Source organism: Anastrepha obliqua, chromosome 2 (assembly GCF_027943255.1).
Source record: "Anastrepha obliqua isolate idAnaObli1 chromosome 2, idAnaObli1_1.0, whole genome shotgun sequence".
Classification (NCBI taxonomy): domain Eukaryota; kingdom Metazoa; phylum Arthropoda; class Insecta; order Diptera; family Tephritidae; genus Anastrepha; species Anastrepha obliqua.
The window spans coordinates 67,777,801-67,849,889 of NC_072893.1; the positions used below are offsets into that span (position 1 = coordinate 67,777,801).

General features: G+C 36.9%; 2 protein-coding genes across 2 annotated transcripts; one reads left to right on the top strand and one right to left on the bottom strand.

The window, feature by feature from the left end:
- Positions 1-8,399: 8,399 nt before the first annotated feature.
- On the bottom strand, positions 8,400-46,225 carry LOC129238187 (tRNA dimethylallyltransferase-like). Its single transcript, XM_054873224.1, has 5 exons — positions 45,968-46,225; positions 28,884-29,021; positions 9,739-9,936; positions 9,444-9,568; positions 8,400-8,640 (listed from the first exon to the last, which is right to left on the bottom strand). Exons 1-5 carry the CDS (start codon positions 46,085-46,087, stop codon positions 8,400-8,402), a joined length of 822 nt encoding a protein of 273 aa, XP_054729199.1. The 5' UTR covers positions 46,088-46,225.
- On the top strand, positions 12,157-13,204 carry LOC129237995 (uncharacterized). Its single transcript, XM_054873020.1, has one exon. The coding sequence runs from the start codon at positions 12,493-12,495 to the stop codon at positions 13,093-13,095; it is 603 nt and encodes a 200-aa protein (XP_054728995.1). The 5' UTR covers positions 12,157-12,492; the 3' UTR covers positions 13,096-13,204.
- Positions 46,226-72,089: the final 25,864 nt, after the last annotated feature.

A 72,089-nucleotide genomic window follows, 5' to 3' on the forward strand; every position in this document is an offset into this window, starting at 1 on the left:
TTTATTACGATTTTCGAAGTGGATTATCGAGACAGAAGTGCACCAATCAACTTACTTCGACCTTTGTCGTTAAAAGACTAGCTACTATGAAACGCTTGCAATGATCAATCCTTGCAGGATGAATTTTGTAAAGGCCATTCAAAAATGGTTGTTGTGCCAGAAACAATCGGTGCAGTGCGTCGATCGATAACCCAAGATCATCATGTGACATATCATGGAATAGAAGTATTCTTGGGTATTAATGGGATTAACAAAAATTCAGTATTGAATATTGCATGAACATTTGTTCGTCAAGAAGATTTCTTCGCGTTGGGTACCGTATAATTTGAAAATTGCCCAAAAAAGAACTCAAGTCGATGGGTGCACAGAACTGTTGAAGATATTCAATCGCGGTGGTTCAAAGCAAGTCTGTGACATGATAACAGGTGACGAACCTTGGATCTACCATATGCATATGAGCCAGAGATAAAACAGCAATCGACAGTTTGGGTGTTCCAGGATGAGCTTAATGCAACAAAAGGTGGTCGCGGAAGAAACAACTCAAAGAAAATGGTCGTGTTTTCGGAAAATCTGTTCTGTTGCAACTGTATGACTATAACCTTAAAACAGTCAATTCTGAGTGATACACAAACATTCGTTTGCCTGAAGTTTTGGGAGAATTAAAGAAAATCAACCGCCGAAGGCAGTTCGAGACAATAAGAGCTCTCACTTATCGGCTCACACAAAAGAGTTTTTGAGTACTCAAAAGACCGTATTAATGGGTAATTTGCCTTACAGCTCTAATTTGGCACCTAATTATTTCTTTTCGTTCCCGAACATCAAAAATAAAATGCAAAGTGAACGTTTTTCAACGCCTAAAGAAGTTGTTGAAGCATTTAATCAACTCGTTTCAGAGGTATCCACTTCTGAGTGGAGAAAAGGCTTTGAAAATTGATTCAAGTGAATACAGAATTGTATTGACTTCCAAGCAGAATATTTTGAAAAAACAAAATAAAGAAATTTTCATTATTATTTGACTGAGTTTTCATTATTGGGCGCAAAATATAAAAGGCAACCCTCGTATACCAATTAAAAAAATTAAATATCTAATGCATACAGTTCAAATTTAATTTTCTTCGAATAAATCCCGTATATAAAACCCGGTGTATAAAATGATTGCCCTTGGGATAGAAAATATTAAGGATCACCTCCATATAAAAGAAGTATTAGTTGAATATCACACTTCATAAAAGATCCTCAAAATATGCAAAAAAAAAACCAAAATGCTCAGAGGAGGTTTTTAATTGTTCACTAAATTAATCTCTTCTGAACCGCACTAGTTCTCTTATGGCGGGTGGCACACATGAACTTGTACATTTATTTAAAGAGTTATGCACATACATACATACACATGTACATAAGTATGTGCATTTGTGCATGCATAGCGATTGCTTATAGCTTACGTCTATTCCAGACTGGCAACTTCTTCCTCTAGTTAGCGTGCCAAAAGTTACTGCTTCAATGCATCGCAATCCATGATTCGCAAATGAGAAACAAATCAAATTACCAACTTAGAGTGAGTGCAAAAGAAATCAAACCTACTCACAACAAACACATTGGAGGTAGATATGTGTATAAAGCTTTTTTTAAATTGTGTGGTAGGTATTTATGGATTTTAAAAATAACATAATGCATAACAAAAGAAAATTTAATTATTGTTTATGTTGCAAAAAGTAATAATAAAATTAAAACATCGACAAGGGCAAACAGAAACAGAAACAGCAAAAAACCGGAGCTCAGCAGAACTTGAAACAGTCAAATCATAATTAATCAGTTAACCCTTGGTGGATGTATGTAGCAATGTATGCATGTATGTATGTATGTATGTGTATATATGCTCCCCCGTCACCATCGGGCAGAACATTGCTTAATGCGTTTCACACTTTTTGTTTGGTGGTGGTAGTAACTTTAAATATGTTGGCGGCTCAACTCTAGGCTGCTTCCACTCATATACGGGGATATATATGTGCATACATACATCTAAATATAATAAGGGAGGTCAACATTTTAGGAAGATAGTGCCAACTTTTTTTTATTTATTTTTATTTAGTGCCCGAAAAACCTGGTCTTTTTTGGGTGTAGATTTACGCAAACGACCCGGATCGTATACCGAACAGTTGGTTGGCTGGATGGTTAAAATAGTGATTCATCCAAAATCCAAATAGCGGTTCCGCACCATTTTGCAATATCCTCGGTACTAACATGTTTAATGGTTATTTAATGTATGGCTATATCCAGTCTGTGCGGTTTAAGAATCTTATCAGGTTGTCGGCGTCTAAGCTAGACAGTAGTTCGAGTTTCTTGAATAGTGATTTGCCAAGGGTTGACTCCTCCCATAAGGCAGTGCAATCACAGAGGAAATGGAAAAGCATCTCTTTTCTCTCTGGTTGTTTACAACTGTTACAGTGTGTGTTATGAGGGATGCTTGTTCCCCGATAGACCAGAAGCCAGTTATCACCACTGTAACAAAACGAAATTCGACCAAAATCGCTTAAGCGGTTATCGTGGCCTGGAACATCTCCTATGCTGCTGTCCAGCTCTCTTGAAAACTAGTCTATGCTACCTGGAAGCTCTCTGTTTTGAAATACTAGAATGTATCTCTGAACAGGAGCTTGAGCGACCTCTAAAACTCACGAACAGTGTCTTGAGCGATGCATATTTTCGCGAAAAATAGGATTCTAATCTGGTACCGCTAGGGACCAAAATGGTGTCTGCGTGACTTCGGCCAGCCAGTATAACCCAACCTAACATTTCATGACAATCAAGTAGGAAAAGGTCTGATTTGGTTAAATTTAAGAATATATTTACTGAAAGAAAAGGAACACCTTTGCTAAAATTTGTCAAAAAGTAAGCCTGCTTTTTGGTACTGGAGTTGAGATACTTAGAAAACCTGCCTGGCATTAAGGTTTTCATTAATAAAGTCTTGAGAACCCTTAGTGAAGTATTGGAACCTGCAAAGCAACCAAGTATTGTATTTTCTGAAAAGGCATAACAGCGCGGAAGCGAAATTCCATCTCAGGCAGACTGAGAAAGAGGTAGACGCTCTGATAGGACTTATTACGGAACAAAATCCATGGGAACCACAATAGGCATCATCCATGATTCACGGTGTACATCTTATTTGGAGCATGCAAGTGCAACAGAACATTTTATCTGCTGTTCTCCGGTCTTCGCCAGACTAAGATGATACATTTTTGTTTTGGATGAATTGAAAATGGACGAGATAAATTCTTTTTCCCTCGGCATAAACTAAAATTTACAAAAAAGCAACGATTTTTTGCAGCGGAGCAATGACCTAGCTGTATTTTTCTATCCCTTAAATCCTCTCTCCAAGCCTTAAGTGCAGTAGCAATATTGCCTGAGTGCTTGGAAAATTCCGACTATCCACAATTCCCTTCCACTCCATTTCAGTCTAAGAGGAATAAGGGCTTATTTTCAGATTCTCCAAGTATCGAAAAATAAACCATAAATTTTCAATCCATCTAAGAATTTCCATACCCAATAACACTGTGTGATAGTGAAAATATAGTGTCTCGAGTTATGTACGTAGCGTAAAAGTGGCAGGATTTGGAATTAAACGCTAAACTATGAAATAATTACTAATGAAAAAAGTTTATTTCAATAATAATTACAAAGAAAATAAGTGCAGATTTATTTTTTTTTTTTCAAATTATTTCCTATAAATATTGACCGCTACGTCGGGTACACTATTGGAATCTGGCCTCCGTACTCTGCGCCACTCGCTAGAGCCACAACCGTTTGCCACCAAACTTTTGCCCGAAACATTCGCACCCAAAAGCGGATCAAATTTTCACCTGGAGCGTCGCTAAAACGTTTAATATTAATATTAAAAAAATTGTATTAACTATAAATTGTACAAACTTGAAACGTTTGTTGAAATATGACAACAACGTTTAAAAGCATATCGTTCGAACAGACACTCAGACATTATCCAAATGCATGTGCGCCAAATCGGCATGGAAAGATTAGAAAAACTAACAAGCGTAGCGATAATTGAAGATATCGCCAAGTTGAAGATAGATTTGAGTTCTGGTGCTTTCATAAATTCTGTTCCTATGCTACGCCCCAAACGCGCTTTTCGACCTCCCCTTTTGCATGCCATGTGCAAAGTGGCGAATCTTCGATTGCAACGCAAGCCATTGTCCACGCGTTGACCGGTTGCTTGTCGCTGAGGCTAAATCGACTGACTGGCTTCCTGCTGGCTAGTTGGATGGTCGCCGGAGTGTTTGAACCCTAAAATGCTTCGCATACATAAAATTGAACACTAAAGTGTTTATGTAATTTAATCACGCTCCCGTTTTTTTTTCACCAACTTCCATATACTTGACGTTTGGAAAAAATTACGAGTATAAAATGATCACAATTCCGTAAATACTTGAAAAAGAAAAATAGAGGAGAGAAGGAAATAAAAAGAATTGCTGTGGTGCAGGGGTGTTGAGATTTACGATTTGCTTTTTAAAGTGATATTTTTTTTTAACCCAATGTAAGTGCATATTAATTAATGAGCTTTGAGGTCTGCATAAAATTGTTGGTATAGCACGAGAAGAGAAGAGTTCAGCTAACAAAAAATACGGTAATGAGCATTAATTCACGTGCGATCGGCCTACCAATTAAATTATTCGCCTTCGAGTGTACATCATTGCGGGAACAATGTACATAAATATATATATATATATATATATATATATGTATATATGTATATATGTATATGTATATATGTGTGTGTGCGCAGGGGATGGGCACGCGAAAGTTGGCCTCACTTTGGTGTGCCTTGAAGCGAGAAACTATTAATGCATAGGAATGGCTAATGTGCGCTTACATACATACGAGTGGGTACATGCATACATATACGAGCATAGTTAATGGATTAGAGCATATTTGCGTGGATATTAAATACAAAGTAGGAGTTATACTTAAATTAGAAAAAAAATATTTTCACTTTTTTAATTGATAAATAAAATAGATAACATAGGAGAGTATACTTGAGTGAGCAATTTTCATAGATCAAAGAGACTGAGCGAAACATAAGTGCGGAAACTCTATGATCAGCCTAATGAGCAAGCTCGAAATTTATTACACATTAAAGGTCATGCAGGCCTGAAGAAAAAGAACGCAATCAACAAAATAACTTAGAGCTCTAGAATTCGCTGTCATGCTAGGTTAGGTTGGGTTATACTGGCTTGGCGAATCCACGCAGACACCATTTTGTCCCTAGGGGATCAGAGCCCTATTTTTAGCGAAAATATGCATCGCTCAAGATGAGCGTACTGTTCGTAAATTTTAGGAGTCACTCAAGCTACAGTTTAGTGACACTTTCTTGTCATTATAAACTGAGAGCACCCAGGTGGCATAGTCTAGTTTTGGAGAGAGCCGGACAGTTCCAGGGTTTCTTTTGTACCCGGCTCTTTACATTTCCCGCAAGCGTCGTTAAGAGTTAGATTTATGCTTGTAAGCATACGCTGCAGACGGGCAATGCCTTGTTAGTACACCAACTGAAGTTTTACAGTTTTTTCTACTGAACGATATAACCGATTTAGTGTACCTGTCATCATATGCGTCTTTGCACATGACCCTGGCAGCATTGGAATTGGTTGAACTAACCCATCTACCTCTCGCTTTTCTCAACTTATGGTATATGTAGAGGATCGCAATTTGAATTCTGTGCAGGGGTTTAAGTACCCGACTTAATGGGAAGTCTCCCTATAGTATGTCTCCCGCCTTCTTTTGCTAGTTCGTTCACTAACTTTGTCTTCTTTTTTGTTTTGGTGGCCGAGGTAGGATTCGAAGTGCCTTCGCACTTACAGCGACCGTCGTCTACTGCGTTGAGGTGGTGCGACCACTAAAACAATCCCTCCTCTTCTTCTGGGGAGACACATTTCCCGGGACTATTTTCTGCATTACTTCGGGAAGCCCCAGAACGGCATACATAAAAAGGACCAATTCTTTTCACCCACGTCTGAGCCCACCATATTTGTAGTCAGCTTCATGCTAAAGGCCCGTTTTCTTGTATCTCTACGTCAAGTAGTACGCCATTGCGAGTTCATGACTCAAGTGTTTCTGGTTGTCAGGGGCCCGTCAATTTCGGTCGGCCTCCACTGCTGGTCATGGTGATGCTCTACCTGGTGCTGCTACTATTAATTGCTGCCGTGCCTTGCGCTCCAAATCGATAAGGCGAAGACGCATTACGATTTTTACTGCGAAAGCACGAATTTCCTCCCACTTAGCGCTGCTTGAACACATATCTATCGTAAGAGTGTTTAAGGCTACCGGATGCTTCATAACTCTTTCTAGTGCATCTCTTTCTTCTTTAAAGTAGTCACAGTAAAAAATTATATGCTCCGCACTCTCTACCGAGATGGGTCAGTCTGGATTGTAAGGGGTGTCTGTCAACTTAAGCCGATGCAGGTATTCTTGGAAAGAGCCATGTCCGGTCAGCAATTGGATGAGGTAGTAGTCTACGTCCCCGTGTTTTCTTGTAAGCCACTTATCTATGTACGGAATGAGTTTTTAAGTCCAGCGCTCGTTTTGAGACATCTCCCAATGCTGCTGCCATCGTCTAATTGTCAGCGCTCGTTCTAATCCTTTTTGATCCGATGTTGATGTAGGTCGAGCCCCCTGCGTGCTGTGCAGGCGGCTCATTTCCTCTGCCAACAGATCCAAAGGAATCTTTCTTGCAATGACTCAGATTGCGTCGTCCGATACGGTTCTATGCGCGCACGCTACTCGCAGAGAGTGTTTGTGTGATCTCCTGAAACATAATATTTTTGGCCGCTGCCCATATATCTACATAGGTGCCACGTCGTCCACTATCTCATTTCCCTCTATGTCTTTATGCGCCGGAAGCCCCAAAGTCTGCGATTACGAGCAAGCTGGTGAATTGCTTCCTGGCATTCACGGACATTTTTGGATGATAGACAGTACGATTTGATCGTTTTTATAGCCACTTGGCTATACACGTAGAAGTTTATTGCGCAGTCACTTCATGCTTCTGTACATCCAAGCTCTGCTGCTTTCTTTAGTTAGGGAACTTAAATGACTTTTTGACGCTTAATTTCGCGCAATATATGCCAGCCCCAAGCCCTCTTCAATTTTTGATCCAGCGGCAAGTACATTGATGGCAGATGCGTTATTTCTCACAGTTGAGTTTGCAGCGCGATTTTCCCCAAAGAGATCAATCGGTGTTTGGTTGAGGATAGCCTTAAGAGCCGCCGTTGGAGTTGATTTCATAACACCCGTAATACGAAGGGCGGAGAATCGTTGAACCAAATCAAATTATTAAAGCTTCCATATAACATTGAATCTCCCAACCCGTTATATAATCATCAACATCATTGTTTTCTTAAATCCCTAGCGAGGCATAGGGAACCAACAACACCTACGCGCCATCTCGTCCGATTACTGGATAACGCCTTCACCTGCTTCTAGCTTGACCCGAGTTGAGTTGCCTCGCGTTCCACAGATCTTTTCCAGGTTTCCCTTGGCCTGCCAAGTGCTCTTTCTCTCGCTGTGAGTGGGTTCCATTCCATTGCCTTCTTCGCTATGTTATCGTCTTCCTTGCGTAAAGCGTGACAACTCCACTTCCATTTCAGTCTTCTAATCCAAATGTCTAGCGGCTCCATGTTTGCTCTTTCGAACAATTCCTTGGTTGGCATTATTTTTGACCATAAACTTTGGAATATAATCCTTAGACAGCGGTTGACAAAAACTTGTAAGCGACAGCACATTCAACTTGGAGAGCCTAACTTTTAATCTGGAACTCAGGTTGTTGTTTCGCTATACAGAGTACAACACCTCGAATGCTCCTCTGGCTGCGTATGTCTTCATCCGTGCCATCGTCCGTTTAAGACCACAGTTGTGAAGAGGGATTAAGGCTGCTTCGAGGACGTCTCCTATTACTAAAACGAATAACACGAGCGATAGAATACATACCTGGCGAAGTTCGAATGGCTCCGATAGCTTGCCTTTGTGCAGTGCACGGCATCTAGCGATAATATATATAAGTTGCTTTAATTATTGAAATGAGTTTTTCGGAAACGCCTCGACAGCACAGGGCAAATCGCAGGCAGTATCTGTGCACGCTGTCGGAAGCCTTTTTTAAATCGATGAACATCAACTTAAGTCAGCTCTGAACTCTGAGATTCATCCATGATAATTCTAACAGCGTTTATATGGTCAGTACAAAAGGATCCTGCTCGAAAAGCCGCTTGTAAGAGAGGTGATCTCTTAGCCGATCAAGGATGACTTTTGCCATAACCTAAGGGACCGCGGGCAGCACGTAAATACCTCGTCAATTATCACAATCTCTCAGGTTACCTATTTTTGCGATCTTGATAATAATATCATACCGTCAGTCCATTCGGTTGGAAAACTTTCGTTATCCCAGGCTTTACTGATGAGAGCAGTTGAAGCAGTTCTGGAGCAAAATCGGGGTACGCTGTGAAGAATTCAGCAGGTGTGTCATCAATTCCTACTTCTTTGTTTTTCGATAATGTTTTTATAGTGGCATTTACTTCGCTGCCACTGAGAGCATCGGCTCTTATTCGAGTGGTGTTCTTAATCGGCACTAAAGCGTCAGCAAATCTAGGGGCGTGGTCCGCCAAGATATGGTTTAATACCGACACAAAGTGTCACTTCAATCTTGCAAGTTGGTCTTCCTCTGTAAGCAGCAGATGACCATTCCGTTCTCGCACAGGATGGTCAACGGCGAGGTTACTCTTGATCAGTTGTTTGGCGATGGTGGCCACGAGAGGCAGCCTCAGCTTCACAAGCTAGCGTTTACAAATGGTAATTAAGCCACTTTATCTTTTTGCAATATTCGCAATAATTTTCGTGTTAAATTGTTTTCCTAAATTTTTTTTAAAAATATATTATAGTTCATTGTGTAACTTTGAAGAAAATTCATGAAAATTTAAGAAATTTCAAACAATTATCAGCACAATTTTCAACTTTTTGATCAGAATTTTTGAAATTCCAAGTATGCGGTTTTAGAGCCCATTCAATTTTGATACAATAAAGTGTAAGTTTTATGTCCCTCAAAAATTGCATTCATTTCTGAAATTGTGTTTTGTTTTTGTGTGCGCTGTTGACAATTTTCTTCCATATGAAGCATTTGTTCGAAAGTCTTTTATGTATATGAAAGAATATGTTCAACATCGCATGCAGCAAATAAATTTCAAATATCAATGCAGCTTCTGTGCGTCGTCTGTCGTATTAATGCGTTAAGATCAATCAGCACGCACGCGTATCAGAGCTAAACGTATCATATCAAGTTTGCTTGCGAAATGTTGAAGCAATTTTACACACCTTTTTCTCTTATTTTTCTTTTCTCTTCTACGTACTTAAAATTTTTCATAAAATTTTTTAAATATTTTTAGTCAACTCACCGCATAATTTTTCTTTTATTGTTTGGATGTATGCGATTTGCTGAGTCCGTATCAATTTTCCTTAAATGGTTATGCAACAACTCAGATGACATTGCAGTCATTTCAGCGACGGGCAGAAATAAAGGCTAAAGGCATGAGACAAAAAACCAAATGTACTGTGAAAATAAATCTACGACATAAAACATGTTAACGTGAGTTATTTTAGTATAATTAGCGCGCCTTGAATAATATATTGTGCTTAGTATGTGATCAGCTGGTATATAGATTAAAAAAAAAGATTTCTAAAAAAACTTACATTTTTCGAATTTTTAGGCGTTGCTGCATCTTCCTTTTCAGTTGTTTCTGCGCTTGAGAGCGCAAACTTCTTGTCTATGCTGTCCAGCTCGTCGGCGTCTTTCGGGCTAACTAATATGTCCCACAGCAATGATTCAATGTAGTAGTTGGTGCCGCCCACCACGATCGGGCATTTTGATTGAGCTAAAAGATTTTCGATCTTGTTTGGAGTTGAGGATATTTCCGAGACATTTTTATAGGATATTTTACACTGAGTGGTAGAAATTTCTTAATGTCGCACGAAAGAAAAAAAAAACAAAAATTGTAAAAAGTCAAAGCGATTTTTGAGCGAAGTTGAACATTTTTATAATTTTTGAAATTGGTTAAATTTTTATGAATTTTCTACAATCTTTGGAGCTTTGTTTCGACTATATTTTTATACCACTTAAGTCGATTAGCATTTTTTCAGTTAGGGACTCAACGACTCGCTTTTCTCTAATTTTTGTATGTAATTATTCATAGCTGGAGTAGGCTTCTCAATAAAAGTTTATTACAAAACTAAATTTTTCTATGATAAATCAGAATTGATTAGCCTTAGTGCAAAATCCAGTTAAAGTAACTTAAGGAGCTCTAGTCCTTTTTTTACAGTAAAAAAATGATAAAAATTATTTTAATTTTTAAGCTTTTTATATAACTTTTTTTACATACAAAAATAATTTTTTTTTTTTATTTTAAAAATGGCGCTTAAGTTGACCCTCCCGAAAAATTGGACCTGAACGGTGTTGTCCATTTCGGCTTTTCTATTTATTTGAAACACAAAAACGAAAAAACTTATTAATCGGTATAACTGTAACTATGCCTCGTACTAAAATATAAAAAAAAAAATTTGACAAAATGAATTTGACACTCTAAAATTTTTTTTTTTCAGTTTTGTAATAAAAAAAACACGAAATAATTAAAATAATAATATGATTGTATTATGCGCGATAGCCTTTGATATTGTGAACAACATATTAAAATTTCAGACGATTCGCTTGAATAGTTTGTTTTTTTGTTAAAAACACCAGGTCGAAAAAAGTCGTTTCGAGATAAACGAGTTTAAAGTTTGAGGTACAAGAGCGCACGGACCGCTCTTTACCAAGTTAATGGGCTGTAGAAGTTATAATATTGAGAATTTCCGAATGCAAATTTCACAGTATATTCTTAAGATACTTTACTTTCGAAATATTAAAAAAGAAAAACAATGTTTTGGAAATTCTAGACCACCGGGACCCCTTAAGTCGTTTTGCCAAAAGTCCACTGATATATACCTATAGGCATTTGTCTTAGCATTGATGTTTGTATTTGTATGTGGAATTTATTCCTATTCGGACACGAATTCTCACTAATATAATTCGTACTGATAAACGCTTTGGCACTAGTGTTCGCTATCGTATTCCTATTCCATTTGCCACTTATCAGACTCAAGTTCTGTATTCCAAATAGAGGCAGCGGCAATTAAAGGAGCAGCTTATTGGTTACTCACTTTTGCAATAACAGTCAAAGAGGTTTCTATCTACTCCAGTGGCTGGGCTTGATGATGGTGTTCTTGAAGCTGGTTGAGGAATGTCTGACTTCACTTTCCATCGCATCCGAATTCATCGAATTCATCTGGCTATCTGGTTATAGCGCCATTGCAGGAAACAGCGAGGTGGAGGAACTAGCCAGACAGTGGAGCTGCTAGGAATTTATCCCGCAAAACGAGAGGTGAGCTTCGCGTCAACTACGCGAACGCTGGGCAAGCTTCTAAGGTCGCGAAACCTTTCTATTCACGAGTGGATCGGAGGCGTTCGAGGGATCTCTCAAGGTTAACAAAATCTCTGTCTCTTCGTGAGTGCCCCTTACAGAACCACGAGGTATACATGCTCTGAGACTCGGCACTACTTCGAGTCAGTTTTATGGAGGATGAGGTGGAACCATCTCAGCACCTTTTCCTTAGCTGCCCTGGTCTCGCGAGTCTAAGATTTCAATATCTTGGCTCTCATCTCTTTGCTACACCTGCTGATATAGCTGATAACCTGATGAACTTCATCGGCAGTATGAATCGGCTAGCACCACCTTAAATCAGTCATCGTTCGGTCGTCTCCCCCTCCTCCTCTTACTTTCTGCACTCCTAGCCTTCTTATATCCCTTACAATGGTAGCACAAAGGACGAATTGTTGATTTTCGTCGAAGTGTGCCCTCTCTATGGGCAACCGTTTCAACTTAACCTAACATAACATTTGTACCCTTTCTATTACTAGCTCAATTTTTCCCTACCGAAATCAAATTTATTTCGCGAAAACAAAAAAAAATTATATAAAAGCATCTCTCCCAAAGATTTCATCATCAATCAAAAAATCAAAATCCTCATATTTACTTGGTGTACCTTCCGCAGTTCATTTGCATCAATTTTTAATTTTCCATACACTTCCTCCGTCACAATTCAGTATTTCATAAATTACATGGTGAAAAACATCATAAATTTTTCGTTCGCTTTTCAAACAAAATTGTCTATAAATCTTTTTGTGATTAATTTAACTTCAAGCCATTTATTGTTCGTCCACCGAAAACAACGAAATTCAAAATTACCAGTCGTTCCAGAAAGAATCCTCTAAATACATGCGCAGATACTTGACCAATAGTCGCGTAAATAAAACAGAAACAGCGGCGGAGTGTTTGAATTGCAGCGACACCCGTACGCGGTCTTACACCAAAGGTCATTAGCAGCTGATCAGAGAATTTTCCAAGCGGCAAAATGTCCGGGCTTTCCATGGTATTCAATGGCCTTTTGGTGGGTGCCTCAGGATTTGCTTTATATACGATGCCGCCCGCCGAGCATCCTTATGCTTTCTCGGCGTGCGCCTTTGGACTCTGTCATGGTCTGCTCGGCATGATACACTACTACAAGCAGGATAGCGAAGATTGCAGCAAGATTCATGATGTATCTACCAGCGTTATGGAGATTATACAGTTGCCACTGATAAATATTGAATTGTACTTGGCTTCATCTGAGAGTAGCGCCTTAGCCTTGGGACATGGACTGTTCGTCATACCGCTAGCCTTCGATCTAATTGCCAAACTCTTTACGGAGGAGGGCGACGATAGCAACACAAACACACTGAAGGATCTTACAATACTGGGCAATATCATGTCCTTGACATTCTTGGCCGTGAATGAGAGCAACTATACATATGTCAGCATGGCTATAACGGCCTTCCTGACCAAATACGGTGCCATATTGTTGGACAGCTACTGGGAGGGTTCACTCGAAAATACTGTACTCACCGGCTATTCGTTGTTTACATTCCTTGCTAACTATGCAATTACTGAGAAGCCAGAATGGCTGAGTATGAAATGAGGTGGAGTTGAACTTTGAAGGAATGGTGCGATAACATCCATGTAAACTTACGATTTCAGGAAAAGCAATTTTTAACCAGTAAATACATAAATTCAGATTTGAAATGAAACTCAAGACTTTTAAAGGATTGTTTGAGTGTTGGGATAAATAAGATTTAAGTTAAATATATTTCTCAAGGACTAATAATAATGATAAGCACAGCCGGTATTTTTTCGATGAAAATTAATAGTTACATTTGACCATAATAATAAAAATAATAAAGGTATTCAGATCGAGTTCGGTAGGAATACAATTCGGTATGCGATAACTCGATACATTTTTCAAGTTTCTCTTTCTTGGTTGCTTTGGCTCCCTTAACCGAATGGGTTTGTACGTGATAGCATTCTGCTCGATTTTGAAACTTTCTGTGGACACAAAACACCAAAATGATAAAATTAGTAGCGATCGCCACTCGGCAGAAAACGGCAAAACCCGAATGCCATGAAAAATCTCATAACAAACTATTTGCCGTTCTGCGTTTTTGCATTAGAATTTTGCGCTATAGACTACCATCGAAATCGGTCAGCATCAGCCCGTTAGCTAACTGGCGATTTATAAGTTGGGAGTGGGGGGGCCAGGCTTTCTTGGATAAACGATTTTTGGTCAATTTGTCCCAATATCAAGTGTAAATGAGCAGAATATGGGGAAAAGTTGCTCTTATGCGGATTGTGGCATTACCATTCATCGGAGTAAACAAATGCACCGGATGTTCGGTGGCAGAATTAGGTTTTTATTTTAAAGGAGGAAACCTCGTTAGCTTCGCTATTCGTACGGGTCACGAAATCGCAGTGAACACGTTTGAAGTCGAAGCGTATTCCAGGCTCAATGATAGGGTTAAAACTGCTTTTGTCATTGATTTTGTTTACGTTAGAATATTCGTCCATTGGTGTGAAGCTTCTGGGCAACAAGATCGGTGACAAACAGCCACGGCCGGGCCCAGCTAAACATCGAGAACAAATGAAAATATTGAACTTGCCGCTAAAAGCTTGCACGATAATCCACATCAGTCCGTGCACAAGAGAAGGGAGTGCCCTGGGACTTTCAAAAATTTGTGAAATATGTAAGATGCTCGGAAAGAATGCTACGGTCAACAAGAAGCTCTACATTGCCCAGCTACATGGCGTGAATGAGGCTATTCGACTGAGAAGACCTGATCGACATGGCCAAACCATATCCCTTCACGACAACGCCAGGCCCCATGTTGCACAAGTCGTCAAAGCCGCACTGTAAGAGCTCGACATATGTTGAGAAATAAAAAAAAAAATTTTTTGAAAAAATTGTGTTTTCATTTCTAACACGGATACTGACTGCACCCCCGTCGTATGGGTGCGAGAACTCAGAGCTATTGATATTTTGATATAATAAAGTGTCTTCTTTCATATAACTTCTGCTCAAATATGAACGAGACGGTATCAATAAAACGGTCCGCGGATGACATATGGCAAAAATAAATTTTTTGTTTTTTGATAGGACTGTTATAAGCTTACATGGCAAATTTCAGCGTGATATGTCACATAGTTTGTTTTCTGTGCTACTGTAAACAAGTCAAGCTCGAGTGTGTTCTTCGAATTTAACGATGGAAATTCAAGTTGAACAAAGAATTTGTTTGAAATTTTGTTATTCCAACAAAATTTCTGCTTCAGACGCCTTAAAAATGTTGCAGACAACCTATGGGGACTCTGATCTATCGCGTGCACGTGTTTTCCAGTGGTAAAAATCGTTCAAAGAGGGCCGTACATCGGTTGAAAACTTGCCTAATGAACGTCGTCCAGCAACATCAGTAAACGACGAAAACATCGGAAAAGTAAAGGAAATTGTGCTTGAAAATCGCACAAATCGCAAAATCGGTTAACGCTGAATACTATTTAGACGTTTTAAAGCGTTTGCGCGAGAACATTCGTCTTAAAAGGAAGGAATTGTGGGACAACAAGTCATGGTTCTTGCATCACGATAATGCACCAGCTCACACATCACGTCTTGTTCGTAATTATTTGAACAAAAATTATGTTAATATCGTTCCGCAAGCACCGTATTCGCCTGATATGGCTCCATGTGACTTTTTCCTGTTTCCCAAGCTCAAGTTGCAGCTCCGTGGAAAACATTTTGAGACAATTGAAGTCATAAAAGAGAATTCGAAGAACACACTCGAGCTTGACTTGTTTACAGTAGCACAGAAAACAAACTATGTGACATATTACGCTGAAATTTGCCATGTAAGCTTATAACAGTCCTACCAAAAAACAAAAAATTTATTTTTGCCATATGTCATCCGCGGACCGTTTTATTGATACCGTCTCGTTCATATTTGAGCAGAAGATAAAAACATTGTTGGAGAAAATGCACAAGGCCGCCAGCAAAAACAAAAAAAATTCATAAATCAATGCGATTTTCGAGCCACTTTATTATACAAAATTCAAGGGGCTATAAAACTACGTGTTCGAAACTTTTCTGAAGATTCTGGTTAAATACAGGGTCTGGCACTCGAAGTGCAACCAACTTCAGGCCGCTCGCTCGAGCATTAGTTGTCTGTTAGTTGGCAATGACAGTAGTTAAATGACAGTCCAGAGTATTGTTTACAAGCGCTTGGAAGCATCTCGCATCTCGTAAATGCGGAAAAAGAAAATCAGTAATGAATTTCAAAAGGCTGCAACGTCACGTGAAATGGTTCAAAAAGTGAAGTGAAGCGACTTGAGTGAAATGGCCGACGAAGTGCCAATCAAATGCAAACGCGAAAGAGCTGAAAATATCTGAAGGTAGCATCCGCCGCATACTGAAAAATGATCTCAAAATCACACCTTACAACATCCAAAAGGCGAATGATCTCACACCAAAGCAGCAACAAGTCAGACTTTAGAGAGCGAAGGAGTTGCTTCGCTTTGCCGAAAGCGGTCAATATCCGAACATTACGTTTTCTGACAAGTGAATTTTTCAAATTGAGCAATTCATAAACCTCCAAAACGAGAGGGTTTATTTGACCGATTGTTCATATGAGAATTTGAGTGATCGATTGGCCACCAGGAGGCAGCACCTGCCGCAGGTAATGGTTTGGGCCGCCGTAACCGCAGATGGGCGCTCTCCAATCGTTTTCATCGAATCTGGCGTCAAGGTAAATGCGAAATATTATCGTGAAAGTATTCTGGAGGATTATTTGAAGCCATGGGCAGATAAACATTTCGGTGGCAGACCATGGACGTATCAGCAGGACTCGGTACTGTCTCACAAGGCTCGAGTGAACCAAGAATAGCTAAAAAACAACGTTCCGAACTTAATAACGTCACTCAAATTCACCAGTCGTGATTCCGATGGACTATTCCTTTTGGGCCATTATGGAGAGTAAGGCCCGAATTAAGGGAATCACCAGTCTCGAGGCGCTGAAAAAAGCCATTGTCCGCGAATGCGCCAAAATATCTTCGAGTCACATTCGGGCAACTTGCGATTCGTTTCTGCATCGTCTCAAGGCCACAGTCAAGATGAAAGGATTTTATATCGAGCAAAAGTAAATGGAATTTTAATTTTGTATTATTTTCATACATTTTTTACTCGGAATTGAATAAAAGTAATTTTCCAAACTAAATTTATGACCTTTTTAATTGGTTACACTTCGAGTGCCGGACCCTGTAGTTTGAAACTTTTATGAAGAATTTTTAATTTTTCTTTTTAATTTTGCTCAAAGTTTGGGAATGAACTTATATTTTCATAAAAAAATTCTAAATTAAATAAGAACCAAATAAATAGTCAAAACTTGTTAATGAATGTAAACCATTTTTTTAGGCGGGGAAACTGCAATGATTGGCGCGTCGTACTACTGCATATGTAATCCAACTTTCAGAACTGCGCGTGTTCTATATGAATTTAGCAGCACGAGCACATAAACCACTTCGGTGCCTACGAAGAAGCCGACGTTATTCGTTTTCTTTTCTATTTATTTAATAATTCATTATCGAACATTGCATTTGTTTAATGACATTATTTTATCGGTCAAGAGTAAGAAACATTTGGCGTACTTTGCACATAAACAGATACACATGTGCATACAAACATACACACATACATACATGCACAATTTCTTTTTTTGCTATATTTGTTTATGGAGTGTTAAAATATGACTTTTTCTTGTTGCTTTCATAGCGCGTCTGTTTGCGATGTTGTTTCTGCGCGCTTAAGTAAATAAATGCAAGCAAAAAGCGGCAGCAACAACAATGGCTGCTGCAAAATAAAAACATTCCAATAAATGTTTGCACTGTGCCTTCAATACATACAACAAATACTCGGGCGTCTACGGAAGTATGCACACATACATATGTGTGTGTGTATATGCATATGCACGTAAGTATGAAGCATACACGATGATGCATACAAAAGGCACTTTTGTGTTGTTGGCCGCATGACTCGCTGCATGACCGATCGACGTCTACTCTACTCTTATGCGCGCCGTCAAACCAAGTAGTACTCGTACATGCACATATGTACACGTGTGTGTGTGCGTGCGTGCGTTTGTTGCGAATTCGCTGATGCGTCTGTGCGGCTGGCGGCTTATCTCCCGCTCCCTCCGGCCATGCGGCTGAACTTTGAGTGCGCATGCAATGCCGGTTTGTTTATTAAAAGCGAATTGCTTAAGTGGAGCCATGGCCAAAAAGCCGGCCGGCCGGCCGATCGGCCCCGCGTCTGTCTGCTTAACCAGACCCGGCGTCCAACCGGCATTGCTGCTGTTTTATTGTTCAGTTTTTGCGCGACGTCTACGGCGCATCGACTAATGCAACACACGTAGCCGGCCGGCGCGCGATGGCTGTTGGTTTTTGTTTTGTTTACCGATTGACTCATTCATACAGGTTTTTGAACTTGCACAAGGTTTGCGCGCAGTCGCGTCTGCCTGCCTGGGCTTGACTGGCTGCTTGGTAGCTGAGTGGCTGAGTGGCATTTCGCCGCAAGACGCTAAAAAGCTGTGATTTTTTCTGTTTTTTTTTTCTCTTTTTCTTTTCGGCGTTTGCATGTTTTTGTTTGGTTTATGCACTTTTTCTCTGCCTGATTTTTTGTTTACATACGCTTCGGTTATGCTTTTATCGCGTTGTTTCGATTTGCGTGCAATTCGGGCTGTTCAGCGCAGTTGTTTATTTGCCCGTTGGGTTCAAAAAGTAGCTGCTGGTGGGGGCCTTAGCTGTGGCGTCCGTTTTATGCTGCTGATGACAATGACTTTGTGTTACTTCGACTCATGGTATTTCTTTCAACTTGAACCGCGTTACTTCGAACTCCACCTAAACCTTAATTAGTTGATATGTTAACTCTCGATTGCATTTCATTAGCGATCGCCGAAATGATTTAGCGAACATCCCCACTCGAAAGCACCGAAAGTGACAACATTTTAAAAGCTCATCATTTAGTTCTTCTTTTTTTATGTACAAAAAAGTATTTCGGAATGTCTTTTATTTATGGTGTGATGGCTTCATGAGCTGTCAGCCGAACGTTGTAGCCCACAAAAAATATGCAATTAATGATCATTATCAGCCGTCTCCTGCAAAGAGACTCGCTTTTTCGAGTGCAATTTTACACCTCTTTGGATGTTTTCATTCTTGGAACCCATTTGTCGGTTATGACAAATAATAAATGTTTATTTCGGATTCAATTAACGTTTGCGATAATTTGAAAACTTCTCATTCAATTTGTTTACTGAGTTTTATTTCCTCTCACTCGTAGAAACTGCGTGGTACTTGCGAGTCGGCGGTACGATGTGAATACGTGCATGATATATGTACATATGTATGTGTGTATGTAAATACAGTTACTATGTTCGCAATAAGAGCACTGCCAGCTGCGGTATGCGTTAACGTAACGCTCTACCCAAACCATACAGTAAATGATTGAAGGGGTTACATACGTGCAGAATTTTCAAAAAATCGATTTTTTTACATATTATTTTTCTTTATAGTTTTAGGCGTATTTATGTGCAAGTCGATTGTAAAAATTCCCCATGGATACAAAGTTATGGTAGAAAATGTAACTGCCCGACGAGAGTTTGATGCGCACAGGTAACTGTCCTTCGTTTGCACTTGAAAGTTTAAACTCGTTTTTTTTCGAAACTACTTTTTCCGGCACGGTCTGCATGATAACTCATACAGTTTTTAATATTTTTTGATGCGGTTTTTTCTAAATATTCGAAAGTGTTTTCTCTAGTTTTGATTTTTGATATTTTTACTAAAAGATTTTATAAACATTATTAAAGTGTGACATTTATGTCGTCAAACGCGTACTTTTTTTAAATGCCGTAAATTGGAAAATTTTTCGAAGTTCAAAAATGTGGTTCGACAGACTATAACCACAACTTTATTTTACAAGATTTTTTTTACTTTTTACAGATCCATCAACATTTCAAGGAGAAATGAAGCAGACCGTGGAACGACTTTTTTTCATTGTACTTTGGGTCACGTGATTTTTTATTTACTAATTTTTGTAAAGAAAAATTAAAATAATTTTTTTATGAATTCTAAGAATTAATTTTACTAATATTGCATACATTTTTTTTATATTTATCTCTATTGTTATCCCTTTAAAAACAGTTTTTCTTTTAGGGCAGTTTTGGCGCTGCTGGACGTATATAACCCTTGAATTTGACTTGGTCATACATATTCGTTCGTGTCTTTGCATAGATACATATGTATGTGTACGTACGTAATAATAAGAGTACTGCTGATCAAAAAACTGCCGAAGGAAAACAAAACCTACAAAGAAATACAAAAATTCTGTTCAGCAAGTGTTCACCTCCTTGAAAATTCAAGAAACATTCGGAAATTTCCGACCCAAAACGATTTACACAGGAAAACCAGACCGTAAAATATAAGTTTGGGGGTCAAGAAATCCATTATTTGCTCGGTAAATGGGTGTAGCGATCGATATCTCGTCAAGTATCCATCAAACAATTAACGGGGTTTTCTCGTCTAGAAATTTGAAAAAATCGATTTTTGTTTTGCATATTTTCAAAGTTTAGACCTTCAAAAATATGCCCTTCAACGAATTTTTAAAAATTCGAATTATTTTCGGAGATACAGCGAATTTTGTGACGTGGTGTGACGCCGCAGATGTTACCGGACGACTTGAGGACTCGTTCTTTCCAGAAAATCTCTTATATCACACACAACCTTTATTTATTCTATACATATATACATACATACATATATACTTCTGTAATATATACCTAGAAATATATCGGCATTAATCTAGAGTGGGTAGTAATATTATGATCTAAGTTATTCTATTGGAATTGTTGCTCAAACTTCAAACGCGATTTTTTCAAAACTACTTTTTTTGAGATGGTCGTCATGATATCTCAAGTTCTACTTGACAGATCGCTTTGAAGTTTGAAAAAATTAAGTTTGAAGTATTTTTAAAAAAATTGAAAAGGTAAAAAAAGAGGGTAAACAAATTTTTTTTTCAAGGTGATGCCATTTTGTGAATTGTTTTTTTTTTTTTTGCTTTGATTTGGCGGAATCCGATAGCGACATCTTAACTAATGATGCGCCCACTCCGCCGGCCTGTAATTCCACAATTTTTTAACTTTTTTTTTTCTTTTCCAATATTAATAAAAACCATAAAAAAATGGATAGTAAAAATGTTGTTCATTTCTTTTTATCGTTTACCCCCTTCAAAGTTTATATTCGTTGTCAAGGTGACATTTCACACTAAAAATTCTTTTGCTGTGTTTTGTTCAAGACGAATCTATTTTTTTTTCGCTGTGTCCACGTGGCTGTCAGCTTAGAATGAAACAAGGCGAATTCATTATTTGTTTTCTAGTTTTGCTTTGCTTTGACAATCAAACCTACAAAACATTGTTGTTTGTTTAGTACCACCACCTTTAATGAATGCGCCCTGGTTTTGTTTAATTCATTCAGTTATGATTTATAGGGTGTTAAATATGCAAGTCAACAAAAAACAAATTCAGGACATTTTACAATTTGTCTTTGATAAAGGCGAAAATGCAAGCCAGGCTTCTGAAATTGTGAATGGTATTTATGGTGCCGATACTGGACCTCGCACAGGCAGGCCCGTCGTCGAAATTGACCGGCATGTTACTAGTCGAAACTTCGTCCCGAAGCTAAAGATCGACCATAAAAGAGTATTAAACCATTTGCGTAAAATAAAAAATAAAAATAATGGATGTCTTTTTCCCCAAACTAATATTTAGTTTAATGAGACGGTAGTTTATTTTAGTTCCCAGATGATAAGGAAAAAGCTAAAGCTCAATGTGAGTGCAATGACATTGCAAATACTTTTGTTGGAGTCAAATTTGAAAGCGCAAAGCAAAAAAGAAAAAAAAAACAAAAAGCTTTGCAGATCCTCACGCCAAATGGGCAATCGAACTGGAGAAATATTTTTGGACCCACGAGAGCAAAGTGGTCTTTTTGGCTCGAAGGCTCAGAGTTAGTACGTAAGAAGGAGACCAAATGCTGGTTATCACCCTTAATACTGTCAAGGCCATTCAGCACGGAAGAGCTAAAAACATGATTGGGAATTACTTCTCATATTACGGTACAGGACTGATATATAAAATTGATGGTATCACGGATCTCATAAGTACATTGAAAGCCTAGAAGTTATATGCCAAATATCAAACGCAAAAGCGGAACTGCCTTTGAAATGAGTCTTCCAAAACAAGATGAATTGGCCAGCGAAATCAGCGGTACTATCAGCATCATATAAAATACAGTGACTTCGAAAGAAATCCAACCAATGCAAGCGCAAGTGCAGTGGAAAGATACAAAAATTACTGAGGGAGTATTTTTAATACCATTGAGTGTTCACATGCGGAAATTAAATGATGTATGCTTAGGATCAGTGTCAGCATGCAATTTCTATTTTCACTGCGCCCTAGATTTTCCTTCAGTATATTTAAATTTTTCCATTGATCTATAAACACTACATTCCTACACCAAGTGATAACATGCACATCCACACCGCGGAACCTCCAACAGGTTTGACGATGAGAGGTAAATTTGTAGGATGCATCTCTGTATTCGGCTTTCTCCATACCCGGTGTACTCTCTCCTAACGGCACCTCTCTTAAGCGGACACCTCCCACTGACAAATTTTACAGTCCCTTAGGTGTCCGCTTAAGAGAGAGAAAATTACATTTTGATTTATCAGTAAAAATTACTACATTCCAGATTTTGCTGAGGTTGCTTTGAATACTCTCTGGCACATTCCAAACGTTTTTTGTTTTTGTTTGCATTCATTGACCGGTGGCAAATTGCCAGCTACTTTTCCGCGGTGCTTAGTTTTTAGCAGAACTCTTCGAATTTTTGATTCACTCACACCCTTATTTAAATAAATTTTGATGTCTGATGCACTTTTAGAAGCAAAAATTGAAGGCGTTGTTTTGACTTTTCTTAAAATCCATTAGTCGCCACTTGCTGATAGTTTCTTTTTCGAAGAAATTTTCACTTTGTTTGCGATTCCATTACCTTTTTCGATTTACAATTTTGGGAGTTTCTTTCAAATACTCACCACGTTTGTAAAGAAATCGCAAACTCTGTACACATTGCAAGCAAAACTGCCGCGCAAAACTGCACGTGCCGCTATCAGACTATGAGGCTCTGGCTACAGGCTTGATCTCAATTGCGAACACTCATGTATCCTCAGAAAGTTTGGATTCATCCCCTTGACGACGGATCAATCTACACCCTTGCTTAGTTCAAACGGAACATTCTCCACTCACATTTGGAAGCAGGGTCTGGTGAACCTGTTCACGGATAGCTCGAAATTGGAAGGAAGGGTTGGTGGAATAGTATTATGCGACGATTAATATTTACTCGGATTAATATCTATCACGAAGCTTAATATCTACTCAGATAACCAAGCGACAAGCCCTGGGCTCGATGATGGTGTACTCGAAACTGGTTGGTGAATGCTTGACTTTACTCTAGATCGCATCCTTTGGGTACCTCGTCATAGCGACATTGCAAGAAACTGCGAAGCGGATGAGCTGACCAGTGGGAACTTGCGAGTTAGTTTTCCCGCGAAATGAGAGTATTGGGATCCCGTTGACTATCTGCGGTCTGCTCCTGGAGAGTTGGGCTTCGCGTTAACTAAGCGAGCGCTACAAGTACACAAACTTGTAAGGCCACGAAATCTTTCTAGCCACGAATGGATCGGAAGCGCTCGAGGGATCTCCTGAGGTTAACAAAATCTCAGCTCTCGAATTTCGTGGGTGCCCTTACAGGACATTACTTCGAGTCCGTTTTTGCGGTAGTTGTAAGGAGGATGAGGTGGACTCACCTCAGCACCTTTTACTTAGCTGTCCTGCTCTCGCGGGGCTAAGATTTAAGTATCTTGGCTCTCATCTCTTTGCTACGCCCACTTATACATACGTAGTAGGGCTGGATATTAAAAACTTGACGAACCTCATCAGCAGCGGGAACTCAGTCATCGTTCGCTCGTCATCAACAAATACACATCCAGTAATTATTATTATAATTAACGGTGGCAACTAACATATAATAAATTTTTCGCTTTTCAACGACATTCAGACACAGACACAACTACAAAATTACGAACGAAAGTTTGCATGTTTGGAAGCATGAATTGCATATGAATTGTATGTTTCTCAGTAAATTAAGCTGTCAATCAAATTACTAAAGTGACATTTCGTGAAGATGGCACCGAAGTGCAGGCACTTTAAATTCACACAAATTGTCAAACAGCCATTTCCGCTGCCATTGGGCACCTCAGTATGCGCTCAAAATATTAAGTAGCATATTTTGGGAGAACGAAATATGATTTATCATTGAGTAGAAAAGGCGAAAGGATATGCCAGTTGATTGATGAAATGATTCTTGATGTTCCCTCAAATTATTTGGGTGTTGCAAATGCGGAAAATCGTGCAGTATTTTCAACCGCTCTGCTTATAACGGTAATTTACAAATATGGGAAAAGATATAATAATTTAGTAGTTAGAGAAGCAAACTTGATAAACTGTTGGTGCGTGACTACCATTCGGAAATCAGAGAGAAATCAGGAAAAGACCAATCTCGGGGAAAGACCAAAATGAAGAAAAAGTTTTTTCTAACAGCCCGCGCGCTGTGGATATCACCAAATGAGGAACCCATCGTATGGTAAATCAAACGCAGAAAGTTGCGCTGGCCAGTAAAAAACGACCAGATAGCACCACCAGCTACCATTTGTGTTACACAAAAACCATTAACAACCCATAAGCTTTGCAATGGTGCAGTAGTTTTTCGAATAAATTTTCTAATAAAAAATACATTAAAACCCCCAACTTTTTACTCAGAAACCTTATAAAATTGTGGTTATGGAGTTTTATTGTCCATTGAAGTTGGGTGTAATAAAGTGGCAGTTTAAGTGGCTTAGCCACGCTTTATTATACAAAAAACTGCATACCCTGAAGTATAAAAATTTATAAAACTTGGTACTTCGTCACGTTCCTATTATTTTAAGTGTTTTTTTTGCGTGTTTGGCCGAGCTCCTCCTCCTATTTGTGGTGTGCGTCTTGATGTTGTTCCACAAATGGAGGGACCTACAGTTTCAAGCCGATTCCGGTAGATGGTTTTTTATGAGAAGCTTTTGCATGCTGTTACTGTGCTTTGCTAAGCCTCCTCCGGACAGTTCATCCACCCATGGGAAGGTGGGCTCATTGGAAATAAGTTCCGTTAATCCCAACTTTTTTATAATGACGTATGCAATGTTATCGATCGTGTCGGGTCTACCCAATTATTCTTCTTGTCGTTGCTCTTCGGGAAATGTTAGCTCTTTGAAAAACATGAATTCCGTCTAAATCACCACATCATAAGAAATAAAGCTTTGTAAATTCACCATTCATAGATCTCGGATTGCGTCAATTAGTCTATCATGTTCTGACTTAAGCGGTATGTATTCCATGTCATACTACCATAGTCCTGAACATACCGATGAAAACTCTTTAGCGAGTTGTTGCTCGTAAGCATACCATTTTGAAAATGGAATGTGTTTTCTACAAATTTTACTTTTCACCCACTTTTACTCAAAATTTCTAGAGATGGCAACCCAGTGTCTTACTAAGGGAGCCGATTTGTCAAGAGAGAACGGGAGAGCTGCTTACTGAGCAAACCTTTTATCATTGAATTATGCGAATGCACGACATTTTTCATATGACATTATATGGGGAAAATTTAATGGGCTATAAAGCAGCGTACCCAAGTTTTTTTAATTTTAAATTTTGAAGGCAACTTCTGTGTAGTATTTTCAATAGTTTCTTCTAAAAACAGATACCATTTGCTTTTAATTGTTTTTTTTTTTTCGAACGCAAGACAAGTTTTCACTTCACATAGCCTGACGTGCTCAGTGCTCGGTATTATCGCCCATAAATCATACATAATCGTAAATCATGTAAAAGGAATCATTTAAACGAAAGTACATATTCTCAAAATTGTTTTGACTTCAAATAGCTGAGCTTTAGAGCACAGAATGGTGCATAAATCCAAAATGTAATTTTTTTCTCACCAAGTCTTATAAGTCGCTATTAAATTTTGGTGTAATACTCGTATGAAAAAAAAAATTTTCCACAAACGGCACTGCATGAAACTAAAAGTATTTTTTTATTCAGTCAAAACGGTCATACTACCCACCCTGCCGTCACTACTAGCGCCATTTGTGGCGTCCCAAGTGCCATACTTTTGTTTAATTGCCCACAATCTATGTATTTGATGATAGCACACAGAAGCCAAAATAATTTTAAATAAAAAGTATATTTTTATGTATGTATATGTATGTATGAGCGTACTTTTCTTTCTGCTGTCTAACGAAATTTTCTTAATAAATATTTAAAAATAAAATATTAGTTGCTAAATATTTGCTGACAAAGCAAGCGATTCATTCGCTCAGTCAATCCGTTCAGGAGTGATGAAAAAGTGCAAGAAGTACTGGACTAAAATGATATATATTTACTGTATACTTATATATATACTATATACATAGATATGTATATGTACATATATGTATATGTGTACACATTATACTATGCATGTCGTGTGTCCTATGCCGTCTCTCCGGTCATTTGACGTGGTGAAATTCTTAGTGAACACACATTGGCTGCCATGACAGAGCCGCCAGTTCAGCATCTAGCGGTGTTTCCGTAAATTTTTATGACAACATTTGTCACCCGTTGTCGGGTGCACTATGATAGCTGATGAGTGTCAAAATGTTTGCTGTTGCTGCTGCTTCCTCTTCGCTGCTCTACTGTTGTCTTGGCGTGTATGTGTGTTGGATTGGTGAGATGGCATTAATGACTTTAACTGTGGCAAAATATTATTTTTAGATATTCCACTATGGCAGTTGCTGTTGTTGTTGGGCGCAGATTAATGTTCAAAGATTTAAATACACTTCAGATTTGTTAGGAAACTGGGACAACGAATTCCTGAGAGGCTAGAAATAAATGCTGGCCAGATCACCGCGAAAATTTAAAAATACATTTGTATGGTTTTCTAAATATATTTACATACATTCAGTATAATCAATTCAGCAATGGATTTTAATTTAAAAAAATCATTAAAATACATACTTGGAGATTTTTAATAAAAAATATCCCATCAAAAAACTGTAAAAAAATTTAGGATGTTTTTAGTATTTAGTATGTATGTATGTATGCCATGTGAATATGACTTTTTCCAGAAATATACAAACAAGTAATCATCCAATTCTGTTTTTTACCAAAAAGAAATGAAATAAAAATCTGATTTTTGGTGATTGAGGTCTTTATTTTGACCTTTGCGCGTTCCATTGCCTGTCTAATTGTGTACTGCAGCTGTCTAATTCACAAGTTTCAAATATGATTGTGAATTTACACAATTTTTGTATTTTTTTACAAATTTTTTTTCACAAAAACCTTCCGCAGGTCACACTGCACATTTCTAAATTGAGAAAAAAAATTATATTCCACTTTAGAGTTTCCTTTCGCATTCTACTTCAGGGTTTATTCAAGAATTTAATTCACTTAAAAACACATTAATAATGCAGTAATGCGTAATAAAATGCACCATAAATTTAAGGAAATAAATTTTAAATTCGAAGTACGCGGCGTTTTATTGTAAGCGATTATTTTTAGAGTGCCGAACGAAATATGGTTTTAAGGGGTTAGGGGTAGTCAGTCGGTCAAAAATTAGTTTTTTTTTTGCATTTTCTTAAAATATAATAAAATAAAATAATAAAAAGATTATATTTTGAAGTGAATCCGACAAATACTTTTCGAGTTATTCAACAATTAACAAAGGGCGCTCGGGCGCTCCGGAGCGTTCGAGAGCAATTAGCTAACTTTAAATGCATTTTTTTCAAAACTATGTTTAAACACCGTAGATTTCAATAAAATTTATACTACCTTTGGAAAACATAAAAGGCTTGTGACTGATCGAAGATTTTTTTAAAAACAATTAAAAAAAACAAAAAATCTGAAAAATATTTGCTAAGGCCGCCATATTGTTAATTTTGTAATGTAAAATAAAGAAATTCACTAGCAAAACATATATTGAAAATCATAATCATAATTTTTTCGGGCCTCTGGTAATCCCCTTACCCCTTAAAGAGATTAGCCAGCATATTGCAATTGATATTCTTGTAAATAAGATTGTAGACGAAAATTTATGAGAGGCAGATTCTTATATCACACAATCACTGCAGGCCTAGCAGTTTACACCGTCCTAAGTATACTATATACAGGGTCCGGCACTCGAAGTGTAATCAACTTCAGATCTCTCGCGCAGTCATGGAGGTGATCATCAAAAGACTGCAACGTCCCATGAAATGATTCAAAAAGTGAAGAAGCGACTTGAGTGAAATCCCCAAAGTGCCAATCAAATGGCGAAAGAACTGAAAATATCTGACTGTAGCATCCGCCGCATACTGAAAAATCATCTCAAAGTCAAACCTTACAAGATCCAAAAGGCGCATGATCTCACACCAAAGCAGCAACAAGTCAGACTTGAAAGAGTGAAGGAGTTGCTTTGCTTGGCCGAAAGCGGTAAATTTGCGAATATTGAGTTTTCTGAAGAGAAAAATTTTCAAATTGAGCAATTCGTAAACTCCCACAACGAGAGGGTTTATTTGATCGACAATTTGAGTCATCGACTGGCCACCAGGAGACAGCACCCGCCACAGGTAATGGTTTGGGCCGCTGTAACCGCAGATGGGCGCTCTCCAATCGTTTTAATCGAACCTGGCGTCAAGGTAAATGCGAAATATTATCGTGAAAGTATTCTGGAGGTTGCTTTGAAGCCGTGGGCAGACAAAAATTTTGGCACCGTCTCACAAAGCTTGATGAACCCAGAATGACTAAAAAACAACGTTCCGAACTTAATAACGTCCACACAACGGCACTCCAAATAACCAGCCGTTATTCCGATGGATTATTCTCTTTGGGCCATTTTGGAGAATAAGGTCCGAAGTAAAAGATTCTCCAGTCTCGAGGCGCTCAAAAAAGCCATTGTCCGCGAGTGGGCCAAAATAGCTGCAAGTCACAGGTCATAGTCAAGGCAAAAGGTGGTCATATCGAGCAAAAGTAAATTGATTCTTAATTTTGTATTATTTGCACACATTTCTTACTTTGAATTGAATAAAAGTAATTTTCCAAACTAAATTTTTAGTCTTTTAATTGGTTACATTTCGAGTGCCGGTCCCTGTAGATTCAGTAAAATTGCAGTTCGAAATTTGTATAGGCCTATGCCATTTAACAATAATTAGATATTAAATAAAATTTGTTAAGTTTTCAAAAAGGATACAATCGGTAGAGCTGCATTACGAAAATGTACCACAGTAAAGGGTTCGTTAGGTGTTGATACATCTAAAAGATGATGCTTAGCTCGAGACTGCTCTTCTTTCGTGGCTTTGGCGGTAGCGATGTCCAGATTAGCATAAACCTGCAAAGGTAAAGATATTATAAATAAGAAGAAATTAAATAAAAATAAGACGAAAAGAGAAAAAATTGTACATATTTTTAGTAGTAGAAAATAACAAGTGGTTTTTGTGTAGGGGATGCCAGGGCTTAGACTAACTAGCGCCTGCTTCTCTAAAAGTATTCAGCACCAACTACTCCTTCTGGGGTGGACACAAAAGATCTTTTAGATCGAAGGGGCATACTATAGGTACAAAATTATTATTAGGTGCTCTTTCCATTTGTTGTGTGCCTTGTAAAATGGAAGGACTTGTAGTTTTACGCCGCCCCGGAAAGGCAGAAGAGGCCATTTTTCAGGACAGAAACACACTCGAAAGTTTTGAATTGTCTGCAGAGGGTTAATAGCAGTTATTATTATTATGATGAGATTTAGAATTGCGACCAGAAATATCTATTCTACCTCTTTCATAGATTCAGAGTATTTCTTTGAGCCCAACTTCCTGAATAAATTTTAGTATTTGTCCTATTTTATTCAGTTTTATTTGATAATCTGGTAAAATATGTTTACCCAGGTGCTTGCGCTGCTTATGTGTCAGTGCTGGGTACAAAATCAGCAGATGTTTGGCGGTTTCGTCTTTCTCCCTACAGATCCAGCAAGTTCCATTAGAGTATATTCCTAGTGTTTTTCAGGCAGAAGTTTTTCCGATCCTAAAGGCATGCAAAATGCTTAGGGAACGTGGGAGCGAGGAAACCATGGTGCAGATCCAAACTAGTTAACTCCAGTGAGGAGCAGATCAAATCTCTTGGGTGTGCAGGTAATATATCTCTGATTTGCGTTCAGGACATAGGAACATAGAGAGAAATGAAATTGTTGATGAACTTGCCAGGAAGGGGACTGAATTGGTCTCAGAGATCTCCTACCTGAATATTTCACCACTTCTTCATGTGCTATTTCGAAAACCCTGTGGACCAGTACAATAGACGCAGGGTTCAGAATGTCCTGGGGACTACGCGCTATTCAATTTCTATACTTGTGGCTGTGTTTACCGGTTATTGGACGATTGACACAGAAGCTGTGGGGATCTTTCGGAGAAGGGTACTGTTGAGCACTTTCTCTGTAAATGTCCGGGTTTGGCAGTTAGACCATTATGGCAACTTTCTTCGACAGCCTAAGTCCTATCATCCTTTGTCACATAAACAGCTCTGGCTGGCTGTAGATATCTGTATTTTGGAGGTCTCATAATGGTATCAAAATGGCACTAAGGCTACTTGGGGAGTGCCAGAGCGGTACTTCAACTGTTTCACCTACCTACCAATATTCCCAGATTAGTAAGATGATCATATTGCGGTGTTGAATCTAAGTTGGTTTTTATTTAATCTTAGGAATATTGCGAATGAATGTAATACAACAGAAGCCTGGCTGGATGAGTACTTAACGTCGGCACTGTGTGCTTCCATTGTTTTAAGTGAGGAGGAATTAAATGTACTTGCTTGGGTCAGCGAAAAAGAGATAATCAGATATCTGATGCATGTAAAACAGAAAATAAGCTTTGGCCTAACTAATTCAGAATGACGGCAATAGATCTGCTAGATAGACTAAAGCAGCCGTACTAAGAATTGTTTAGAGAGCACTTGCCGAAAAGAAAGCATAACGGAAATATCTCTACAACAAAATCTAACGCAGATATCACATGAAGAATAGCGAGGAAAGTGGTTAATATTTTCTCAGCGAATATTCGGCACTAAGAGCCTTTAGTCAAAGAACGCACGAAAGGCACTTAGTAGGAAAAATAACAGAGGTGTTCCGAGTGAATTTATTTGAGAGCCAATATGACCTGACTAATTCGACTATTGTAAAATTGGGATACTTTTCACGAGAAGCGCAATAAAATGCCGCTTTCGTGCGCTGATTAACACCTGAATAATCACTTCGGGAAACACCGCAACTAACCAGCCCACCAACTCTGCATTCTTCAGTCAGTCTTTGAAGAACCGAAGTCTTGAATTCGCATGGTCGATTATCAGTAAATACTTCGATCTGAAAAAAAAATTCAAGTTATTTTCTGACACGAAAAACATTTCACAAAAAAACCAATTGGCATTGCAGACAAAAAATTGATTGGAGCATAAATATTTTCAGCAACCTGTTGTGGCATGTTCTATTATTTAACATCGCAGAACACAAAACATTTATAGGTTTCATTGTTTGCTTTTCAATAAACAAGTTCAAGTGAAACTCAATAAAAACTTGGATAACTTCAAACAACGTTAGCAAACTTCATTCGTAAAACTTGTTTGAACTAAATTTTGTATCACTAATTTATTTGAAATCCGCATTTTAAGCACACGTAATTTGTTGCACAAACATTACGGACACGACATGTGACAGATTCCGCGCAAGCTCAGCGCCATAATGCTAATATTTATTAACAAAGTTTGCGTTGGAAAAATTGCATAAAAGTTTAATTTAAATACACACTTTTCATATGTGCGCTCACATAGGGTTTCCCAATAGGTGCAACCGAACTTTGGCAGTGGATAGTGATCATCTGTCAAAGCTGTTAAAGTTGTCGAAAATATTTATTTGGTCTTGACATTTAACCGCGGTATACGACTCACTTGCGTCGTTCCAACGACAGTCGGTTCTACGTTACCAGAATGACCCGGATTTATATCCGGCCAAGGACTGTCACTTCAGCAGCATTAACCATATATGCATGGGGAATGCCTATGCTACAACAACAACAACAACAACAACTCACCAATGCGATGAAATCGTCTAAAATTTATTATCAGAACGAAAGCTTGCAATGTTTTTCATATATAAGGATGGATGAAGACACCCAGTAGACATTGTCCCCAAAAAGAATTTAAAAAAATCGACGCGATTTTTGAGCCATTTCAAACTTACACTTTATTATACCAAAATTCAATGAACTATATAACTGCATACCTTTAGTTTTTATGAAAATTTCGAACAAAAAGTTTGAAACTTTGATGATTTGAATTTTTTTGTAATTTGCACAAACTTTCAAACTTGGATTCAAATAATTTTTGTAGGAGAATAAACTATATTTTAATACAAAATTATTCAAATTCAGTAAACAACAAATAAATAGTCAAAACCTGTCAGGAAGTCACTGTGCTATGATAATGAAACGCACTGTATGTTACTAATGTTTCAAACAGAAACAGATGAAATCTGTATCTGTAATCAACTGACTGTAAGAGCGAGTTTTCGGTTCATTGTACGAGAGGTGCCTTTTATATATCGGGATTAGAGAACAAAAACAAATTTTAATTATCGAAAATCACTTTATTGTTTTTCAAAATATTCTCCATGAAGATCTATACACTTTTGCATGCGTTTGAACCAATTGTCGAAGCACTTTTGCCACTCTGAATGAAGTATGTACCTCCAAAACATGCATTCTGAATGCCGCAACCGCTTCTTCAGGTGTCGAAAAACGTTGACCTCTCAGTTTGTTTTTTACGTACGGGAATAAAAAGAAGTCATTCGGTGCCAAGTCAGGACTATACGGCGGATGACCCCTTAATTCGATGTTTTGGGTGCTCAAAAATGCAGTTGTTTGAGCCTATGTGTGAGAGCTCGTATTGTCCTGGTGAAGAGTGATCCGTCTTTGGCGATTGTTTTCCTAATTTCTTGGAAGACAACTGGCAAACAAATGGTTTTGTACCACTCAGAATTTACTGTTCTGCGTTGTTCTAGTGGTACGGTTGCGACATGTCCAGTTTTTCCGAAAAAACAGGCGACCATTTGCTTGGAAGTGCTTCGTGCGCGAACCACTTTTGTTGGATTTGGCTCATCTTGAAACACCCATACAGTCGACTGCTGTTTACTTTCGGGCTCATACGCGTAAATCCATGATTCATCACCTGTCACGATGTCATAGACGTGTTTCGAAGCCCCGCGATCGTATTTTTTGAGCATTTCCTTCGACCAATCGACACGAGCCTTTTTTTGAGCGATTGACAAATTGTGTGGGATCCAACGCGAACAAATTTTTTTGACAGTCAAATGTTTGTGCAATATTGAATGTATTCTGGTCCCACTAATGCCTAAGATTGTCTCAATCTCACGATAGGTCACATGACCATCTTTCAATATCAGTTCGCGCACAGCATCAATGGTTTTCGGAACAACAACTGATTTTGGACGACCTTCACGAAATTCGTCTTGGAGTGAACTACGACCACGATTGAATTCACCATACCATCGATAAACACTGGTCCTTGATGGAGCTTCATCGCCAAAAAATGAATTAAGTTCATCCATGCAATGTTGCTGAGTTAATCCACGTCGAAAGTTGTAAAAAATAATCGCACGAAAATGTTCACGATTTAATTCCATTTTTGGACCGAGATGAATCTTTTAAGTTACTGTAAACAACACAAATAGCGCTGGTATTTCAAATCGTTCTGAGTACGTAAAAGTCAAAAAATGTCAAACTTTGCGATACAGCTGTCAGTTGCCAGATTGCAACACCAGGGTTTTCAAATCCTGCCAAATAAAAGGCGCCCCTCGTATATAAGCAAAAACGTGTATTTAACTCTCCATTGTACACCTTTTTTCAAATATTGGGGTTCGGCAGCCGGATCTAGCCTTTTTTCGTCCTGTTCAAGGACATTTTATTTATTTATTCAACAGTTTATTAGTACTAGAGTTTTCTTTTATAATTTGCGCCTTTGCGACACTTCGTATAATGAATTGTAATGGTCCTTGCCTGAAGGTGTCGAGGCATTGATCCAACTAAATGGGTAAGTTTTTCCTTCGATATTTGATGATATGCCTCTATCAACTCTTTCTATATCGAATTAGCGTCAGTTATTTAGCGTCGTCGAATTTTTCTCTCTAAAAGCTCCCAAACATGCTCTCTCGGATTTAAATCCGGACTCTACGGCGGTGTATTTGGTTGTCTGGGTATGTAACATAAGAGCCATTCTTTGGCAAATAGTGCAGTATCCTTAGGGACATTGTTTTGTTGGAAAACCCATCTTTGCTCAAGATCCAATGATGGTTTTAAATGTTGTTCCAACATTTATATTTATAGCCATAGAAGGTGTATAGTACCTTGAATAAAAACCAAGCCATTACGCTACCACCGCCGTACTTGACGGTAGATATAAAATTTTTCATTACCATATTCGCATTTCTTATTCTCCATATTTTAGCCCAGTTCCAAGTTTTTTACTATTACTCCAACTACAGAGAGCACTCCAAATTTGTTTTGCCTACTGATCTGAGGTAATAGCAGTAACGAAAGGTAGCTTGGAGAAGAGCAAAACAGTTGATCTCGCGTTTTGCGCTACTTTTACAACTACTTATCCGTTCAAGTTCAAAGTACATAGTAGCGAGAGCAAAGCAATGTTTTCGTTGATATTGCTGCTACGAAGTAGTTTATGCAAGCACTTTCGGTCCGAACGGGACTTATATGTCCCGGCAATGTTTGAAGATACCTAGCCTGGAAATTAAGCGAATTTAATGGACTTTATTTATCCCAATTCGTAGTTAATGCCATTCTTAACGGTATTTCCTTCCGTTATTTGAAGTTAAATGGTTCATTAGTCAAAAAACAAACGCAAAAGGGGACGCGAATTTTGCAAGTGGTAGGCTTTTTTGCGAGTTTTCGTGGTTTCTTCAAAGTTTACTGAAAATATATTTATTTATTGTGCTAGTGCTCTATTATTATATTGAGGTAAGTAAGTAAAAGTTTTTGTGTTATATAAAAAATTACTGGCATTTTTATCCTAGTGGGACGTATGTGTCCTATCAGTATTCTTTTTTGCTGCTTACCATAAGTAAAAACCACTTTTTTTATACTGTATTACTTCCTCATTGTTTTCTTCTTTTCACTTTACTAACTAACTAACTAAATAAATATATGTTGAATTCATAATAAAACAAACTTTTATATAAAACGATATTGGATCATAAAATACTAAACGGGACAAATGCGTCCATAAAAATACTGAGGGGACATATATGTCCCAGCCCCTCCCACCACCCCTTTTTAACCGAATACAATTTTGATGGGACAAAAGACTTTTATTTCACCCATTGCAACTATTAAACATATAAAATAATTTGTATTTCCGTTAGCGGCTTTCCGTACCGAAAGGGTTAAAACAGTCTATCCTGAGTGATGCACAACCATTTGTCAAAAGATCGAATTAATAGGTCATCCACCTTACAACTCTAATTTGGCACCTAATGATTTCTTTTTGTTCTGGAGCATCAAAAATAAAATTCGAAATTAAGACAAGATTCTGGGAGAATCTACGTAAAAAGCTGCGCTCACAGCTCAATGGCTGTTATCCGGCCCAATCAAATGCGCAAACTGAAACGGAAACGATGCTGCAATTCGCTCGAAATTATGAATCACAAACAAAACAACAAAAAAAAGACAATTGTGGCAATATTACCTAAACTTTTTGTTTTATTTAATTTCAAAGTTCGAGCGCCCTTAATGAAATGCCCTATACATACATGCATCAATACAATATACTAATAGGAATTAAATCTTTTGTGTTATATCCATAAAGTACTTCCGTGTTTGTGATCTGAGCACAACTGTTGAAAAATCTATTAGTTGCTTGGCGTTGTTGGTCGAATTTCTTTATTGAGTTATGTGACATTCTCAATAAACATTTCAAGCCATATATGGCATGTTTGTATAAGAAACTAAAGCATCGCATATTCGAAATCTATTCCAAGTTGGATTCGTTTTATGTGACAATAAAAAACGAAATGCTCAAACAGGAAGATTTTTTGCAAACCAGTTATACACCTCTAAATGAATGAAAAGAAAAGGCAACTAATTTAATTTAAAATATCATATTTTATGAGCGCATGTCGCTTAAAAGAAATTATTCACATTTTAATTTGAAAATTAGCGATTTATAAAATGCGCAGTAAAGTGTACGTTCAAATTTCGATTGAGATGAATTTTACGATCTTGGCATTTACCCATCAAAAATTTAGAGCAATGAATTAGTTATTAAGTAGTCCTAGCTCGGATTGTTTCTGATCATAAGGAGCTCATTTAAAAGCTTGCCATGAAGGTGTTTCCTTTTTGAGCGAAGGGTCAAACGCAATTTACACAATAAATAAATCTGAACATAAGTAAATGTTCCAACAAAAGAAATTTTGTTTTAGTGCCTATGAGCGTGGAACCTCGCACTTCGATAGAAAAGCGTGTGCTAGTTTTGGAGCATTTCAAAAAAGGAATGTCGTATCGTAAAATAGCTAAAATTGTACATTTAAGTTTGTCAACAGTTCAGCGCATTATTCAAAGTCTTATGCATGACAATCGCGTGGTAAATAAGGGACGACCGGCTCCAAATAAATCTTTAACAGAGAAAGAGTGTCAAAAGTTTGTGCGCCAAGTGATGAATTATTCCACCAACAAACGCTTCAAAGTTAACTGAAATGACCAAAAAGGATAAGGTAAGAGTTGTCATCCAAGAACTGTTCAAAAAGTACTGAGAAAAGGAAATTTAAATGTCAGAATGGCCCATAAAAAACCTTTCGTAAGTGTAAGAAATAGAAGTAAGATATTGCAGTTTTCGCGTGACCAACTAAATCGAGCCCCAACATTTTGGAGGACCATACTTTTTGCATACGTGGTAAAATTAAACTTATTTTGACCAGATGGCAGACCTTTTACACAAGGTGAAGTCCAAAATAAACTGGACTGGCGTCATAAAAATGTTTTTGATGGGGCCATCATTTTGAAGAGTTAGTGCCTTGGAAGTTACATTCCTAGCTGACTTCCAGTGAAAGCTTGGTGACATTCGGAAGTGGCATTCAGTGGAAGCGCAGTTATTGCATCTATAGTGTCTTCGATACGAAAATGAGTTTCGAACAAAGATTGGTTCTTGTTTTAAAATCGGTAAAACGTTTACGGAAACATTTGAATGGATCAAAAAAGTTTATGGCGATGATTGTCCATCTCATGCCAGAATTCACACGTTTCAGAGATGGTTGTGAAGACATAAAGGACAATGAACATACTGGCCGCCCAAAATCAGTAATCACCGAAAGCTCCATCGAAATTGTTCGTAAACTTATTAAAAATGAACCGAAATCATCGCTGAAATTGATGGAAGCGGAGTTAGATATCTCCAAAACATCGATTTATAGCATTTTAACTGATAATTTGGGCTTACGAAAGGTCTGTGCACTTTTCATTCCGCATAAGTTAACTGAGAACCAAAAATTGCTCAGAACTCAACATTCGAAAGACCTCATTAAAGAGGCGAGAAAAGACGAGAACTTCCTTTACAACATTTAGAACAATGAATTAGTGATCAAACGGTGTTCCATTGTAACGTTGTTTACAACATGAACTTCAAACTAAGCGTCAATGGAAGGCCCTAGACGAGCCACCACCCAATAAATCGGGTTTAGAGAAGTAAAAAATCAAATCGATGCTCATTTGTTTTTACGATTCCAAGGGAATTGTTCACAAGGAGTTCGAGCCGACGGGTCAAACCGTCAATGGAATTTTTTATCTTGGTGTTTTGAAGCGTTTGTTGTATCGCATTCGTCCAATTCGCCCTGAATACTGCGAAGGAGGAAGCTGGCGCTTATTGCACCATCTCATCGATTCACCCTTGTGACTGATTTTTGGACTAGAAATCGCATTTTAACCATCAACCACTCACTGTATTCGCCTGATATGGCTCCCTGTGACTTTTACCTATTCGAAAAATTGCATTTGACCATGAAAGGAAAACGTTTTGCGCTCGCAGAGGCCATCCCAAATGCTTGTACCGACATTCTGAGGGATATTCCGATCAATGACCTAAAACACTCTTTCGAAGAGCTTTTAGATCACCGAAAACTGTGAATCGAGACCAGAGGGGACTATTTCGAATAAATAAACTCGAAGTTATCAGAACAAAGCTCCTGTCGTTTCGATTTTGGCTTAGTCTTGTGTATTTTGGACGAAGCTCAAACCCCAAAATTTGCAAACCATTGTAAAATACGGCGGTGGAAACGGTATGGTTTGGGTACTCAAATGGGTGACTGCATGTATATCGCCTACTAAAATGCAAATGGCACACAAACACTTTTTAGAGGAGAAGCTAAAAATGTTATACAATTAAGAGTATCGGATAGTCAGACTGCTATAAGAGCAGTAAATTCAATCATCCTAACTTCCAAACTTGTAATGCAGTGTATGGAGGAACTCAGCTCACTCAGTAAATGGCTCGATATCACTCTGGTATGGATTCTACGTCATAAGAACGACGAGAGTAACGAGAAGGCTATTTTTTTTTTGTTGGGACAACTAGAAAGTGCAGCACTCAGACATTAATCAAGCTCATTGTACTACACTTGGGTTTCCTTTTAATTTTCTTTAAATCTACCCGATCTCCGAAGAAATCTGAGTAGATCCCTTCGATGGGACATGACAGGTAACATCAGTTTAGTCCATCTGCAGCTTCTCTCAGCCTGCCAAGCTCGCTTGTGGGTTGTAGTAACCCATTTGCTAACCGTGGTTTTGATGGCCGCAGAAGGTAGTGGCAAAACGGGCTCCGGGCCAAAGAAGTTGGCCTCAGAGCCCATCTTAGCTAAGGAGTCAGAGGTCTCGGTACCCACGATTCCCATGTGTTCCGGGACCGATGTTAGCATCAGGCTATTATGTCTACCGGCATACTTCAGCCTAGATTTACAGGACTGGACTACTCCTGATGTGGTTGGGGGGCTGTCTAAGGCCATAAGCGCAGTTTGGCTGTCGCTGCAGACACATATAGATCTGTCTCTCCATCGGTTGACCACAACAAAGTTCATCGAATCTTGAACTGCATACACCTCCGCTTGAAACACAGATGCAGGCATTTCAAGAGCAAAGCGTGGTTTTGTTTCGCTGGATTCCACGTAGACCCCAGAGCCGGAACCATGCTTGGTCCTGGAGCCATCCGTGAAAGTGTGAAAGCAGTGTTTCCCGGTCTCATTTTCTGAGTTTGACTACAACTGAGCCTCTGGCAGCACTACTGTATCTCTTTTGAAGTACGACTCTTGATGGTATGGAGTAAAGGGGCATGGAGAGGATCGTTGGATCGAAGTCCATGCCTTCTCTGTTTTCCAATGCCGGACAGGGCGAGAAGGCTCACTAGGCGAGGATACTCCTTAAGCTCGAGCAAAGTGGAGCTAGTAGAACTACCACCAGTTTGGCAAGGCTTGACTACAATGCGTCAAGGACCAAACAACTTCGTTATCGAAACTATTCCTCAACAACAATGACGAAATTTCAGGTTTTGAATTTAAGTATCTTCTTCTCTTCTTAGACACAACGAAGAGGCTATAGGAAATGGCTCTCCTCAAAAATCCATCATCAAAATAGCAGACGATTGTAGTAATAAAACGATGCCAGACAACGAGAGTGTTTTAGAAAGGAAATCCATGTTTGGTAGTAATAGCCAAAGCCGAGTTGGCTTTAAGCAATTTTAAATTTTTAATGTAAAATTTATTTCTATTTATATTTATATTTATTTAAAAATTTTAGTTAAGGAAAGTGGAATAGTCTACGAAAGTGCTAAAAGAGAGATCTATGCGCAAATAATATCAACAAATCTGGCACATAAGGGCCAATTATCTTGAAGAAATGGGCGCTTTAGAGATGCTTAAAAATTCGAGCAAAAATGCAGAAGAATGAAATGAAATGTGCGTGACTGATAATGCCAACCATATTCTAGACATTGCTTACGCTCATTGACTTAATAAACTGTATTGAATAAAATAAAGTTTTGACTGGATGAAAACGAAATTGATGCATTTTTCACTAAGTTAATCATAACTTTCATTTGGCAAGTACAGATGAAACACTCGCTACCTTTTCATAATTTTTTCATCCAAAAATTACACCAAGTCAACAATGAGCAGACTTTTTATCAGATCCAAAATATGCATAGATATCTAGCTGTCCGATTTTCGCATGTAATGCAACAAATACATGTAGAAGTTGCCAATAATTCCAACTTTGCCTTAAAACTATTAAACAAAGGGAACAAATTTTTTATATGGAATTTGGATTATACTTTAATATTTGAATTTTTATAGTTTTCCTAAGACCTTAGTTTATAAATTTTCTTAAAAATTTTAGCCGAAAGATTGTAAAACGGATTTAAATGTACTTTTCATGCCAGATTAATGACGAGTCATTACAGGGTGACAAAAAATAAGTGTATGCAACATTTTTTAATGAAAAAAATTATCATTGATAGAACCTCAAAACAAATTGTGAAATTTTAATAGACAATGTTTTAGTAACATTATATTCAGCCAGTTTAGAAGTGACCACCTTTATACCACCACGAATACACAAGCTCAAACGTTTCAAACAATTTAGGGCTATAGACCGCAGTTCGTCTACCGTTATGCGATCCCACTCTCGACGCAACGCTTGCTTCAGGGACTCCAAAGTTTTGTGGCGTTTTGCACAGGCCATTGTCTCTAAAATCGACCATATGTTGTAATTTAGCCGATTCAGAGTCGGTGAGTAGGGTGGCCATTCTTGGGAAGTAATGAAAGAGGGGAAATTGGATTTGCACCACTCTTGGGTTGTTTTTGCTCTGTGGGCTGGTTCCGAGTCCTGTTGAAACGTCCACTCATCGTCACCAAAGTGCTGCTGGGACCAGGGAAGAACAACTGCTTCTAATATGTCTTGACGGTAAACTTCTTTATTGATTTTGACTCCTTGGTTTATGAAAATTAGAGGAGTCTTGCCACTGGCGCAAATTTCACCCCATACCATGACAGATCGCGGATTTTGACGATGTTCAATAACGAACGAAGGTCCAGGGACTTCTGTAGAACAATTTCTGTCGTTTTGATAATTGTGAGCTTGTTCAACGGTAAACAGCTTCTCATCCGTAAAGACTTTCCCACCCCGTACCTGCGACCCGACGTTCGAGCGAGCGACATCTTTCGAGTCTTACTTTCTTGCTTTCATCCTTGAGCAGTTGGCATTTTTTTTAGTTTATAAGGCTTAAGTCCAAGTTCTTTTTTTGCTATAAGGTTGATGCCTGCCTCACGAGCAATTTTCCTCATCGAGACCATAGAATTTCGTTGAACTCTTTTTTTGATGATTTTTCCGTTGTTGGAAGTGTTAAGAGTTCGATTTCTCTCTGGACGGTCACCTTCATTACCTTCCAGGACGGTCACCTTCATTACCAAGCTCCTTAAATCGTTTGATTGCACGAGAAACCAATGAACGTTGCGTGCTCGTAGCTGATGCAGGGCTATAATAGCTGAGCGACTACTTGACATCGTTACACAAAGTATTTAAAAAGAGCTGGAACAGAAACGAATACTTTTTTTATACTTCAGAGCACACACAACAATCACAAAATTAGAGCATTCGCTAAAAAAAATTTACATTTATCTAATTGCACAGATAAGTTTGTATAGAGTTATTTTTTGTCACCCTGTAAAATATCCTATACACCTTCTCAATTCCACGGCAGTCTTTTGCAGAATCCTTTGCTATGTTATCCAGTCGAAACTACAAAACTTCATTTGATGAAAATTAACAAAAAATCACTATGCAAACCATTATTCACTTATAATCCATTAAAACTGTTTTACTTGATGACACAACGCACGGCGGTATTTGGCACAGAAAGAGCATAGTCATGGTAGTGTGCATACATACATAAATAGTTGACGCTCACACTCTTTTTGGGTGTTTGGCTGAGCTCCTCCTCGTATGTATGATGTGCGTGTTGATATTGTGCCACAAATGGAGGGACCTACAGTTTTAAGCCGGCCTCGAACGGCAAGTGGTTTTTTATGAGGAGCTTTTCCATGGCAGAAATACACTCGGAGATTTGCCGATTGGCGACCGCCAATAGTTAAAACTTTTTCTCCATTTTGGTGTTTCATGTGCGGAGATTCGAACCTTCGCGCTTCCGAATGGTAGTCACGCATCATTCCGTTACGGCGGCTATGTCAGTGGGTATGCCAAAGAAAAATATCGAAAGAAAATATAATGTTAGAAAACTTGAACGATTTGCCCGAAGCCAAGTTTTTTAATTTGGGGTTTTAGCAACGCCACGTGCGGAGAAAATTAGCATCTGCATATGACATAACTAAAAGTTTGTATGCATGTGTATACCAATATATTAAACACCACAACTTAACTTAACTCAGTCTGAAAATTTGAACTGGATGATTGCACCTGTTAGCGCCGTTCTACTAAGCTCTGTCAATACATACTTAACATACAAATGCGCATACATATCTACACCTCTAAACATAGTTATTGTGGCTAAATTAGCATAAATAACAGAAAGCTTAAACAAGTTTTACTAGTCTAAATTTTTAAATTTCTAAAATGTATTTATTTGAATTTGAATTTGCTTTAATTTTGTGTTTTAATTTTTTTCTGATTGTTTCTCTTCGAAGCATAGGCAAATTTTCTAATAGAGATACATACAGAAACATTTAATTAAATGTAGTGAAATTAATAAACATCAAACGAGACTAAATTTAATTAATGACTTGTGTCTCCAGTATTTAAGTTTGGTTGTCTAAATTTTTTATGAAACATCTAGTTATATGCCCATTCTTAATACCAATACAACTACCAGGCTAATTTGAGTGACTGTTAGCAAAAAGTAAGTCCGCATCGATAAGTCTACTTAAACTTAGATTTAACATTTTGTTAATAAGCGGATGGTCAGCACTTCAGTAAAGATTGTATAATAGATGAAGTAGTCAGATAGTTGATTAGAAATTTACAACACCAATTTTTTGCTAATTTTTTTTATTTTAATTATGCTTTATTTATTTTTTATTTCCCTGTCAACAGCAGAGCATAACTCTGTTGGGAAAATTACTTTATTATTTTACACAATAGGAATGAAACACCAAATAAAAAAAAAACATAATGGTTTCCTCTAATAGCGCTCGCCCCTCGGCAGGCAATGACAAGCCTCCGAATGTATTTCTGCCATGAAAGGGATCCTCAAAAAAAACCATTTGCCCTTAAAATCATCTGCTCGGAATAAAACTGTAGGACCCTCCATTACACCAACCATAGCTCATAAAGGAAGACCTTGCGATTGAGCACTCGAATAATTACCAATCTTGGTAGAGTATCATGTCTCCAATGGGGATGGCAGTCCCGGGATCCCGGTAGTTTTAAGTTTAAAGAAAAGCCTAGATTATTTATATTTGGATTTTTGAGATTTGTAATTTCTTAAGAGTCGTAAAAAATGGGGCCGAAAAATTCTCTTTTATAGCAAAACAAGAAACATTAACTTTAACTTTTTAGCAAATATGGATTTCTTTGAATGTTTTTTTTTTTTGTTTTTTCATTAAGGCAATATGTACCTGTTGTAAAAAGTTACTTAAGTTTTCATTTTAACACAAACGAATTCGTATTAAAGTCTCTTGCTTTCCACTTAATCCGCTCAAATTGTACGAGGTTAAAAAATATATGAACTTCTTACAACTACAGACTACAGGTTGCGAACTATATTTCAGGACAACTTGAGAGTAAAACTAATTAGCATTTATTTTACTAAGGTTTGTTGAATATGGCCATAAGTTTGGTGTTATGTGCTAATGGAAACTATCAGCCATTCAATCTTGTGTCGCCATCGTTTGGTGTGAAAGATATATGGACTGTCACCGCCTACACTATCAATCCAGGGTTTCACTACTGTCTCGAAATCTTTGAATGGTGGCATAATATGCGCATAACGTAGAACTTATCCCGGAGATCTTCATGGGCATTAAGCTCTCTTGCAAGGGCCCTCGTTGATTTTGAAGAGTCCTTCTCAATGATCGCGTGCACTTGTTGGACAGTGTCAGAATGTTCCTAGTGTTTTTGGCGTTTTGTGTCAGATTCTGCATCGCCCCCTAATGCTTCCAGTTCACAGCGAACCTTATGAACGAGGGAACGGGCGCAATTAGGCAAATTACAGGTTTCTAAATCGGTGTGACTTTCAGATATAGCGACGATAACTGCATGTCTCATTACTTCTTGAGTTAAGTTGTATTCATATAGGACTTATCTTATCATATATGCATATCCTCACCCTGTACATTTATTTTTTAAAATAAATAAATTAAAATTCTAAGTCGACATACGTTGGACACCTTTTTTAAAACCTTCGATTGGTCACCCGGATCTGGCGTTTTTTCGTCCTGTTCGCTGATCCCTTTTCAAAAGATTATATCTACAAATCGATGGAAAATTAAATTTTAGGAAACTACCTGAAAGCTCAAGTTGTCAGCAGAAAAGTTTGGCCAGACTATATTTAAGGTATTATTTAGGTATTTTTAAGCTTTTAAAGCATGATTAAAAAGTTTAACTATTGTCTTTTGTTGTAAAGAACGAATTTTCACCTTAAATAGAAATGTATATTTGAAACCCATTTATTCATTATTTTTTATATGGTAGGAGAACAATATTGATTTAATTTTCTTCGAATAAATATCTTGCCAAATATTGAATATCTAAATCTCGCATGCGTAAAAATTTTAAAAATGTACATCTGTAATCGCCAAAATCATATCTCGCTCTTCCTATCAAAGTAATTATCTACATACATAGTGGGTAAATCTGTCGAAAGCCAAAATTAATATCTGCTTCTGAATTTGAAAGGTAAGCGCTGCCGGCTCTGAGGATGCAATTTAAGTTTCGCGTTTCGAGATACATCTAATTTAGTTTCCCTCTAAGGAAAAGGATAATAAGGAGTAAGGAACAAACCGAACAAATTTAGGTTAATATGCGCCAAGAATAAGATTCAGATAAATTTCATAACTTTGTAGTTTTAAGGGCGTCGTGTGTTAACACCACCGATTCTACCACTTTTTTTTTCGGAAAATTTCGATCCTGGCATTAGATATATTTTTTGCTAAAATGTTCTGGGTTATATACAGTTAGAATTTTCAAAAAATTGATTTTTGTCTTCTTAAAGTACATATATTTAAGAATACAGATAGAAAATTTAATATAGTTTCGGTGAATCATTTCGAAGTTACACGCACATTTGAAAAGGCGTTTCAGAGTGCTTGAAAGTACAAGGCTGGAGCGGCAGCGCGTTTTTCTCAAAATGGTGTTTTCAAAGGCGGTGACCAACATTACTCGAAAACGGCTAAACCGATTAAATATATTTTTTAGTACTTAATCGAAGATTTTTTCTCATAGATAAATATTTTACAATTTAAGGCGGAAATTTGGTTAAACCGCCATTGTGTCAAGACAATTTATTTCAGAGGATCCAGTGCAGAGGCATAGTGGTCGCCGCAAAACGTCTTTTTTGAGAAGAGCTCCCGGAGATCAGCCGTAGTTTCTTTGCAGGCAATGGCAAACCTCCGAGTGTATTTCTGCCATGAAAAAGCTCCTCATACAAATATTTGCCGTTCGGAGTCGGAGGAGGAGCTCGGTCACACACCCAAAAAGGGTGTACGCGCCAATTATATATATATATATAAGTCTTAAAATACAGTTAAAATATAAAATAATATGTGTACAAATTTTTAGATTAATAAATTTAAAAGTTTTCTCAGAAAAATTGTGGAAAATTCGCTTTTCCTCGACTTCCTAACTGTATATAACCCCTTACAAGGGTTATTAAAATCTAGAGATGAAAAAATCGGGTCCTATATATTTTTTTTCGTAGCCATACGCTGTAAAAACAAATTAAATCGCAATCAGATTAGTTACAATAACGGGTGATTATTAATTTTACAGTCCGCGTCGATTTACAAATTTTGATAACTGGCCTGTAAACTAGATAATTATACATACAAGAATGCATAAGGGGCAAATAAATTTTCACATATATTGCAGTATAATAAATATAAAAGACTACTTTGAAATACATACATTGAATATTCTTCACGCCTGGTAACACTAATGCATACTAAAACTTATTTATTAAACAAATATAACAACCCTGCCTCGCTTGCGGCAGCATTGAACATACCTGCATTGAGTCAGCGCTGATTATTTCGCCGCCAAAGCGTTCTGCCAACTCCAGTGATAGTTTGGTTTTCCCAGTGCCGGTGGAGCCTAGAATCACAATTAACGGCACTTTTCGTAACATAATTCACTTTTCGAAGCAAACACTGCTTTAATTAATGTTTCACTACAAATTACTACAATTTAAGACGAGTTAAACGCGGAAATCTGCTCTACAACCGGAGCAACGAGCACGCGAATAAGAAACAAAACACACAATCAGCTGTGCGCTTTGCTTGCTCACCATCTGTTAGGGTGCCCAGTTTATTATTCGTAGTGAATTTATCAGGGCATTTGAGTAGCGCAAGTGTTGAGTAAGGTGACAAGCTAATAAAATGCAAAGAATGGGAAGTAAATGATATAAATACATACATATATGTAAGTATAATATATTAATTATAAAAATTGTATTTTTTTAGTCGTTTAGATAACAACACAATTTATTTAGAGGAAGTTTCACTGCTGTGGCCATGTAATAATTTTGACAATATTTGTGTAAATGGAAATATTATTTTTTAATTAGGTTATTATTTTTTTTTATTTACAATATGGTCCAACACCCAAAGTGTACCCAATTAAAAAGACCGTGAATTTAGTTTCGAAAATTATAATACTTTTATTCAATTCAAAGTAAAAAAATATAAAAATAATACAAAATTAAGAATCAATTTACTCTTGCTCGATATTACCACCGTTTGCCTTGATAATGGCCTTGAGACGGTCCAGAAACGAATCGCAAGCTGCGCGAATGTGACTTGTAGGTATTTTGGCCCATTCGCGGACAATGGATTTTTTCAGCGTCTCGAGACTGGTGAATGTTCAAGTTCGGGCCTTGCTCTCCAAAATGGCCGAAAGTGAATAATCAATCGGATTCGCGTCTGGTGCATTTGAGGGTCATTGTGTGGACGTTATGGAGCTCGAAATGTTGTTGACTCAAATTCTCGGTCGGCGAAATAAACCTTATCGTTTTGGGAGTTTACGAATTGCTCAATTAGAAAAATTTTCTGGTTAGAGAACACAATGTCGGAAATTGATCGCTTGAAGCAACTCCTTCGCTCTCTCAAGTCTGACTTGTTACTGCTTTGGTATGAGATCATGCGTTTTTTGGATCTTGTAAGGTTTGACTTTGAGATCATTTTTCAGTATGCGGCGGATGCTATGGTCAGATATTTTTAGTGCTTTGGCTATTTGATTGGCACTTCATTGGGTGGGGATTTCGCCCAAGTTGCTTCCTTACTCTCTGAACCATTTCACGTGACGTTGCAGTCTTTTGATAACCACTTCCATGACGTTTCGTGATGCTACCAGTATCATTGTAACGAGTAATGGTGCGATAAACGAAAGCTTTATTTACTTTAAGGTGCTGGTGCTCACGAATAATCGCTGGTTGTGATTTTCCAGCCAAATATAATGCAATCACACTATTATGTTTGAAATCCATTACTGATTTTCTTTTTTCGCTTTTACTCTCAGCAAAATTCTTCCGCACGCTTGTAAACAGTACTGTGGACTGTCATTTAGCCAACTAACAGGCAGCTGGTGCACGGGCCTGAAGTTGGTTACACTTCGAGTGCCGGACCTTGTATATTATCGCGCCTAGTCGGAGCATAAGGCAGGAAAATACATACATTTTTATAAAAAAATATTAGAATTAAATACGGAGCAAATTGTCTCAATTTACCAATAAGCCCTTGTGCTGTAGTTATGTTAGTTAATATTTTCTTCATGATATTTGCGGCCACTACACATGTAATTTTCCAGTTTTCTTCGTTTTCACACATATGTGGGATAAGATTTGTCTCACTTATGTTTTCACCAAACGCTCTCTCAAGCATATTTTGCTCATTAATTAACCGCGTGCATTTGAACAAGATATGTCTCGATATGTTTCTTGTTCTTCGGGGCACTGCGGGCAGTACGGATCGTTCTCAAGATAGAACTTGTGTGGGTATGCTACCGTGTCTAGTAAGCAACTGCGTGATACAAAAACCAAAAACCGTGTTTTTGTTCAATACACTTGGCAATGTTTCTCGGATTGCTCCCACCGTATCTGCCATTCTTCAATTGTTCGCAGCCTTTCTTCTGTTTTAGAGACGCTCGACGGATTCTGCCCAATGGTGTTATGTAACCTATACATCTCAACCGTGAGAAGGTCAATAGGGACCATTCCCGTCATCACATGGATTGCGTCATCTGAGACAGTGTGATAGGCACTGGCTACTCGCAGGGCGCCAAGTCTGTATGTAGCTCGTATGTGTTGGAGGCTTCCTGTTTGCCCAGATTGGTGCCGCGTACAGAACCACTGAGCTCGTGAATGATAACAGGAGGTTCCGTATACTTGCGCGAGGGCTGCCAATATTACGCATTAGTCTAGATAACGCGCTATTTATTCTTACGGCTTTTTCACTGACTGACTGTAAATAAAGCTTAAAAGTCATTTTCGAGTCAATGAGTACTCGCAGATATTTGATATATGGCTGCGACCTTATGTCATGGTCAGCTACCGTAAACACTAACTCTTCATGTACCCGTCGTGTTGTCAGTAAAACGACTTCAGTTTTTTTGTGGTGCAAGTTCTAACTTCACATTTCCAAGCCATCTTCTAATTCTTACAATTGGTTCATAGCATAACGCTTGCAACACGCCCAGATGATTTCCCACTACCACCAACGCAATATCGTCTGCGTGTCCAATGAGGGTAGCATCTTCAGGAAGCTCAAGCTTGAGGATATCGCCATACATAGCACTCCAAAGTGTTGGGCTAAGCCCCGGTGGCCAGTTACTTTATATGAGCCTATTCTGATCCGGCGGCCGCCGTAGCGGAATGGGTTGCTGCATGACTACCATTCGGAATTCACAAAGAGAACGTAGGTTCGAATCTCAGTGAAACATGAAAATTAAGAGAAACATTTTTCTAATAGCGGTCGCCCCTCGGCAGGCAATGGCAAGCTCCTCATAAAAAATATCTGCCGTTCGGAATCGGCATCAAGACGCACACCACAAATAGGAGGAGGAGCTCGGCCAAACACCCAAAAAGGGTGTACGCGCCAATTATATATGTATATATATATATTTATATTCCGTTAGCAGTATCATAAGGCAAGAGCCTGTTATCAAAATAGTTTGATATTATTTTTTGCAGGTATGTCGGCACCGCGAAACCTCCCAGTGCACTCATAATCTTGCGGAGTTGAACCCATTTTTTATGCCACCTTTCCATTCCTTGTCGCTAGTGGCTTGACGAGCAATACTCAATACAGCTTGTATTGCGTCCATAATTGAACGACCTATTCTAAAGCCATATTGGTTTAGGGAAATCCCTGTTGGTTTCTCTAGAAACTCTTGCATTCTGTTACATATAATGCGCTCTAGTAGCACACTTATATCCTTCGTTATGCACTACCTGTCTCACTTTGCAGCAGTCCAAACTTTGCCGCATGAGACGATTATTTCCTCAAGTACAATCTAAACTACAGTTTACAATCTACCCTTGTGAGAGCTAAACAATAGTTGGGTGGTTCTTACGTTGCATGAGCGAAGCAGTCCTTGCCTTTAAGGCAGTGCTGCTTATTGCTTATAATTTTGGTTTCAACTTGACAAGTTACCGAGTTTCCACTGTATTTTAAAATGGGGAGTTTTACAGGAAGGTGAAGTACACCATAATTTTTAATGTGATTTTGAATACTTTTAATTAGATGCCACAGATCAAAAAGAGATATCAAAAGGAATAGTAAATAGATGCATGTGCGTGTGTGTGTATCTGTGTACACACATACATATGTAGTACATTGTTTCCTTCCTATAGCAACTCAGACAGATATCACAGCATACTTGCTCATTTTCTATACAATTCATACAATTGAATGAAGAACCCTTGTTATGCTGGCTTGTTAATTTCTTATTTTTTTGTGAGCTACTTTTTGTCAGATTGTTACATTGTTAATTTTATGAATAAACCAACCAAAATCTTAATGAAATAGAACCGGAAAATGTCTACGTCATGCCCGAAGCAACAAAAAATAGAAAAAAATATATTTAGTATAAATATAATACCTACAAATATGTATATGCCTATGAGTATGTATGCATAGTATATGTACGCAGCAGCAACCCTCAAGTACCGTTTCGATGGAAATTATACAGATTTCGATTTATATCCACAAAGTATATATACAATATACAGTGAACTAGCGATAATATTACCATCCAAATATATGAAAATTCTTAAATGAAGTATTTTTTCGTCCTATTGACTACTCTAAAATATTAAAATCTTGGTTAAAAGATGCTTACAGGTGTGGCCAAGATCACACCATTAATCAGCTCTCACCAATTTCGAAGGAATCAGCTCATTGGTTAACGTAGCCGGGGTCAGGACAACGGTTTGTTTATGCAAAAACTGAAATTGTGTTTGTGATATACGAAAAAAATCAATACACTCTTCACTCATGTTGTTTCAGTGTCATCTGCACAACGACTGATTGGACAAGTGTGCGAAATGAGCGGACAGAATTCTGTTGCCGAGTCCCCGGTGACAGGGCAGGTGAAGTGACTCGCACAACTCTCACACCACATGTATTCATATACTCGTTTAATCAGTCGTTGCTTAGATAGCAACGAAGTGTCATTGGTTGAGTTTTTTCTGTATCACCAACAGCATCTCAGTTCTTTTATAAAAACAATTCCAAGTGGCGTCCGCCCATCAGCTGATACTGTCCATTTTGCTTAGAGCCGCATAACAGTATGTTCAAGAGCACACCTCTAAATATCTTTTCACGATGGTATTAATACCAGAAATTAATTTTTACATACAGGGTCTGGCACTCGAAATGTAACCAATTAAAAAGGCCATAAATTTATTTTGGAAAATTACTTTTATTCAATTCAAAGTAAAAAATGTGTGAAAATAATACAAAATTAAGACTCAATTCACTTTTTCTCGATATGAATAAATCAAATTTTATTTTTTTGTATTAAAACTTAAAAAAAAATATATTTGCAGAGAAAAAGTTCTTTGCAGCTAAGGTTTTTTTTTCGTTTTTGTCTTTTTTCATTGATTTCATCTTTACTTGAGATATTTTTGATGGTACATTTCTGGCAAAACTGAATTTGACTCATTCACCCGTATAGCGCAAATTAATAGCTGTATATATGTACTTATACACACACAAAAGTTAAAAAGCTTGATTTTAATTAGTTCATACTATCGCGAGCTCACTGTATACAAAGCTGCAGTTTTTCCACCGGAATTATAAAATTTAGTATTTTTTACGACTCCCAAATTTTCCACCCAAATATTTCAGAAATATATTAACATTTACCCAGCACATCGACTCGAAAATACCTCCAAAAATCACCTTTTTATATAATTCTTTTTGGGTGTTTGGCCGAGCTTCTCCTCCTATTTGTGGTGTGCGTCTTGTTGCTGTCCCATAAATGGAGGGGCCTACAGTTTCAAGCCGACTCCGAACGGCAGGTATTTTTTATGAGGAGCTTTTTCATGTCAGAAATACACTCGGAGGTTTTGCCATTGCCTGCCGAGGGGCGACCGCTATTAGAACATGTTTTTTTTTTCATTTTACTGTTTCACGGAGTTTCGAATCTACGTTCTCTCTGAGTTCCGAATGGTAGTCACCAACCCATTCGGCTATGGCGGCCTCCAGAAGATTAGTTTTTAAAAATAATGTTTGCCAACAAATTGTTTCAAATGAGTTTTGGTTTAAAAGTCCTGCATAAAAAATTGTACAAATTTTATCAACGGAAACCAAAATAGAAGTGTAGAGTGGCGGTTTAGAAATAAAAATTCACATTTTGACAACGCTCTCAAGAGAAAGAGTTGCGCATCTTGTCAACTTCGGTTAAGACAGCAATGAAATAAGTTAACCAATGGCTGCAATGATTTTGTCTTATAAAGGATGATGAGATGGGAGGTAGTTTTTCCAATAGGTAAAGACCTACACCTCAACACCATTTACAACTCTTACAAATGTATTACGAAAATCGACGCTATGTAAAAAGTGTTCAGCGTACCAACTTATGGTGTACATAACCGTTCAGCCATGAGACCCACTTTTCGGACCAGTGAATTGGCCAACAAGATCGTGTGAAATCAAACCTTTGGACTTTTATTTGTGAGACTAAGTGAAGTATAAATGGTTCGTGGGTTAACCAGCTTCAATTAAGCCATTGGAAACCAAAATTACTAAAGTTATTTACGAGATACTGATTGAAGTCCTCCAGCGACTTATTCAAAATCGGTGTTTACGGATGGTCGAATTACAACGCAGTTGCCGCTAACATTTAAAAGGGATTATCTTTAAAAAATAAATTTCAGGAATGGTTCAGGAAATGAAAATATAAGGGACTACCAAAAAAATTGAATTTTCGTTGTTTTATTTCAATTTAAAATCCGATACCTCTAAATTGGTCACCCTTTATCACCAACACAATCTCAGTTTCGTCATAAGTACACCGCTCTTACTTGTCCTTGTTACGTCGGCAAATCAGAGGATTCTCTGAGAGCCGGTTAACGACCGAATGTCGGCCACACCTTTAAATTTGTAAATATTTTCTTAGTTGTAGATTTAAAATCTTTTAGGCAGTTTGTATGAATATGCATGCTTACTACTGTTGACGAAAAAAAAGCAATAACAAATATAACAAACATGTTTCAAATATACTTACATACGTAAATATGTATAAATAAAATGTTTCATACGAGTTTATTATTCGATATAAAAAGCATTCAGTGGTCGAGAAAACTATATCAGCATTTTTTATGTTGGTCGTGCGAAAAAGTCAATAAACGCTTTGAAGGACAACTTACAAAATTTTAATTTGAGACGCAGGCTACACTCGCACATAAAAGCATTAATCCATATTTTGTGTGATAGCGACGCAAAAAATACGCAAAGCGACGCAAACGTACACACACTCGTATATACATATGTATGCACACATACATATGCATGTACAATTGTGATTCAGCATAAATGTGAGCTTTTTGTTTCACTCAAGATTTTATTGTTTTCCAAAGAGGGTTACCAAAATAATATTTATAAGGTGGAGCTAAGTAAATTCTACGTTTTATTTGAAAGTATAATCGATTAATTTTTATGACTACGCCACTGAAATTGCTTTCCGATCTAAAAAGAAATAATGAAGAGATTCATAAGCGATTCAGGTACAAAATCATCTAAATGCGTACGCATTTTATGTTTAAATTTCTGTGCTCATCAGCGTTTTCAAAGATTGATGAAAATATCGGTCAGTCCATAAGTTCGTGCGTTTTTTAAAGGTGGTTTTAAAATTAATAAAAAAGATGTTTGAAGTATTTATTAATCAATGATATATTTTCCTTCATTATTTACAATGTCTTCCGAACTTTTAGGCAAATTTTTATAATAATTCCCTGCCCAAAAAATTGTTTGCCCTTGGAGCCAAAATACGCTTCGATATCCCTTTTTATAGCATCTTTTGAGGAGTAGTTCTTGTTACTCATATGGGATTCAAGTCCACGGAAAAGGTGATAATCACAAGGTGCAATATCCGGAGAGTATGGTGGATACGGCATTAACTCCCATCCGAGCTCGTTCAGCTTGCCTAATGTTTGCTTTGCGGTATGAGGTCTTGCGTTGTTGTGGTGAAACAAAACTTTGCGTCTATTCACTAAAGACGGTCGATTTTTGTTAAGTGCCTCATTCAGGTTTGATAGCTTATGGGAATAATAATCAGCAGTTATCGTCTGGTTTGGTTCCAGAAGTTCATAATAAATAATACCGGCCATATCCCACCAAATAAACAGGAGAATCTTCTTGGGGTGAAGGTCATCTCTAGGGGTTGATTCTGGTGTTTCATTTTTATCTAACCCTTGGCGTTTCCGTACAGGATTATTGTAAAGGACCCATTTTTCATCACCAGTAACGATACGGTTCAAAAAACTTTCATTTTCAAGCCGTTGCAGTAGCTGAGAACATACATTCACTCTCTGCTGAAGGTTGGCGACGGAAAGTCTATGCGGAACTCATTTTCCCAGCTTTGAAATCTTTCCACGTCCCAGTTACCACTTCGGAATTTTGAAAACCACTTTTGCGCAGTCCTTACACTCACGGTATCCTCTCCGTGATCAGTGTTTATTTCTGCAGCAGCAGTTGTTGCATTTTTACCACGTTTATAAAAAAATTCAAAATATTTTTTAACAACACGTGTTTCTATCCGCGATTAAAATCCCTTGTTGAATGCACAACACTGTGCGACAGTGATATTATACTTTTATGGTGACCTAGCACAACTTGTAGGTATAGAAAATCTAAAAAAATGGTATAGGACAAATTTCCAATACACCCCCTCTCAAAGTTGAAAAAATAGAGAAAAAATCAAAAAATTCCAAATACTTCCGTCTACGGCCTCGTCAGTTATCATTTCAGAAAAATTGTCAACACACTATCAGAAAGGCTTGTTTTTGCTCTTTCGAACTAAAAAACAAAATTAGAAATAGAATGGAAACTGGCGAAGTTAGGAGTGATTGTTCATATCAACCTACTGAAAAACGGTTTTTTGGCCATAAAATAAGATTTTGGGGGTGTAATGGAAATTTCCCCTATACCATTTTTTTAGTTTTTCTATACCTACAAGTTGTGCTAGATCTCCATAAAAGTATGTTTAGTTTTTTTTTTTTTTTGTTACACAGTGCAATATATCAAAGAAAATATAAATAGTTGCGTTATATTCCGCGAATAATTTTTTGAATGTAAAATCGTACAAAAGTGAAATTATGGGTAAAATACGCACGAACTTATGGACTAACCTGATACTTGCACACTTCCATGATACGTAAAAGAAGATAGTTTCACTGACGAAATAGAATTTTTAGGACGGTTACCAAGTGTTTTGAATTTTCATAAGCATTTGCTAACAGAGTTGCCACATTGATGATATTTAAAAATAAATTATGGTATTTCGAAATTAAAAAAGCTGTATACCGGCTTCTTTTCATAGGTATCTCTTATTTTTGCAGCTTTTAAATGGTTACTTTTTTTTTCTTTTTATTGTTTTATAGAATTGAATTTGAAAAAAATAATAATATTTTTTTTCTTTCTATTATTTTATAAAATTAAATTGAAAAAAAAAAAATATTTTTTCTTTTTATTATTTTAAACAATTTAATTGAAAAAAAAAATAATTTTTTTCTTTTTATTTGAATTTATTTTTTATTTTTTATTGAATTTGAAAACTGAAATATTAATTAAAATCTTCAATCTGGTGGCTATACTTCGATGAAGATGTCGTAGAACCAGCAGACGTGAAATGATTAGCATCGCTGCTAATGTCAATATAAGGATTTACCTTCAAAATTATTCAACTTCATTTGCTGTGGTACCTGATAAGGGAAGCATTCTTAAGACTGGTCTTCTATTCCCACACAATTTAATATTTACCACCGAGACGATTACCATACAACTCGCTATTGACTACGCCTCCTATACAAAGGGAAGATATTGTATTAGTTTGTGGAAAAACAAATCCATTAATTTTCCGGTAGATGGTTGTAAAGATCGATATCTCGTAAAGTATCGAGCAAACAATTTAAAGTTTATGCTGGTTGTCAACATCAGAATTCGTTTTAGAGGTATGGTTCCTTCGGCAAAGTTTCTTATTTTGATCCCTAGAATACGATTTTCACAGAGCAATAAGCGATTTTTAAATCGACCCGCCCTAATGCTTATGTATGCATAGAGACGGTTGTACACGCACTAACAGGTATTTACTCAACGAAAGCAAACTGTAAGTATCTGCATATGTTGGGAAATAGTATAAGCATATAGTAATTTTTTGTTTAAATAAAGCTTTTTTTTTAGAAAATTTTTTACGAATTGTAAAAGTGTATACCTTTTACCCAATACTTCCTTTATAAATATATATTAGTAGGCTTGAACAGTCGCTCCATCTTATAAAGGTCGCTCATTCACATAAAAGCGTTAGATAGTAGAAGGTCTATATAGCCTCCTAAAAGATAGCGAAATGCAAATAGTATATAATATTTTTTACATGCATCTATATTTATGTATATGTATGTGTGTATGTAAATCCCTCGCCTTTCATGTTTTGTTTTCATTCATTCCACTCCATTTACAACACATTAAACTTTCATAAAAATACTATCCAGTAATAGAGCATTGCGAAAAAAGATTTCATTGAAAAATATCAGGTAACAGGATTCGCGAATCCTTTTGTAATGTTAAACAGCGCAACAACAATGCCGCAGGCAGCAACAATGATCATTATATGCCACAGTAAATAAAAGAAAAAAATTGCTTGAAAATTAGGATCGAAGAAAGGCTTCAAAAATCTCTTCAAATACCAGAATGCTGCTTTAACTGGTTTTTTGTTGTTGGCTACGTACATGTGAGCACTTATTATTACGAGTATTATTCATTGTTTGGTTTAGGGTAGAATTTAAAGTTTCCTGTGTTTGCAAGCATGCGCGCATTTATTCTTCCAAAGTGGATGGCGTCATTTTCCACAGCAACACGTGTTCACCTCTAGCGAGGAGCTGCGTCTGCTGTATTCTAATATTCGGATTTCATCTGAGGAAGGATACGACGGTAAATGGTAGGGAAGAAGTGTGCAAACTTTATGTGATGACAAATTCATTCACTTTTGTTTTCTTTTAACTCTTGGCATTGCGCAGTTATGCGCCTGCACAGACTGTCAGCGTCGAAAAAAAGTGTACGCCACATACTGACAAATTTTGACTATTTATTTATTCATTTCAATTATTTTTTGTATAAAAATATAGTTATTTATTAAAAAAAAAATCATGTAACGTAAAATTTCATACTTTGTACAAAATTCATAAAAATTCGGCAAATTGACATCAAAATGTCGAACATTTTACTCAAAGACTTTAGATAAAATACAGGTATACAGTTTTGTAGCCCATTGAATTTTGGTTTAAAAAAATGCAAGTTTCGAGTGGATCAAAAGTATCGTTGATTTTTGAGAATTCTTTTGTTTTTCTTTGCTGGACGCACAGATTTTTCAGGGACTCGCTGAACGTATTTGAATATGAGTATATATTACATAACTCGAAAAGTTAATGGACTCCCACTACGAAACTTTTAATATTTATTGAACACAGTCTCAGCTATTAATGGGAAAAATAAGAAACAAATCTGAGCGGGAATGTTTTGCAAAAAACAATGTTTTTATGTTTGTCCAAATTGTTGGAATATGTTTCAAAAGTGCCACAATATTTTAATATCTTTTTTCCAAAAAAAATTTTCATCATCATCTTTTGGCTCTACAGCTCTTTGTGAGCTTTGGCCTGCCTACGTCTCGAACGCTTGCGACTTTTTTCCAGTTTGTTATCCTAAGTTTCTTGATGTCGTCCTCTAGTTCGTCAGTCCATCTTGTTCTCGGCTTTCCTCTTGCTCTAGTGTTGAACGCTCTGGTTTCTACGATTTTCTTCTGCGCCCTCGTACGGTCCATTCTTGTAAAAAAAAAATTTTAGCCCATATATTAATTTTTTTGTTAAAAAAAAAACAATAATAAATTTCTTTGTCCTAAATGCTGAAATGTTATTCATAAATGCTAAAAACGTTCTTTTTTCAAAAATTTTTAACAAAACAATTTTTTTTTTTCCAAGAAAAACATTTTTTAAAATACATATATTAAATTAAAACAAAAACTCTATATTGAAAAATATTGAAAAGAAAGAGATATTTCAGGTCAAAAGCTCTACAACATATTTTTTTTCGAAAAAATTATAACCAAAATAATAATAATTTTTTTTAAATTAATTTTCTTTGTCCTACATATCGAAATGTTATTCAAAAATGACAATATTTTTTTCCAAAAATGTTTAACAAAAAAAAAATTTTTTTTTCAAAAAACAAATTTTAAAGTATATTTTAATCCAAAAAATTAAAAAAATTCTATTTTTAAAAATATTGAAAAGAAAAAGATATTTCTGTTCAAAGTCTCTACAAAATTAAAAATTTTCAACCATTTTTTTTGCTGTTGTTTTTATATGAAGTCGGTCGTGCAAGTAATGACGATCATTTTGAACCCAGAATCATTAAAATCTGTTCATTTTTGACTAAGCTATGAGCAATTAAAAAAAGGTTCTTATATAATTAAAAAAATCGATTTTGAGCCGAAAAACAAAATTACCGATATATCTTGAAAAAAAAATTTTTTTGGGCGAACAAAAAAATACGTGTCTCATTATTTTGACCAGAGAGCAACATATTTGAGTTACATCGAAGTCGAAGAACATGTCCCGAATAGCCCGGTTGAATTGAAATGGAATGCATCTATAGTAATTTGCAACATTGAATAAATTTCAACATTATAATGTTTTTCAAAATTTTTGCAGTCTACTTTCTATTAATATATACCCAAGCCAAGAACAAACGAACCAATTTTCGGAAAAATTTATAACAATGGCGAAAATACTTGACTACTCGGTCACTTCTTAAGCTAAGAATCAGTAGATAAATTTGCTTCACTCTGCAACAAAAATCATCGAGCTGGTCATATCTACACGCTTGGAGGCAAAGTTTATGATAAAAACGAGATTCGTGAAAATAGTTCAGCTTTATAGAAATAGAAAGAGAAGATCTTATAATGAAGCCGTATCTACAGTAACTCAAATACCCAGAAATGTTTTGTGTGGGACACGTTGAGTAAGAGATGCTAAAGAACTCTGTTACACTGGTACTAGTCACTAGAAATTAGTTGAAAGCCGTGAATTTGGTCAAATAAAAGCTTATCAGAGTCCCCTACTGCTTACATAGGCTCATACGGGGAAGCTTTCTTAAACGGGTCTTAATGTTTTAAGTGGTACAAGGAAGCAAGCGAGAGACTTTTTAGGCGGTATTATTACCTTTATAGTGGAATATTATTTATGATGGTGTTGTTTGACTAAATCTGCCTGGCAACACAAAAATAATTTGCGTTGCTGATGAGATAAAGGGTCTTTCAAAAGACGTGCCTAAATGTTGTTTTAAAACAAATCATGGAAAAATTTATATTTTTCCATATTTTTATTCAAAATGTGAAAAATGACAACATTTAAACGCCCACCCTGTAGACGTACAGGCTGTCATAAAAGAATGAAAAGGACTCGCTCATGGCAATTTCGATTCGAATGTGGTGTTTCAGCTCTGGAATCATTGTTGACTCTTTTACATAGACTTTACTTTTCAAAAAATACCACAAAAGTAGTCTAGTTGAGTTAGAGTGCATGAATTGGGTGACCAGTTTATGTCACCATTGCATGAAATTAAACGAGCGGGAAGCTTAGATCGCAATAATGCAATGTTTTCCCGTATTGTGTGACCTCTGACTCCATCCAGAAAACTGGATGTCTATTCCTTGAAGCTGAGACCACAAAACACTTCAATCAGTTGTCTACATATAGCCATGACCATTGACAGTAATAGCTCTTTCATTTTCATATTCAAATAAAAACGGGTTAAATATTCCACTATCCCAAAAGGCACACCAAGTACATTTTATAGGATAAAATTATTTTTCTGAAATTACTCGAGGAGTTTCTTTTCCTCAGATGCGGCAATTTCGTTTGTCGACAAATCCAGTGAAATATAAGTTTTATCAACATAATCCCCCAATTAAACAGCCAAATAGCAACCAACCTTGGGCAAAAACCGATTCGGAAAAAGCTGAGTTATTTGCACATCACCTCCAAAAAATTTTTAAGCCATTTGAAACGATAAATTACACTTTGTTTCCCCATACTGTGCAAGAATCTGTTGAAATTACAAGTTTTACCACTGATGAGGTAGCAAATGAAATCTCCAAACTAAAACAAAAGAAAAGTCCAGGATTTGACTTAATCACAGCCGAAGTACTAAAGAACTTATCTTACAAAGCGCTAATCAAACTCACTTTAATAATGAATGCATGCATTGAATTTAAATACATACCAATGCACTGGAAAATTTCTGAAATTAAAATGATCCCAAAGCCAGGGAAAAATCCCAACGAAGTCACATCTTACCGCCCAATAGCATTACTCCCAGCCATCGGAAAGCTATTTGAAAAACTATTTTCCAAACGATTAAAGGATATAATTTCTAATAAACAATTAATACCATCTCACCAATTTGGATTTCGAGAAAAACATTCAACGATAGATCAGATACATCGTATAGTACACATCATAGAAGAGGCCATAGAAAACAATCAAGTGTGTTCAGCAATATTCCTTGATATCGCACAGGCGTTTGATAAAGTGTGGCACGAAGGTCTAATCCGTAAGCTCAGAGCGATGCTTCCATATCAATATACTTTGCTATTGGAATCATATCTCACAGACAGATATTTTAGAGTGAAACAAAAACAAGCATACTCAAACATTAAAAAAATTGAAGCTGGTGTACCACAAGGCAGCATTCTTGGGCCAGTACTGTATTTGCTATATACTGCAGATCTACCTGTGTCAAATACAAGTAAGATAGCGACTTTTGCTGATGACACGTGTATCTTAGCCTATGGAAATAACGCAAATGAATCAACTAGAAAGTTACAGGCATCGATAGACGAAGTTGTCGCATGGACTGAAAACTGGAGAATCAAACTAAATGAAAGCAAGTCTGTTCACGTAGACTTTACAAACAAGAAAATAGCCTATAACCCAGTGAAAATATCATCTGCTACTGTTCCATATAGTAATACAGCAAAATACTTGGGTATGACTTTGGATGCAAAGCTCAAATGGAAAGAACATGTCAAAATTAAAGCAACTGAAATCAACTTAAAAATTAAAAAAATGAAATGGTTAATTGGCAGAAAGTCTACATTGTCAATACAGAATAAACTATTAATATACAACCAAGTAGTTAAGCCGGTATGGACATACGGCATTCAATTATGGGGATGTACCACTAAAACAAACATTGAAGCTATACAACGCCTGCAGAATAAGATTCTCAGAGACATGGTCAACGCACCTTGGTATGTGCGAAATCACGATCTGCACAAGGATCTGTCGGTGAAAAAAGTCGCTGATATAATCCAAATTCTTGCAAGTAACCATGAAACCAGGCTGAAAGAGCACATAAACCCGGAGGCGGCAGAGCTTACCAAAACAGTCTGCACAAGAAGACTTCGAAGAACTAAGCCACGAGATTTAGTCGCCAACGCTGAATAATTGTTTTTAAAATATTTATAATTGTTTTTAAATTTCAATGTTAAGGATAGAATAATGTTACTTGTTAGCTTATGCTAGGCGTAATACCATGAAATGTATACAAATTTTATAACGTTTCAATAAAAAAAAAAAAAAAAAAAAAAAAAAAAAAAAAAAAAAAAAAAAAAAAAACTAAAGATGATTTTACGCCAAAAACCAGCATCATGTTCCAAGAACCAATTCACGAAGTTGCTCTGTCCTGTAAGTACCCATGGTTGAAATTGTACATCCGTCTACTTGACAAATAGCAAAGATGATATAAAAAAATTCCCGTCTGGAAATTATTCACTACTGACATCTAGGCGCCACTTTTGAAAAACCCTTTATTTAGCTGGATAGGTAAGTTCCGTAGAAGAATTGGATGGTGGAAACTAATACATACAAAATTTCTTTACCAAGGCATACGCTTTTAATCTGATTGCTTTGAATACGGATCTTTTTATACTTTCAAAAAGTTATGTGTTTATGTTGGAACATAGCAGTGAGCAAAGGCTAAGATCAACGATTTTCTTCGTTCTAGTCAACATGGACAACGAATCCTTTATGAGTGGAATTTTCTCCAAAATTGTAAACTTTGTACATAATTAAAAAAAATCAATCATTTCTAATCACAATTTAAAATTTTAAAACAAAATTTTTTGAAAATGTTTAGGTATTCACTTTTATTGCAAATTTAAGTTAAATTGCAAGTTTTAAGTGGCCAGAAATTTTCGCAATTTTTTTGTTTTTTGCACGCCTGTAGCAAACATATGAAAAATGTCCACAATATGACTAGTAGTTGGTTAGGGAACTTAATTTTAGAAGCTTGAGAATTCTTACTATATTAAATTTATGATAAATCTGAATTTACTGAAATTACTTTAATGACTGAAATAATTTGGATATCTCAGTTGTGTACAGTTTGGTCGATCATTTATTTATTTATAAGAATTATTTATTTATTAAAAAAAAATCATTATGAATTATTATTTATTTTTATTACATTACGAAAGGCGCTAGTAGCCAAGACTGTCGGCCTATTCGTTCGATTAAAATCAGCAAACTTTATGAATGAGTGCGGCCTTTTATGAGTGCAAAATAATAACAACGGCTTGAGTTCTCTATTAATCGTCATAGTATCTCCTTTCAACTGAAAACTCGTGACTATTATTCGTTAAGCAAAAACAAAACGGATCAATTCAGTAACTGCACCAATTAGGAAAGGAAAAAAGGAATTTGCCTGCTTACGATGTAATGTAGAACGAATGTAATATACTTAAATATGTATGTATGTATGTACAAAATTTGTATGTCCTTTAATTGCGACACTGTGCCTTATTTTGTGGCAAACACGTTCTTCAAACATTCTGTGCAAAAGGTACCCAGAATTTATGAGCTTAAAGACGTGCCTGATAGATATCGCCAAACATTTTTTGCACCTGGGTTGATGCCGCTGTTGCCAGTTACCATGCGTATAAGTTGGCCGTGATCGGCCATGGCAACAGCTGTTATTAGTTATCATACTTCGGAGAGCTCTGCGAGTTTTACAATGGGAAACATTTGTAGAACCAACAGTTTCTCTTAAATTGTGCTTAAAACGAAATTTTATCTTTTATTATTTGTGATGTTAAGGAGAACCTTCAGTAAATCGTGCATGTCAAAAACACTGGCATATGAATGATTAAAAGCCATCAAAGAGAACCGAGAAATGGTTGCTGACTTGCCTTTTTCTGGTGGTCATTCATCGTCTACGAAGGGGGAAAACATTAATAAAATTAGAAAGCTACTGCTCGGAAATAGAGAATTGACTAAAGATGTTTATCTACAATCTATCTATCAATCGCTAGTTTGATTCACAAATAGCTTAATTTTGTAAAAGAAACAGCATCGGTAGAAAGTAGCTGAAACCATGATTTCTCGAGCTTCTTCTGCCGTCACCTTCATGAAATGAGTCATAACTCGCGGCGAGACAAGGATTAATGAGCGTGACGTGCAAACAAGCCAACAAACTTTGGAATAGCGCCTCGAAAATGAGCCGCAATCCAAAAAAAATACAATTCGCAGAAGGAAGGAAAATTCGCTAACTCAATTAGCCTACAACCAATCTACTGGAGGCCGCCACAGACGAATGGGTTGGTGCGAGACTACCATTCGGAAATGCGAAGGTTTGAATCTTCGTGCATGAAACATCAAAATGAAAGAAAATGTTTTTTCTAAGAGCGGTCGCCCTCGGCAGGCAATGTTGAACCTCCGAGTTCATTTCTGCCATGAAAGAAACATAAAAAACATAAAAAACCATTTGCCATTTGGAATCGGCTTAAAACTGATTCGTGGCACTAAATCAAGACGCACACCACAAATAGGAAGAGGAGCTCGGCCAAACATCTAACAAAAGTGTACGCGCCATTTATTTATTTTTTGGTTAATCTGTAGAGGATTAAGTCAAGCGCTGGCATAATTGAATTGCACTAATTTTAGTAAATAAATTAATCGTTTGTGTTTTATATAATAATAGCGGGTACTTCTTACACAGAATGTATGTAGGTATGTATGCCGGCCTACCACCAACAACGTAGAGCTTCCGCTTCCTGGCGCTAACAGCTTCCATGCCACACAAAGCAATACGAGCGTAACAACAATAGCAACCATCGACTTCCAACCGCACCGGCAACATCAGTTTAGCAAAAAGTCACGGCGGAGCGCCACCTTGCCACTGATGCCATAATTGCACTTCCACACTTTTGCATGTTTTTTTTTCTCATAATTCTGGTATGGCTGATATATTTATAAACATCTTTTTTGCATATTTATCCTCTATTTGGTCTTCACCCTACCGAAATTCGCTGTGGTATAGTTTTGGCACTTGGGTGCTACATCGTTATTCTCGACGTCAGAAGCGTCGTCGTGCAAATTGAAGTTGTAAGTTGCAATAGAGCAAAACGACGACGTTTAAGAGAACTGGCACAAGTTAGTGGACTTAAGTGCCCTGTAGGGAAATCCACTAGTAGCAAACTGCTTCATAAATAGTGAATTTCGAACTATTAGTGATTCGCGTTCATTATACAATAGTTTTACGTACAAATAACTGATGAGTTTTAAAAGGATTTTTTTATTATTTTTTATTCTTCAAACACAGAAAAAATCTGAAAACTCTGGTTAAAAGTTAAGAGTTTTGTTGAAATTTTGAATAATTTTATGCAAACTTTGAAACTTTGCGTGAAATAGTTTTTGTTGCAGCATGAACTATATTTTTTTACAAAATTAGGTGTGTGTTAAGAGCTTTGCAACAATGAACTGTACGAGCTTTACGACGACATAGACATAGCGCAGCGAATAAAGATCCAGCGGCTACGTTGGTTGGGTCATGTCGTCCGAATGGATATAAACGCTCCGGCTTTGAGAGTATTCGATGCGGTACCAGTTGGTGGTAGCAGACGAAGAGGAAGGCCTCCTCTGCGTTGGAAATATGAGATGGACAAGGACTTGGCTTGATTTGGTGTCCAACGGGCTACGGTTGGCGCGAGAAAGAAACAACTGGCGCGCTTTGTTAAACTCGGCCGAAATAGCTTAAGAGGTCCCGGTGGTCTAGAGCTCGAAAATTTTGGGTATTTTCAGGAATTTTATATTATAAAAAAAAAACCGAAAAACGATATTTAAATTTTTTAAGCTTTTTAGTTCTTTTACATACAAAAATGAAAAAAAAAGTTTTATAATTTTAATAATTTAAAAAATGGCGCTGTAGTTGACCCTCCCGAAAAAAGGGCCGTGGACGGTGTTTCCCATTTTGGCTCTTCTATTTGTCTGAAACACAAAAACCAAACAAATTATTAATCAGTATGACTGGAGCTATGTCCCGTACTAGAATAAAATAAAAAATTGACAAAATGGTGCGGTTTTTAATTTAACACTCTAAAAATCGTTTTTTTTTTAGTTTTTTAATCCAAAAAATACGAAATAATTGAAATAATAAGAGGATTCCAGTACGGGCGATAGCCATAGATGTTGTGAACAACATATTTAAATTTCAGATGATTCGGTTAACTGTTTTTGTTTTTTTGTTGACAGCACCTGGCCGAAAAAAGTCGTTTCGAGATAAATGAGTTTAAAGTTTGCGGTACAGGAGCGCGCGGACGCTCTCTACCTAGTCATGGGAATTTTCGCATGAAAATTTCACAGTATATTCTTAACCAGTTAACTGTGTCGCCAGAATTGAGCTATGACGAGTATATTCGTCAATCACAGAGTAAGTTGCGCTGGTAAGATATTGGATGAAAAAGATAGTTGGATAGTTGCTCATTTTGGGGACAAATGAACTAAAAATAAAACAATAGTAATTTACAGAACTTCTGGACAACTTTATAATATTTACGCACTTGAAATTTTTACGTTGCACTGTACTTATTTGATAAGAACCGCCGCCACTTGGTAAGATATGCACTGACACACAAGAGTTAGCTTTCTAGTTTATAAATCCACTTTTTGACTTTTGCCTTTGCCCCTTTTAGGTTAACATCTGAAAAACGTTATCATCGCACATAAATAAATTCATTATGCGAAATGGTGAACTTTTTCAATCAGTGCATACGGGGAAGCATGACATTATCTCAAACTGTTTATATTTTCTATTTGTTTGTTTTATTCCGGCATAGCCTCAAAATATTCTAAACATCTTGAAATTTGAGAATATGTGTTGTTTTTCTCAAAAATTGTAATTTAAATAGCCAATGGTCACTAATTTATACGCATGACGAGTATACTCGTCAATCACAGTTAACTGGTTAAGATACTAAACTTTTGAAAGCTCAAAAAAAAAAAAAATGGATTTTTTGAATTTTTTAGACCACCAAGAAGAAGAAGCTTATAATTTTGTAACGGGGTGTATTTGAAAGGAAATCATAGGCATGCGAATTAAAAGTGGTTAGCGTAAATATCCCGCAACTCACTTAGATCCTAAGTAAATAATATTGATATCGAACAAAACCCACAGGGTCTGGCACTCGAAATGTAATCAACTTGAGACCGCTGGCGCAGCTGATGCTATTAAATGGTGAAAGAACTCAAAATATCTAACCGTAGAACCCGCCTGAAATATGATCTCAAAGTCAAGACTTACAGAATCAAAAAGACGCATGATCTCACACCAAAGCAGCAACAAGTCAGACTTGAGAGAGTGAAGAAGTTGCTTCGCTTGGCCGAGAGCAGTAAATTTCCGAGCTTTGTGTTATCTGACGAGAAATGGGCCCCAGTCGTTTTCATCGAGCCTGGCGTCAAAGTAAATGCGGAATATTATCGGGAAAGTATTCTGGAGGTTGCTTTGAAGCCGTGGGCAGACAAACATTTCGGTGGTAGGCCATGGACCTTTCAACAGGACTCGGCACCATCTCACAAAGCTCGAGTGAACGCAGAATGAATAGAAAACAACGTTCCAAACTTCATAATGTCCACACAATGGCTCTCAAATTTACCAGACGCGAATCCGATGGATGATTCTCTTTGTATCAGTCTCGAGCCGCTGAAAGAAGCCATTTTCCGCGAGTGGACCAAAATACCTGCAAGTCACCTCAAGGCCATAGTCAAAGCAAAAGGTGGTCATATCAAGCAAATGTAAATTGATTCTTAATTTTGTACTATTTTAAAACATCTTTCACTTTAAATTGAATCAAATTAATTTTCCAAACTAAATTTATGGCCCTTTTAATTAGTTACACTTCGAGTGCCGGACCCTGTATGTGCTAAGACTTAATTTCTGTCCACTCATCCCAAATAAAATTTTTTGTTAAAATGCGAGCTGGTTTAAAGAGTTCTGTTCGGAATGAGTTTGGTACTTCTTCACTTCTTTTGATTAAATTTTTTATATTCTTATTTATTTTTTTTATTACTTCTACTTTTCATTGTACTAATTTTAAAGTAAATTTTAAAGTAAAACTCTTTATATTTCCCTAAAATTCAATATTTGTACGAAAAATGCACACCAACTACGAGGGTCTTTTGAAAAGTCCGTACTAAGTTAGAGAGATGGCACTGCCGGCGCGCAGCGTGGCTATGTTTAGTCAGTAGTATCTCTTCGAAGAAGGCACATCAAGTTTCAGCCAAATCAGTCAATTTCTTTATGTTTGGCATTCGTTTGAATCGAGGAAGTCGAGGGATTTTCCTCTTCCATCACGACAACGCACCAGTTCACGCCTCAGCAGTTGTGGTTGCCAAATTAATGGAAATGGGGTTCCAACTCGTATCTATATTCTCCAGATTTGAACCCCTCTGATCCCTCGGACTACTATTTCTTTCCTAATTCGAAAAAATGGCTGACGGGAAAAAGATTTTATTCAAACGAGTAGGTGACTGCAGACTTCGATATTTTTCACACTTAGATAAATCGTATTATTCGGAAGAGATCAGTAAACTAGAACAGAATTTGACGAAGTGTGTACGCCTAAAAGGAGACTAAGTCGAAATATAAAAAGGGTTACCCCGAATAATTTAGTAGTTTTTATTTTTGCACGGACTTTTCAAACGAACCGCGCACACTGGGGATTTAGCGGTAAAAAGTCAAATTTGCAACATGCCACCTACGCAATGTTTAATGGTATTTCTAAATTCCAGAATAGAACCAGCAATAAAATCAAAAAGAATTACTAAACTCCGACTTAAGTTTTTTTATAGATATGTCAAAAGTATAATTTTTTTATAGTATTGAACTGACTAAGAAAAAACTTCAAAGCCCAAGGTGGTTTTTTTTCCTTTTGCTTGAGCCGACTTCCAAATTTTTATTTTTCATTTAGGGTACGATATTTTTATATATTTTAGCCGGAAGAACAAAGGCTGTGAAGCATTTGATTATCTATTTATAATTAATTTTACGAAAAAAAAAAATCATATTCCTTCATATTCTTGGATCTGTAAGTTGAGCTACATTTACCTACGGTCAGAAACTAGTATCAACGTGTTGCTTAATAGCGTCTCTTTCAGTTTTAATCAATTGCAGGTGCCACCAGGTGCCACCAGGCGCCACTGATTATTTTTTGGCAATGATAATAACTAAACGCTTTCTAGTGTGTGCATAATGATAACGAAACACTTTTAATTTTGTTTTGACATTTTGAGGGTAATTCAGAATTATGAACTTACATGTATCCTGTGCGTAAATATTTGCTGGCTTATATTAATAAAAAAAAAAAATATTTATGAATTTTAAAAAACATTGTTTATATGTATATATATATTATAATATATAATATATACAACTTCGTTAGTAGTAAAAATGTAAATATTTTTTGGGATGTATACTTTTTTCCGCATCTCTGTACAAAAATCCCCAGTGTGCCGCGTACCAAACTGATTCGAACATTTCCTAGGTGCAACGAGAGCCACAATTATCATTGCGTTTACTCTACTCTCACACTCTGAAAACAGAAGTCGTTACTTGCGATGTGACTAGCAAACTAGTTCCTGGACGTACTAGTTGTGGACCAGAACATAAATTGGTTTTCCTAGTCCCGGTTTTCTCTGCAGACTAAGTACAAAGTATGTAGACATATGTATGTATTTAAGTAGATGTTTATGTATGTATGTATGTATGCATGTATGTACGCACATATATGTAGATGCAGAAGGTAAGTGTGTTTGCATAAAAGGCAAAGCGCGTCACGCTGCCACAAAGTCACGAAATTGCTGCAACGTAACGCAACGGAGCAACTACAACTACAACAGCAACAACAATAACAAATTACAATAAGGCCATCCGTATACTTGCGAACTGCTTGACTGAATCTGCCTTCACCTCGTCACGCTACATTCTAACTAAGTACGTTGCATGTTGTGGAGCTGTGTGTGTCGTCGCGGCAATCAGTCTGCTCGCCATCGGTGGCCAGCCACAGCCATTCGATTTTAGCTTGGCCGCATAGAATTTCCCCCTATCGCGCTCTTTAGCGCCCTTTTAGCGCAACATCAATGAGCTCACTCCTCATTTCTTTTTGGCCCTGGTTGCACTTCTGAAGTCGTAATAAACTCCGTTTAATGTTTCACCTTTAGGTTTTATTCCTGCCACAATGGGTAATATTGTTGGCATTTATGAAGTTGTTTTTGCACGCTAAACTTAGTTTTATTGAAAATGGACATTAAACGTAAATATTATAATTTTCATGATGGTTATAAGAAAATTCATATTTTTTTAAATTTTTTTTGCTTTTTGCTTAAAAGCCTAGACAAAGCAAGAAAATGTCGCTGTGGCACGCAAGTACTTCATTGTCGGCTATAAAATACTGAGTGTGTGTATGTATGTAAAAGGAAAAATGAAATAAAAAATATTTTAGCCATTTAATAACTTCATATTTATTTCTGTTTTCATTTATGAATGCTTTCGTGGAAACTGAAGCGTTCAAGAATTCTTAATATTGTTGTTGGCAGTCACTTTAGATCACTTTATGCATCTATAAGTATGTACGTGTGTGTACTTATATACACATCTGCTCTCATATTTTTACCTTAAATGCTGAGGGCCCATACGACCTTAAAGAGGGAGCACAGTTTCTAACGCAGTGCCATAATTAAGCCCATTATTTGTTCCTACGTCTTCGTTATGATGCTAATTAATTCTTCAGTAAATGCAAGGAAACTTCCTATCTTGGTGTTTAGGGTAGACAAAAAAGCAAATGGAAATCGTATATTCCATGTTTATGTTTACAAGGGTTGCTACCGTGCATCTGATTACTAATCCATTCAGTGACGCTTCGATCGATTTGCAAACGATCGTTTTGCCAGCGCTTCTCTAGGGCATTATTTTGCACTAATTTTCCACTGGTTTGCTGTGGGTATTTGAATATAAGTCGAAAAATTCCGGATTGTTCCACAATGAAACTTTTGGGGATTACTGAGCAGAGTTTCAGCTATTAATGAAAAACCTAAGAAAAGAAACGAGAAAAAAAGTTAGAACGCCAATGTTTTTTAAAAAAGACAAAAAAAAAGTTTCCACTCATTTTCAAACAAAAAAACAATTTTTTCAAAAGAAACATTTTTTTAAAAACATACTTTATTCAAAAAACAAAACAAAAATCAATTTTACAATGTTAAAACGAACGCAAGTTTTTTTCTTGCAAAACTTTATAACAATATTTCCAACATTAAAAAATTTAAAAATTACTTTTCAAAATTTTTTTGAGTGGGGGTATTTTTCTCAAATGGCAAAAATTCCAAAAAATTTCAACGAAAACCAAATAGAATGAACCAATGAACGAAATAGTATTTCGTATACTGGAAAATAAAAATAAATTTTAAATGTTATTAGGTGCGCAACTAAGTTCTCGCTGTTTTTTTGTTGAAAATACAACTTTATTCTAAAAAAATGGTTACAAGTGAATCATTGAAAGTATTGCCCATCGCTGGCTGCTACTTTTTCCCATCTTTCTGGTAGATCTCGTATACCGTCGCGGTAAAACTGTTCATATTTTGATGCTGTCCACGGATCAAGCCATTTGTTGATGTCTTCATATGAATGGAACTGCTGGTCAGCTAGACCATGTGCCTTCGATCGGAACAGGTGATAATCGGACGACGCTATATCTGGAGAATATGACGGGTGGAGTAGGATTTCCCATTTCAGTGTTTCCAGGTGGGTTTTAACGGGTTTGGCAATGTGAGGTCGAGCGTTGTCATTCTGTAGAATCACTTTATCTCGCGCAGTGCTCGGCTTAATCGCATCAATTGAAGTCGATACCGATCCCCAGTGATGGTTTCGGTTGGTTAAAACCGTTCATAATAAATAACAACAAATACATAGTATAACCTTCGCAGTGTGAATATTCGGCCGAGGCGACGACGTAGAAGCATGACCGGGCAGTCTCCATGACTTTCTTTTCTTTGGATTGCTGTAATTAATCCATTTTTCATCACCCGACACGATGCGATGAAGAAAACCCTTCTTTCTTGCCGCTGGAGCAGTTGTTCACAGGCGAAAAAACAACGTTCAACATCCTTTGGTTTTAACTCATAAGGAACCCAAGGTCCCTGTTTCTGAATCATTTCCAAACCATGGAATCGCTTGGAAATAAATGGGCAAGTAACTCCTAATACTAAAGCAAACTCTTCTTGCATTTGACACGGATCCTCATTGAGCAATCCCTCCAATTTAGCGTCTTCGGTCGTGAACATTAAAATCACCGGAAAATCAACACTTCCCGCATGACGATTACGAGTATTCGGCACAAAATCAGACAATTTCACAAAACCAAAAGTGTCGAAGCAGTTTGTTTACCATATGTTTGGTTTATGACGTTTAGATTATGTTAGAATCGACTAGTACACACTGCTGGCGGCATCTATTGACAAACAGCGGGAACTTAGTTGTGCACCTAATAAAAGTTCCGAAGATATTTCACTTTGAAAACCCTTTAGAAATATTCTTTGTTTTTAGTTTTGCAAAAGATTTTAACAAAGAAATTTAGTTTGAACAAAATAGTATTCCTTATCTTAAAACAGAAAAATTTAAATGTTAAAAGGACTCATGATGCTTCACTTTAAAAAGCCTTTACCAAGATTTTCAACACCGAAAAAATTAGAAAAGCTTTTTTTTTAATTCTGTCTCAAAAGACCAAAAAAATTACCCAAAAGGAAAAACCAAAAAATTTTAACAAAAAAGTATACCTTTAAAACAAAAAACGGTTAAATCTTAAAAAACCGAAAATAGTTCACTTTAAAAACCCCTTAACAAAGTTTTCTACATTGAAAAAAATTAAAGAATTATTTTTGTGCCGAAATTTTTTTCCCAAATCACAAAAAAATATTCCAAATTATTTTAAACTAAGTGGTGAACTAAAAAAGAAATTTTAAGGCATTAAACAAAAAAAAAGAAGATATAATATTATACTTTAAAAAAGCATAGTCTTAGTTATTAATGAAA

What these genes read in the sequence shown, in the direction of transcription:
- LOC129237995 (XM_054873020.1), top strand. Translation starts at nt 12,493, where the DNA reads ATGTCCGGGCTTTCCATGGTATTCAATGGCCTTTTGGTGGGTGCCTCA.
- LOC129238187 (XM_054873224.1), bottom strand. Translation starts at nt 46,087, where the DNA reads ATGTTACGAAAAGTGCCGTTAATTGTGATTCTAGGCTCCACCGGCACT. An exon ending in GTAATGCAGCTCTACCGATT is followed by an intron (nt 9,937 to 28,883) that starts GTATCCTTTTTG and finishes ACTCCAAACAAG; the next exon opens with ATCGAAAATCTTTTAGCTCA. An exon ending in AATAAAAGAAAAATTATGCG is followed by an intron (nt 8,641 to 9,443) that starts GTGAGTTGACTA and finishes CCACGCCCCTAG; the next exon opens with ATTTGCTGACGCTTTAGTGC.